Source organism: Archocentrus centrarchus, chromosome 11 (genome assembly GCF_007364275.1).
Source record: "Archocentrus centrarchus isolate MPI-CPG fArcCen1 chromosome 11, fArcCen1, whole genome shotgun sequence".
Taxonomy (NCBI): Eukaryota; Metazoa; Chordata; class Actinopteri; order Cichliformes; family Cichlidae; genus Archocentrus; species Archocentrus centrarchus.
The window spans coordinates 8,678,982-8,740,453 of NC_044356.1; the positions used below are offsets into that span (position 1 = coordinate 8,678,982).

The 61,472-nt window shown below is 41.3% G+C and overlaps 5 protein-coding genes across 6 annotated transcripts; 4 read left to right on the plus strand and 1 right to left on the minus strand.

Moving 5' to 3' along the window:
- Positions 1-8,011: 8,011 nt before the first annotated feature.
- eppk1 (epiplakin 1) lies at positions 8,012-25,556 on the plus strand. Of its 2 annotated transcripts, XM_030741679.1 has the most exons (4): positions 8,012-8,116; positions 11,208-11,314; positions 12,036-15,619; positions 17,678-25,556. In XM_030741679.1, exons 3-4 carry the CDS (start codon positions 12,050-12,052, stop codon positions 24,896-24,898), a joined length of 10,791 nt encoding a protein of 3,596 aa, XP_030597539.1. In that variant the 5' UTR covers positions 8,012-8,116; positions 11,208-11,314; positions 12,036-12,049; the 3' UTR covers positions 24,899-25,556. The 2 variants fall into 2 exon arrangements, with proteins under 2 accessions (XP_030597539.1, XP_030597538.1); XM_030741678.1 differs by lacking the exons at positions 8,012-8,116; positions 11,208-11,314 and having other exon boundaries at positions 15,156-15,261; positions 17,552-25,556.
- Positions 25,557-27,492: 1,936 nt separating this feature from the next.
- fbxl6 (F-box and leucine-rich repeat protein 6) lies at positions 27,493-36,634 on the minus strand. Its single transcript, XM_030741857.1, has 10 exons — positions 36,577-36,634; positions 33,839-34,459; positions 33,383-33,541; positions 33,234-33,297; positions 32,274-32,405; positions 31,981-32,088; positions 31,766-31,879; positions 29,594-29,825; positions 29,167-29,407; positions 27,493-28,899 (listed from the first exon to the last, which is right to left on the minus strand). Exons 2-10 carry the CDS (start codon positions 34,375-34,377, stop codon positions 28,770-28,772), a joined length of 1,719 nt encoding a protein of 572 aa, XP_030597717.1. The 5' UTR covers positions 34,378-34,459; positions 36,577-36,634; the 3' UTR covers positions 27,493-28,769.
- A 460-nt stretch (positions 36,635-37,094) lies between these two features.
- Positions 37,095-43,034, plus strand: LOC115788386 (uncharacterized). Its single transcript, XM_030741386.1, has 3 exons — positions 37,095-37,223; positions 39,998-40,064; positions 40,223-43,034. The coding sequence occupies exons 2-3, from the start codon at positions 40,004-40,006 to the stop codon at positions 42,775-42,777; spliced, it is 2,616 nt and encodes an 871-aa protein (XP_030597246.1). The 5' UTR covers positions 37,095-37,223; positions 39,998-40,003; the 3' UTR covers positions 42,778-43,034.
- An 818-nt stretch (positions 43,035-43,852) lies between these two features.
- On the plus strand, positions 43,853-49,110 carry slc52a2 (solute carrier family 52 member 2). The gene is made up of 4 exons (XM_030741042.1): positions 43,853-44,172; positions 45,316-46,171; positions 46,287-46,410; positions 47,359-49,110. Exons 1-4 carry the CDS (start codon positions 44,043-44,045, stop codon positions 47,566-47,568), a joined length of 1,320 nt encoding a protein of 439 aa, XP_030596902.1. The 5' UTR covers positions 43,853-44,042; the 3' UTR covers positions 47,569-49,110.
- Positions 49,111-50,347: 1,237 nt separating this feature from the next.
- Positions 50,348-55,549, plus strand: slc52a3-2a (solute carrier family 52 member 3-2a). Its single transcript, XM_030741498.1, has 4 exons — positions 50,348-50,456; positions 51,943-52,957; positions 54,588-54,711; positions 54,812-55,549. Exons 2-4 carry the CDS (start codon positions 51,960-51,962, stop codon positions 55,019-55,021), a joined length of 1,332 nt encoding a protein of 443 aa, XP_030597358.1. The 5' UTR covers positions 50,348-50,456; positions 51,943-51,959; the 3' UTR covers positions 55,022-55,549.
- The last annotated feature ends 5,923 nt before the right edge of the window (positions 55,550-61,472 follow it).

Genomic DNA, 61,472 nt, shown 5'->3' on the forward strand with positions numbered 1-61,472 from the left:
AGTAGCCAATTAACCTAACCCCAGTAAGTGCATGTCTTTGGACTGTGGGAGGAAAGCGGAGTTTCCTCCGGGAGCAGAGGGAAAGTCTCTAAAAAGTAAAAAACACAATCTCAGCTATTTTAAAATTCCTCCATACAAACAGACATTAATGATGCGAAGCAGTCGGGGGCTGCTGGAGTGGAATGAGCGGGGTGTGGTGCTGACATGAACAAACAATGAACACACTGCTGAAATAAACATTCCTGGTTCAGTTTCAGGCGCACAAGGGAAAAAGTTGCACAACATCCTGCAAGACTGTTAACAAAGGAGCGCAAAAAGAAGAGTTTCTTATCAGGTAAGGGAGCAGTGAAAGACGGGGATTGTGTCACGGCTTTCAAGCTCTGTAATGAATCAAATAAACAATCAAATACTGTTGCTTTTTAAGAGGTGAGTATACTGAGAGCTCACATCATACACCTGTACACCTGCTGCAGTAGCTGTGGCTTTCCAGATGATGCTGGGACTGGTTTGTAAGTTGAAGTGGAATTCTGCTCCATTTGGGATCAGCTTCAAAGCCAACAGGCTGAATTCACTGAAACTCACTCCTAACTGACGTGTCCAACTTAATGTTTAGGTCCATATTTTAATACTGACAACAATATGTTAAAATCACTACCTAATCTTACTGTTGCTATCATAGAAGATTAAGGATTCATATTTACATTATATTCCTCCTACTGTGTACACTGTGCTTTTTTTGTGTAGCATAATTATTGCTGAGTTGTGATGCATTTAGTTATCTGGTTCCAGTTCAATACTTTATTGCCCTGTCAACGTTATCAATAGGAATTAGCTGCAGTGAAGCAAAAACTAAAATATAGTAATACTAAAAGTCCTGTAGAGAGATCAGCAGCGTCAAAATAAGTAATAAAACTAAGAAAAAAAGAGTCATTGCACATAAAACAGTTCAAGTTGTTTTGCTTTAAATAATTCGTGTTGAGGCTGGGTACATACTGTTCTGGAATCTGGTTGTTTTTGTGTTCTTTTCTGTGGGGGGGAGAAAGTTTGGTGGGTGGGAAGGGCTCTTTGAACCCAACAGGTTCTGCTTGTGCAACCTGTTCTGACAGATCTCTGCATTAAATGGGACTTCACAACCAGGAGTTCTGGATGCAGGACGCACCACCACATTCAGCTCCCCCTCCTCCTCCTCCGCAGACACATTCCCAAACCAGTTACGGCAAAAGTGAGGATGCTCCCAACAGCTGCTCCATAAAAGTGTTGAAAGCCTTTGAATGTTCTCTGATGGGATCTCTTTAGAACAGACCTGGTGTTGTTCTTCCATCTCAGGGAGGATTCCTGCTCTGTCCACTCTGCTGCTGCAAAAGTGTGAATTTCTAATCTAAACTAAAGAAAGAAAGATTTTGAATTTTGTTTGAATTTTTTTTCCACTACTGCACTCAAGTATCCATTGTGTGCAAGTCTTATGAAATAATACAGTAAAGTCTGTATTTAAGTCATTAAGATGAGGCTACTTTGTAGCGTCAGTGACTAATTCTAACAAATTACAGTTGACATTTCAGACTCAGTTGCGTCCTCACTGCCTCATTATGCCAATCTAGTTCCAACTTGTCCACACCCCTCCCACTCCCCGGTGATGAAATGCTTATTATTGTTCTGTTCTAATGTGAAAGCGGGCCTGTCCATGTGACCTTTGGGGAATTAATCAGTCAGACGTCAAGTCATGCAAAGCTGTGTTCCCGTATGTCATTTAAAGTTACTTCATCATGCACATTTACCCACATACTTTCCTTGTGATTACCACACCCAGCTTTTAGCACTCAACAGTGAATATGATGCTGATGAATAATAACTGTCATAACTGCACATTTGGTGAAGGAGAGGAAGCAACTTTAGCTGCCAACAAAAGCCCGAGCTGGGTTTGTGTGATTAACTTCAGAGTAAAGGACCGAGAGGCTGCTGAGAAGCAACAATCTCCAGGTTGAACAAATAAAGTCCTAATTGATTTGGTCCAATGTGCAGCTCAGATCTTTAATACTATCAAAAAGGGAACAGAACATGTGTTAATATTTAATGTTAAAGATTAGATTCAACTCATTGTGCACAGAAGGCACACAACGAAATGATCTTTCCAGATCACTCATCTGCGGTCATGCTGCCAGAGACCGGCGCTACCGTTAGGCAATGTGGTTAGGCAAGTGTCTTGCCCAAGGACACAACGCAGTGCAGGGACACTTGAGCCTGCAACCTTCCGGCTGCAAGGCGAGTGCCTACCCACTGCGCCACTGCCACATAAGACTGGTGACTGGTTTGTCACTCATAGTAACAAAACCAGGAAAAAAAACCTAAGTCATCTAAATGAGATGCTGTTGCCACATTGAGGACTTTGCTCTTTAATAACAGCTATCATGGAAAATGTGTGAAAATCACCATATTCCAACGGCAGCAGCAGCTATTCGTCGTCTCATTGAATAATCTTGATTATACTGAACTGATCATCACTCAACTCTGTACCTGGAAACACAGCAGGCTGAAATAAAGTCCCGTATTAGCAGTTAAATGTTCGATGTGTAGCGTGCCGCTGTAGCAAAGGAGCCATGTACCAAAGACACCAGTCCTCTGTGCACAGGCCTGGGCCTCACCCATTCCCTGCTTTCCTGTCCACACTCGGGACTGTCTGATTCACAAAAAAAAGATGTGAGTGGGAAAAGCCAACATCCAAACCAAAGCACCAGGAACCCAGATAAAAGCTCAGGTGACGGAGCTGAAGGAACGACCGAACCGAAGCAGCAGCGACCACATCCCGAGCCCGTGGCAGGCACCATCTGCGAGATCCCGTGGTAGCTTGCAGCAGTTGTAGACGGTGAGTAACTGGAACTGTGAGAGATAAGTGTTGGATATCAAGAATCATCACTGTTGTTCACATCTAATGATGGAAACAGGCCAACAATACAAACTGACGGCACAGAATTTAATATTCTAAAGATTCTCAAACACTGAAGGCTCCACATGTTTGTTTTTTATACTATATAAAAAAAATTATTTTAACAAGGAATCACAGCTTGAAGATGAGCATGGAATCAAAATGGAGGCATTCAGGAGGCCTTTCATACTCGTATGCTATAACTGTTATATCTAACCACAAAATGGACCCAAGGAACTGATTCACATAACTGACCGTAATGGTTTTTTTTATTGCAATCGAGGAATGGGTTATCAGAAAACCGGTGAGTCGGGCGCTGGAGTTTCTGTTGAAGAGGCTGATGTGAGGATGATGAGATTTTGCAAAGTCTGCAGCCTGAGTCTGGGGCCTTACTTAAAGGGGTGGGCAGGCAGGTGAGTTACAGGTAAGTCCTTTTCACTGCAGGTGTCGAGACCATCTGTTTGGCATAGGTAAGGAAAACAGGAAGTAGGTCACAGTGAAGAAAACACACACATCCAAATATTAAAAGTGTGCAGGAACAAAAAGACTGTAAGGAAATGAAAAAATGTCCGCACACCAGAAAGCTCCTCGACAAAATTTAATCCAAATAGACGTTCAAAAAATGGTAATGTTTGGGCCAAAAATACCCTTCTATGAAATCCAAAACATATGTATATATACCCGCCCACTACAAAAGTGGTCATGTGATTAGAAGTACCTGATGTCCAAACAAGGAAAAAGGACAATGATCATCATCTAAAACAGTCTAAATAGTACAAAACAAATATACATTAGAAATCAAACATTTAAAAATATATAATGACAATATATAAATAGACTACCAATATAAAGAAATACAGACATGTGAACTACAAATCAGAGGAGGCAATGAACAAACAAGAGAAAATATAGTAAATAGAAAAAACATATAAGAGACAGTCGCATAGGAAAAAGGGATAATGTCCACAAATATAATATAATATGAAAATTAAATAAACTAGAATATAAAGTAGGAGTGGCAAAAGACCGATAAAGAGAAGGATCACAAAAATTACAAAAAGGATCTCAGATCAAAATCCTCATTGAGACCATGAGGAGCTAATGTGTTATCAGTGTAAATCAATTCAATTCAATTTTATTTATATAGCACCAAATCACAACAAACAGTCGCCTCAAGGTGCTTTGTATTGTGGGTAAAGACCCTACAATAATACAGAGAAACCCAACAGTCAAAACGACCCCCTATGAGCAGCACTTGGTGACAGTGGGAAGGAAAAACTCCCTTTTAACAGGAAGAAACCTCCAGCAGAACCAGGCTCAGGGAGGGGGGGGTCATCTGCTGTTGATGTTTGTCATCAGATCCACAGAGGCCTATTTAGGAACAGAACTGTGAAAAAAACCTATCATCCTAAAAGCCTGCGGCTCAGGACGTAGAGGGGGTCTGCCAGTTGGAAGGTTGGTGTAAAGCAGGGGCAGAATTTGAACCATCAACCTTTGGATTGTGGGGGGGGGGGGGGGGGGGGGACACAGCAATTCAGGAGGACATGTTCCACTGCACGTTTGAACACAAAAAATACTCCAGTCTTAGGAAACATCTCACACAGGGGGGCTAAGAAATCAGCTACATTGTCACTTTATAGACACGACACCTGATAAAAAAGAGACGTGACTGGAAAATTTAGATTTAGACTCAGAGGTCTGCAATCTTCCAGGCAGTCGGCTCAAACGGGACATAAAGTAAAAACCTAACGTATTTGCAGATGTTTAAAAATATGTTTTTTAAACTTGATTTCTCTTACTGACAAAGCAGCATGGATTACCATCATCCAGTTGTTGAGAAGGCCAAACCAGTTTGTCGATCCGTGCGTGTGTCACAGCTTCCTGCCTTTTCTCTTCCTGGTCTGCGGGCAGTTTTTATGACCTGATTTTGCTCTGCGTGGTTTCCCGTTGTGTCTGGAACAACCAGCTAATTTCTTTTTTTTTTAAAAAAAAAAGGAAACTATGAAACAACCAGCTGGACTTTTTAAATTTAATACTGTAAGATGTTATCAGCCATAAGAACTCCTCCTGCCTTATTGTTCTGCCTTTGGGTCCTTACTTCTGTAGGATCACAACACTAAGGACCTCCTTAATCGAACTTACTGAATTTAGTGTGTAAACCTGTTTAATTACTGAGGCTTTACTGCAAACATACAATTATTACAAGGCTCTTTGAGTTTTGCTCCTCCTATCTTCATGCTGCCACATGCAAAGTTTAAAGGGTGATTATTTGTTATCAGAAAGCTGAAACGCTGTTGTGATGTATTTGTGTGCATCTTTAAAAATGGTTGGCAAAGATCATGTGGGAAACATAATGTAACTGTCTACATGGTTACACTGCAGTCAGCGGCAGCATGAAACTGAGCACATACACTTAAGCAGAGTAAATGTTGAAGCCTTGAAGTGTGTTTTCTGATAGTGCCCTTATCTCACAGCTTACTGATAAGGAATTTCACATTAACAAATTAATCAAATTCTAGTGCATGAGTAACTGTTACAGATTAACAGTACAAAAAGTAGATAAATCCACTGCTAGATCATTAAATAATGGCAGCAATAATAATTGTGTAATACATGCAGTATAATAGCTGAAGGGCCAGACTACATACTTACTTTAATACCTACAAAAACTGAGTTTTTGGTCAGTTTGAGACAACAGAAATAATCTTGGGAACATTTTATTAAACATAAAATAGTAAAACAGCCTTTGCTCTGTATTCATGGACATTTTTCTCACATTAAAGGACCCAGAAGGAGTTCTGATAGTTTTGTATCCCCTGGATGATGCTGCTTTGGTGTGTGTTCATGTGTCTGTGTGTGCCTGCGTGTTTCAGTGTGTTAGTTAATGAGTGAGTGTGCGTCTGTGCTGGCTGCAGTGAGGAAAAGTGAGCGTATCAGCGTTTTCAGAGGTTCGTCCTGTGCTGTGATGCTGCAACGTTTCTGCTGCAGAAAACAGACGTTCTGATGGTGGAGATGTTAATAAATAAAGTTACAGCTCCAGGTCAGTACCTCAGTTTTTTTATGGTTTAAAAAACTATAATAACTTATTTTTTATTAATCTAAATCTGCAAAACAATGTTACTAAAGCCTTAAAATAAATCTGATCTAGGACACCTCATGCCCCCCTTTAGACTCCCCCCTGCTTGCTGCAGGTATCGCTGCGACAGAAAGCAGGACGGCTGCCGTCGGCCTTCAGCCTCATTTAAACAAAGTGTCCGACTAAGTTAACGGTTCATCTTCATATTTCATTCTACTGTAGACTTTTCACTGTGTGAAACAAACAGCGGTGGATGCAGCAGCTGCAAAGTTCTCTCTTCTTCATGTTGGAGCTTGTTGAACACCTGGTTTGATGAAGGACCCCCCCACACACACACACACACACATCTCCCAGTGAAGTTTTTATGATTACAGGAACAAGCGCTGATGTTTGGGAAGCTAGAAAAACATTTTTTTTTCACTCCACCTGAGCTCTGTCTCTCCACCCGTGTGTGTGGACACAGACGCCGTGTTGAACTGTGGCAGCATCACAGTCACTGCTGCTGCTGCTGTTGTGCTCACAGTCATTTTGCTGAAACTCGTGGCTGCATGCGCTTGATGTTGTAATCCTTTTTATGGATACATTTCTGTTGCAGGTCTGTTTTGAGTCACTTCAACGACTCCTTCTGATTAATTATGACTGACATTTTAATCATTTGGCATCGCTGGCTCATCACCCTGGTTTCAGGTGCATTCTTGTTGACATCACTGTGATCCTTTGCCTGTCTAAACATCAGTAAAGCATTCATCCATCTCTTGCCCTGCAGAAGACATAATCTGTCTTATTTTAAGGTCAAAGTCTTTGTGACATTTTAAGAATGAATGAATTTGATTTCAAGTCACGCAAAGGTGTGTCCCTGGATGCAATCTTCTCACTTCTTGCATTTTACACAACCTGTTTTTCAGAAACTTGAGGTCACCACACATGAAGTTCACCTCAGAATCGTTTTTACAATAAATGGAAGAAATGCAGATTAGAGAGAAAGTCTCTTTGGCAGCTGTGATGAGCTTTGATCTACTAGGTGTCAAATCCTAAAAACACTTGATTGGCATTTTAATCTTCATTTATCTGTTTTGTTTTGTTTTTTCCGACCTGACGAGCGTTATTTATGTAACTGAAATATTTTGGCAGTTCACCCATAAACCTGTTTGACATTTAGCGTTAATTACACGTGTAACTTTGCACACCATGTTTCGACACTTTAGGAGATGTGTAGTATTTTCTGTTGTAAAAGTTTAGATGCCCGTATTTGGATTTTATTGCAATTTATAAAGTTTTACCTTCAGCAATAAAATGCTGTATGTCATTCATTCATTAACAGTTTAGTTTTTTAAAAAGGAGACGATGTCATTTTAACAGGAAAGTTTGGAGCGCACACGTCAAACAAACCAGACCCTGAAGTTCTCATTCCTCTCTGACTGGTGTCTTTGTAACAAATAGCAGCTGTTTTCTGTGCAGCTCGTCTGTTTCGTGACACACTTGATTTTTTTATTGTTGTGAGTAAGGCAGAAAAGCCCCTCTCGCCCGTCAGGTTTCTGCTTTCCACAGGTGAAAACGTGTCAAACCTGAGGGAAGCTGCAACACAAAGACAAAGCTCGGGGTTATCACAGGGCATCCTGCTCTGGCTGGCTCGATAAGTAAGAGGAGCTCTCGGTCAGGTTCACACATTGTGTGAAGTAAAAATATCCACTGTACATCAGTAAAAAAAAGAAAGTGAAGAAGAACTTTGTGAAGAATCTTTATGGAATTTTTAAAGTCAACAAAGCTTAGTTTACCTTATGTGTACATTTAATAAATCTCCCCATCTTTTGCACAGTCACAAAGAATCAATATGCTTGCCTTTATTGTTTTGGAGCACAATAGACATGCTCCGAGGAAGTCTGCAGGAATTCCTGGCATCCTGAGCTCAGTACAAAGAGATCTCTGGCTGTCTCACTCTCACAGCCCGAGGGGAGGAGGCTGAACCTCAGGAGGGGAGTGACTTCGCCGGGGCTGCCTTATATCTGAGCAGCGAACACCTCTGAGATGCTGGGAGCACTTCAGAACTGCAGTTTCTCTCATAGCAGCCGAGGCTGAATGCTCGCCGGTGCAGAGCTGGGACTTCATCCGAGCACCCTCTGGTGAGTTCAGCTTGGTTAAAAATGGTTCCTTTCTTCCTTCTGTTTGTCTAAAGTAAATGCTTTTTCTTTGAGTGGATGTGGCATTTACTTCAAACTAGAAACTTTTTAAACTTTAACTTGTGTGAGTGAAAGTGGGAGTGAGAATGCCTTGTCAAAGCAGAAACAGAGGAAACGCAGTAAGTGTGTCAGCCAACACCCTCTGATAAAAAAAAAAAGGGACGCACACATTCCTCACTGATCACCTTTGACCACAGCCGTTAAAATAAATATGCCTGCACGCCACTAATGAGGTTTTTGACAAGCCTGAACACTGTGCTTACATCACCCTTGAATCTATTTACACAGTGACAATCCAAGATTTTCCACAGCTATAAAAACTGTTGTGCAACACCTGCATCAGCAATACTATACTGCCTCATCCATTCCTAGTTCATACAATTTGAGTGCTGGGTGGTGTCAGGAATGCACCACAAAGGCTTAAGTTTACATATGATGTAACTGGGCTTATTGCTACACTATATGTAACCAACAAGAGAAGGTGGTTAGCAAGGTGTCAATCTTAAAATTGCTCAATAGCTGCAACATAAAAGCATAGCAGGTTACGTGGTTATGAGATTCTTGGCTCAGGTTAAAGCTTTGCATTACATGTGTCATAACTCATTTAGACAAGTGGGAGCACCTTATGACATCATCCATCCATCCAGCCATGCATCCAACATCCAAATATTCACTTAAAATCAGAGACAAGGGCGCCCGGGTGGCTTAGTGGTGAAGCCAGCAACCACATACATATGCCGCATTGTGGTGCGTGTGGCGTGGGTTCGAATCCCGGCCTGTCGCCAATTTGCCCATGTGTCTTCCTCCTCTATCTTTCCCCCATTTCCTGTCTCTGCTGGTAAAAGCTGCTGTGGCCAAAAAAAACCCCAAAACAACTGGATTTCCTTTGCAAGCTTAAAGAAAAATCTTTACTGGTGTTTCTTAAACTTCCTCAGTGGTGCTGCACTCATTAAGTCATTGTTAACTATTATTAAGTGAGTTTTCAAACAAAAGTATACCAAATTTTGCTTCTATATTGTAAAAATTTAAAGGTTTTCCTTGTTTAAATTCAAAGTAACTCATTTAACTTCAAATATTTTGGAGTTTTGACCTCTTGATCAGACAAAATGAGATATAACAGACATCATCTCTATGCATTTCACTGTTTTCTGGTTGTGTATGAGTTCAGAGAAGATAACTAGAATATCACATAAGTCAGAGCACTAAAAAGTAATTCTTTTTTTATGGTACTACTGTAAAGTCTAATGTAACAAATGTTCTTTAAGTCTACTTTTCTCCTTAACATGAACATTCAGCTCAATGATGTGTTCAAGCACTGAGGTCAGAGGTTAGAGTTGTGCTGTTATGTTCAGAGGCGTGTCCTGAATGCTGGTGCTCTCAATAAAGCCTATAAACACCTCTGAATGGTGACTAAGATCAACTGTACCTAAGAGTTGCAACAATGTCACTAAAAACTGAGCATTATGAGTAAATGCACATATGTGGCAATTCATACTTAATAAAGAGGCCACCAACTGTATAATTAGTCCCACTTAGAGCTCTTACTGAGATGAAAATGAAAGCAAAACCTTCAGATTTTCCACGACTTTGTTTTACATCTTTTGTTGCATTTGACTGACAGTCCTTTGGTTCAGTGCAGAAAAGTGAATTTAGTGGTGCGAGCAGAAAACATTTAAGCTCTGTTAGCACAGTCAGATAACTCTTTGGCTTTGTGCAGGAAGGTTATTTGCCTTTATGAGCTGACAAGTAAATTCACAGGGTGCCATAAATGTAAAATGAATGTTAGACATCTTTAAAAACATTCAAATATTTACAAAGTGGGAGACAAACTCAAGCTGGAAGTTCAGAGGTACTGAACTGCTGCTGTTGTACATATACAGAGTTCAGTGGACTTTAAATCCACAGCTTTGTGTTACTTGGCTCGTTGGCTCTTTCAGACCTGCACACACCTTTATGCCACCAATGCTCAAACAGTAACAGCTGTTAAATACCCATGTCAGGCTGCAGCGTACACCGCTTAGCCCCTATAAAAGTTTATCACAGTAAACATATGAAAACAATCATGCTGTCAGTAGAACTTTATTAAGTTCTACTGACTTTATTATTATTAACTTTGTTTCTGAGCAGTATGGCTGAGATCCAGTTCACACCCATTCTTCTGAGACTAGTGCTCACTCCTACAGGTGGCATGACATCATCTGTGACATTAATCACCGTCACAAACCCAACAAGGCAGAAAAAGAGCCACTTGTTCCCAGATATCTGCTTACTCATTACATTTTTTTGTGACTATGTAACAGTAATTAACTGAAATGTTATGCAGACCTTTGTAACACTGTCTCAGTACAGTAACGTCTCATCTGCCATAGAAAGAACCTGCTCAAAGATTATGCCATTGCTAGTGTTAAATTTATCACTCTAAGTGGATGAGTATTAAAATTGGGTTATGTTGTAGAATTTCTAAATAAGAAACTTTTCATACACTTTAAATCCTACAGTATTTGTTTACATGAATGGCAATTGATGAACACTTTATTTTTTATTTATTTTACCTTGAAGCTGATATTTTTATGCCGTGGTGTCTTTAGCTCTTTATTTTTTATGGCTATACTTCTGCACATGTTTGGAAACTTTCTGATTTCTGCTAGAAGCCAAAAATAAAGTTCTGCAGATTTGGCTGCACAGGAATTCAAAAAGATATGAACTCTCAACCTTGTTGTTACAAAACAGGACATCTGGCTGTTCCAGGTCAGACACACTGTGTGTTACTGCCAAAAGTCCCAAATGGGGGATGTGTGTGAAAAGTGCTCGTACGCTGACACATCGTTAGTAGTTTCTGTTCAAATTTGTGCAGGGACTGAAGAAAAACAGGTTTTAATCATCTTAATTAGCCTACATCTCGGGCTGGGGGTTGTTTGGTTTTTGAGACAGCTGCATTTTCCCCCATGTGTAATTTAGAAAGTGCATGAGAAATAATTTTAAAATCAAATCATAAGTTTAGATCAAAGTTGTTATGCTTGCCTTATCTCTGCAGGGACGGTGTTTCAAAGGCCTGAGACCATAAAAATAAGCCTTCCACTGCTGTTGGATCTTGGATTTTGGAACAACGGGCTGTCCACATACTCACAAGGAAACTGAAAGGTTTGATATGATATGATGATAATTATATATTACAGAAGATAACGTATTGCAAAACTCGTCAGTACAATTCACGGAAACAAAAACAACCTTGTATTTCTATTTCTGTTGCTCCAGACTAGTTATATTTGAGGAAGTCAGAGTTATCCTGGATGCTATTAAATGTTTAATTTACTCCAGCAGCCAAACATAAATACTATTTATCAATGCAATCAACACCATACCTTCTCTATCGTGCTGCAATATATTCTCTATTACATTAGTCTCTTTTTTTAGCAAAAGGTTGCTGGTTCAGTTCCAGCCAAGGACATAAATCCTTTTTGGGGTTGCCTCAGGAAGGGCATCCGGTGGAAAACATGCGGAGCTACTGTCTGTGGCGACCCCTTGTGACATGTAAGGTTAGAGATTATGAGGGAAAAGCAGGCATGTAAAAAACAGCACAAGTATTTAAAAGAAATCCTTTTATAAAACTTCTTACTGCATCTTATTCTGTGAAAACCTGAATAATTTGCTTATGACAGATAATTTGACAATCATATAAAAAAGTTAGTTTTATTGTGCATCCATTTGAACATATATGCAGATGTATTTTATAACCAGGCCATCATAACCTAGTTTAACCACAGTGTGTCCTAGTATATCTCAGATCTGTATTATACTTGTACTCACAATGCAGAGGATGAAACCTACAAAATAAGATCTCTAATTGTTTCTGTTACCACAGCCCTTTAGGTCAAAATGGACTCCAACCTTCAGGACGGCAAAATCAAGCAAAATGGCTCCAAAGAAGTCCGTGAGCCTGTGGCTGGGATATTTCTGGAGAAAACAAAGACAAAGATAACCATCTATCAAGCCATGAAAAAGCGTCTCATTAAGTCAGGGACAGCACTGGCTCTGCTTGAAGCTCAAGCTGCCACAGTAGGTATAATAGACCCGATAAACAACCGAAAGCTTCCTGTCAAAGAGGCTGTTAAAGAGGGAGTAGTTGGACCAGAGATGAAAGACAGGCTCCTCACAGCGGAGAAAGCCATCAGTGGGTATGCAGACCCCTACACCAACCAAATGTTATCTGTATTCCAAGCCATGCAAAAAGATTTAATTCCAATAGATTATGGATTGAGGCTGCTGGAAGCACAGATAGCCACACGAGGTCTGTTTGATCCTGCTGACAAGACAAACATTTCAGTCGACTCCGCGATTCAAAAGGGTTGCTACGAAAAAGATTTGCTGAATGACCAGATGTCAGAGCTCAAAGTGTTTTATCATCCAACCTTGCAACAAAATCTTAACTACAGAAGCCTCCAAGAGCAATGCACTGTGGAGCCTGATACAGGCCTGTTGCTCCTTCCTGTCTGCATCACCTTCAAAGGTCTGCGCAGAGGCATTTCCTCCACCGAGCTTCTTGAATCAAAGATCATTGACAAAGAAACATTTGATGACCTACAAAAGGGGAACACCACAACACAAGAGGTGATGTTGATGGAAACAGTAAAAGAATACCTGGAAGGCAAAGGCAGCATTGCAGGCATTGCTATACTCTCAACCAATCAGAGAATGAGCATTTATCAAGCCATGAAGCAAGGCATACTGATGCCTGGGACATCACTGGTTCTCTTGGAGGCACAGGCCGCTACTGGGTTCATGATAGATCCTGTAAAAAATAAAAAGTACACTGTGGATGAAGCTGTCAAAAGCAAACTTATTGGCCCAGAATATCACGCAAAGCTGCTTTCTGCAGAGCGAGCAGTAACTGGATACAAAGACCCATACAACGGTGAAACTATATCCCTGTTTCAAGCACTGTCAAAAGACCTCATCGTCAAAGAACATGGAATCCGCCTACTTGAAGCACAAATTGCTACCGGGGGAATAATTGATCCAATCAACAGCCACAGACTTCCTACAGAAGTGGCTTTCGAGAGAGGCTATTTTGATAAACAAATGAATGCCATACTGGAGGATTCAGGAGACGACACTAAAGGCTTTTTTGACCCAAACACAAAAGAAAATCTAACCTATCTTCAGCTGATGGAAAGGTGTGTCTCTGATCCTGCCACTGGACTGTGCCTCCTCCCTCTACATGATAAATCAGATGGGCTGAATTTCAGTTTCATTGACTACCAAACCAAAATGGCCTTCAAGGCAGAGAAGGTGAAAGTGACATATGGGAAATACACAGGAATGACAGTATCTCTGTGGGAACTGCTGATGTCAGAGTACTTTGATGAAAACCAGCGGCAAGACATCTTTAAAAAATACAGAGAGGGGAAGCTCACCATCAAGATGATCATTACAACAGTTCTGGAAGTCATAGAAAAGTCTGTGAAAACAACTGAAGTTGTCTTTGAAGGCATCAGAGACACCGTTACAGCCAAGCAGCTCGTGGAAGCAGATATCATTAGTCAGGAGGTCCTAGAGGACCTGAAGAAGGGAAAAAAGTCAGTAAAGGATGTGATTGAAGATGAAAATGTAAACGTGTACTTGAAAGGGAAAGACAGCATTGCAGGTATTCTGCTTCCTGATTCTCAAATCATGACCATCTATCAGGCCAAACAGAAAGGAAAACTGATGCCCGGAACGGCACTGATTCTACTGGAGGCACAGGCAGCAACGGGGTTCATTATTGACCCTATTGGAAACAGAAAGTTTTCAGTGGATGACGCTGTCAAAGCAAAGATCGTGGGGCCTGATGTCTGTCAAAAGCTACGCTCAGCAGAGAAAGCAGTCACTGGATACAAAGATCCATACACTGGAAAAACAATTTCTTTGTTCCAAGCAATGCAAAAAGACCTCATCCTAAAAGACCATGGCATTCGGCTCCTGGAGGCACAAATTGCTACCGGCGGGATCATCGACCCAGTGAACAGCCATCGAATACCTGTCCACGTGGCCTATAAGAAGGGGTACTTTAACAAAGAAATGAATCAGATCCTGGATGATCCAAGTGACGACACCAAGGGATTCTTTGACCCCAACACCCAGGAGAACCTGACATATTTGCAGCTCATGGCCAGATGTGTTACAGATCCCAGTACAGGCCTGTGCCTCTTACCTCTCAAAGGAAAGAGCAGCAAAATAAAGATAGATGATAATATTAGGGAACTGTTCAAAACAACAATAGTTACTGTCAAGTACGGTAGGTTCAAGGGCAAGCACACAACACTGTGGGATCTTATCAACTCAGAGTATCTGTCTGAGGACAAACGACAGGAATTTTTCAAGCTCTTCAGGTCAAAGAAAATCACAATTCAGCAGCTCACTGAAACCATTGTAGAGATCATTGAGAGTAAGGAGATAAGACAGCAAGAAGGACTGAAGTTTAAAGGTCTCAGAGGAGAAGTCTCTGCCGTGGATCTTTTGGATCTTGAAATTGTGGATGAAAACACATACAAAAGCTTGATCACTGGAAACATGACAAGCACTGATGTGATGAAAATGGACAATGTGAGAGCCTACCTACAAGGCAAAAGTTGTGTAGCTGGTTTGACACTGCAACCCTCCAATCAGAAAATAAGCATCTATGAAGCACAGAGAATTGGCCTTCTTACACCCGGCACCGCCCTTTGCCTCCTTGAAGCACAAGCAGCTACAGGATTCATTGTTGATCCTCTGAATAACAAAAAACTTACAGTTGAACAATCTCTCAAAGAAAATCTGATTAGTCCACAGATGTACGAAAAACTTTTGTCTGCAGAGAGAGCTGTCACTGGTTACAAAGATCCGTACACAGGTCAAAAGATCTCACTTTTCCAAGCCTTGAAAAAGGATCTCATTGTCAAGCAGCATGGCATCCGTTTACTCGAGGCCCAGATTGCTACAGGTGGTATCATTGATCCCATAAAGTGCCTCCACTTACCCCTTGAAGTTGCATACAGGAAGGGATATTTTGATGCAGAACTTAATCAAATCCTAACAGACCCAACTGATGACACAAAGGGCTTTTTTGACCCAAAGACACAAGAAAATCTGACATACATGGAGATGTTGGGCAGATGCATGAAAGATAAGGAAACCGGACTGTTCCTCCTGCCGCTAAATGACAAACCAAAAGCTACAGCAACAAAGGAAAAGCTGTATACTGACACAGAGATCAGGAAGGAGTTTGAAAAGACAAGTGTCAGAATATCTGTAGGACACTATTCTGGAAAATCTGTTACTCTATGGGACTTGATTCACTCTGGCTACTTCACCGAGGATCAGCGGCTTGAACTGATTGAAAAATACAGAACGAGGCAGATTAGCACACAAACCATAATCACATTAGTGATCACCACAATAGAAAAACTGGAGAAGACTGAAACTCCCAAAGTAATAAAAGGCATGAGAAAGCATGTCTCTGCACAACAGCTTCTGGATTCTGAAATCATTGATGCAGAAACATTCAAAAAGGTGAAAGAAGGAAAACTCAGTTTGGAAACAATAGCACAGAGTGAACCCGTAAGAGGATACCTGAAGGGAACTGGAAGCATTGCTGGAGTTAAGGTTCATCCATCCCAGAAAGTGATGAGCATATATGAAGCCAGAAATGAAGGCCTGTTGACAGCTGGCATTGCACGTGTATTACTCGAAGCTCAGGCTGCAACAGGATGGGTCATTGACCCCCTTAAAAATGAATTCTATACTGTGGATGAGGCTGCCAAAGAAAGGGTAATTGGACCGGATGTACATGAGCAACTTCTCTCAGCTGAACGAGCTGTCACTGGATATAAAGATCCATATACCGATGTGACAATATCACTGTTTGAAGCCATGAATGAAAAGCTGATAGAGAAAAGTCGTGGCCTTCGGCTTCTTGATGTGCAAATAGCAACAGGAGGAATTACTGACCCAAATCAAAGTCTTAGGCTACCACTTCATATTGCAATCAAAAAGGGATATCTGGATGAAGACACTCACAAAATTCTGATGAACCCCAAAGATGATGCAAAGGGATTCTTTGACCCAAACAACAAAGAAAACCTCTCATACTGTCAGCTGATGAAAAGATGTGAGAAAGATGCTAAAACCGGGCTACTTCTCCTGCCACTGCATAAAGAAAAAGCCCATGTATTTCACAGAGATGAGCAAATTGAGCTTGCACTAAAAAGTAAAACTATGACCTTGAATGTAGGAAAATTTAAAAACAAGAACGTCACACTGTGGGATGTGTTGCTATCTGAATACATATCAGAAGAAAAAAGGGAACAGCTTATACAGCAATACAAAACAGGAGTCATCAAGATTGAGGAGATGATCGAAATACTCACGGTAATAATTACAGAGCGATCATCCAAAGAAAGAAAGTTCAAAGGACTACGAAAGCAGGTCTCAGCCAGTGAATTATTTGAGTCAAAGATTATCTCAAAGGACCTCTTCACCCAAATTATACAAGGTAAAGTAAGTGAAGAAAATGTTGACAAAATGGAATCAATTCAAAAGTATCTTGGAGCTACAAACTGTATAGCAGGAGTCAGAGTTGAATCTACAAAACAAGTTATGAGCATCTATGAAGCTAAAAGCAAAGGTCTGCTGACTCCTGGTACCTCTCTGGTTCTGCTGGAGGCCCAGGCTGCCACTGGCTTTATCATTGACCCAGTCAACAACAAGAAACTTTCTGTAGAGGAAGCTGTTGCTCAAGGAGTGGTTGGCAGAGAGTGGAAAAACAAACTGCTTTCAGCTGAGAGGGCAGTGACAGGATACAAAGATCCCTACACTGAACAAACAATTTCACTGTTCCAGGCCTTGAAAAAAGATCTCATCGTCAAAGATCACGGCATCCGTCTTCTTGAAGCTCAAATTGCAACAGGAGGCATAATTGACCCGGTGCACAGTCATCGAGTTCCCATCCAGGTAGCATACCAGAGAGGTTACTTTGATGAAGAAATGAACCACATTTTATCTGATCCTGATGATGACACTAAGGGCTTCTTTGACCCCAACACTCAAGAGAACCTCACATATCTCCAGCTGATTGAAAGGTGTGTCAGAGATCAAAAAACAGAACTTGACTTGTTGTCTATTGTCAAAAAAGGAGAGTATTATTTCTTTGTAGATGAGGCAACAAAACATATTCTGAAGTCTAAGACAACAACCAACGCCGGAGGGAAATACAGAGGAACAACAGTGTCTCTGTGGGATCTGCTCTACTCCAAATACATCACTGAGGAGAAACGGAGGGACCTAGTCCAACAGTACAAGGCAGGATCAATCACAATTGAGCGCTTTTTGGAAATCATCCTGACAATCGTTGAGCAGCATACGAAAGACACAACAACTTCATCATCTTCATCAATCGTCATGAGTCAACCACCAGAAACAAAAGTGGACAGTAGCACAGCAAAAACTACCATCACCACAACAATCACAGAGACTACTCAAATTGAAAAGTTCCATGGAATCAGGAAGGATGTGTCTGCTATTGAGCTGCTTGAATCTAAAATCATTGACGAGAACCTCTACAAAAGTCTTAGTGCTGGAAAAGTTACAGTGACAGAAGTAAGTGAAATGGACTCAGTGCGTAAGTACCTTGAGGGAACCAACAGCATTGCAGGAGTGTATATCCAGTCCACCCAAAAGACCATGAGCATCTATGAAGCTAAAAGCAAAGGTCTGCTGACTCCTGGTACCTCTCTGGTTCTGCTGGAGGCCCAGGCTGCCACTGGCTTTATCATTGACCCAGTCAACAACAAGAAACTTTCTGTAGAGGAAGCTGTTGCTCAAAGTGTGGTTGGCAGAGAGTGGAAAGACAAACTGCTTTCAGCTGAGAGAGCAGTGACAGGATACAAAGATCCCTACACTGGACAAACAATTTCACTGTTCCAGGCCTTGAAAAAAGATCTCATCGTCAAAGATCACGGCATCCGTCTTCTTGAAGCTCAAATTGCAACAGGAGGCATAATTGACCCGGTGCACAGTCACAGAGTGCCTGTACAGGTGGCATATGAAAGGGGTTACTTTGATGAAGAAATGAACCACATTTTATCTGATCCTGATGATGACACCAAGGGCTTCTTTGACCCCAACACTCAAGAGAACCTCACGTATCTCCAGCTTGTTGAGAGGTGTATTACAGATCCCATCACAGGCCTCAGTTTACTAGTCATTGTCAAAAAAGGAGAGTATTATTTCTTTGTAGATGAGGCAACAAAACGTATTCTGAAGTCTAAGACAACAACCAAAGCCGGAGGGAAATACAGAGGAACAACAGTGTCTCTGTGGGATCTGCTCTACTCCAAATACATCACTGAGGAGAAACGGAGGGACCTAGTCCAACAGTACAAGGCAGGATCAATCACAATTGAGCGCTTTTTGGAAATCATCCTGACAATCGTTGAGCAGCATACGAAAGACACAACAACTTCATCATCTTCATCAATCGTCATGAGTCAACCACCAGAAACAAAAGTGGACAGTAGCACAGCAAAAACTACCATCACCACAACAATCACAGAGACTACTCAAATTGAAAAGTTCCATGGAATCAGGAAGGATGTGTCTGCTATTGAGCTGCTTGAATCTAAAATCATTGACGAGAACCTCTACAAAAGTCTTAGTGCTGGAAAAGTTACAGTGACAGAAGTAAGTGAAATGGACTCAGTGCGTAAGTACCTTGAGGGAACCAACAGCATTGCGGGAGTGTATATCCAGTCCACCCAAAAGACCATGAGCATCTATGAAGCTAAAAGCAAAGGTCTGCTGACTCCTGGTACCTCTCTGGTTCTGCTGGAGGCCCAGGCTGCCACTGGCTTTATCATTGACCCAGTCAACAACAAGAAACTTTCTGTAGAGGAAGCTGTTGCTCAAAGTGTGGTTGGCAGAGAGTGGAAAGACAAACTGCTTTCAGCTGAGAGAGCAGTGACAGGATACAAAGATCCCTACACTGGACAAACAATTTCACTGTTCCAGGCCTTGAAAAAAGATCTCATCGTCAAAGATCACGGCATCCGTCTTCTTGAAGCTCAAATTGCAACAGGAGGCATAATTGACCCGGTGCACAGTCACAGAGTGCCTGTACAGGTGGCATATGAAAGGGGTTACTTTGATGAAGAAATGAACCACATTTTATCTGATCCTGATGATGACACCAAGGGCTTCTTTGACCCCAACACTCAAGAGAACCTCACGTATCTCCAGCTTGTTGAGAGGTGTATTACAGATCCCATCACAGGCCTCAGTTTACTAGTCATTGTCAAAAAAGGAGAGTATTATTTCTTTGTAGATGAGGCAACAAAACGTATTCTGAAGTCTAAGACAACAACCAACGCCGGAGGGAAATACAGAGGAACAACAGTGTCTCTGTGGGATCTGCTCTACTCCAAATACATCACTGAGGAGAAACGGAGGGACCTAGTCCAACAGTACAAGGCAGGATCAATCACAATTGAGCGCTTTTTGGAAATCATCCTGACAATCATTGAGCAGCATACGAAAGACACAACAACTTCATCATCTTCATCAATCGTCATGAGTCAACCACCAGAAACAAAAGTGGACAGTAGCACAGCAAAAACTACCATCACCACAACAATCACAGAGACTACTCAAATTGAAAAGTTCCATGGAATCAGGAAGGATGTGTCTGCTATTGAGCTGCTTGAATCTAAAATCATTGACGAGAACCTCTACAAAAATCTTAGTGCTGGAAAAGTTACAGTGACAGAAGTAAGTGAAATGGACTCAGTGCGTAAGTACCTTGAGGGAACCAACAGCATTGCAGGAGTGTATATCCAGTCCACCCAAAAGACCATGAGCATCTATGAAGCTAAAAGCAAAGGTCTGCTGCCTCCTGGTACCTCTCTGGTTCTGCTGGAGGCCCAGGCTGCCACTGGCTTTATCATTGCCCCAGTCAACAACAAGAAACTTTCTGTAGAGGAAGCTGTTGCTCAAAGTGTGGTTGGCAGAGAGTGGAAAGTCAAACTGCTTTCAGCTGAGAGGGCAGTGACAGGATACAAAGATCCCTACACTGGACAAACAATTTCACTGTTCCAGGCCTTGAAAAAAGATCTCATCGTCAAAGATCACGGCATCCGTCTTCTTGAAGCTCAAATTGCAACAGGAGGCATAATTGACCCGGTGCACAGTCACAGAGTGCCTGTACAGGTGGCATATGAAAGGGGTTACTTTGATGAAGAAATGAACCACATTTTATCTGATCCTGATGATGACACCAAGGGCTTCTTTGACCCCAACACTCAAGAGAACCTCACGTATCTCCAGCTGGTTGAGAGGTGTATTACAGATCCCATCACAGGCCTCAGTTTACTAGTCATTGTCAAAAAAGGAGAGTATTATTTCTTTGTAGATGAGGCAACAAAACGTATTCTGAAGTCTAAGACAACAACCAAAGCCAGAGGGAAATACAGAGGAACAACAGTGTCTCTGTGGGATCTGCTCTACTCCAAATACATCACTGAGGAGAAACGGAGGGACCTAGTCCAACAGTACAAGGCAGGATCAATCACAATTGAGCGCTTTTTGGAAATCATCCTGACAATCATTGAGCAGCATACGAAAGACACAACTTCATCATCTTCATCAATCATCATGAGTCAACCACCAGAAACAAAAGTGGACAGTAGCACAGCAAAAACTACCATCACCACAACAATCACAGAGACTACTCAAATTGAAAAGTTCCATGGAATCAGGAAGGATGTGTCTGCTATTGAGCTGCTTGAATCTAAAATCATTGACGAGAACCTCTACAAAAATCTTAGTGCTGGAAAAGTTACAGTGACAGAAGTAAGTGAAATGGACTCAGTGCGTAAGTACCTTGAGGGAACCAACAGCATTGCAGGAGTGTATATCCAGTCCACCCAAAAGACCATGAGCATCTATGAAGCTAAAAGCAAAGGTCTGCTGACTCCTGGTACCTCTCTGGTTCTGCTGGAGGCCCAGGCTGCCACTGGCTTTATCATTGACCCAGTCAACAACAAGAAACTTTCTGTAGAGGAAGCTGTTGCTCAAAGTGTGGTTGGCAGAGAGTGGAAAGACAAACTGCTTTCAGCTGAGAGAGCAGTGACAGGATACAAAGATCCCTACACTGGACAAACAATTTCACTGTTCCAGGCCTTGAAAAAAGATCTCATCGTCAAAGATCACGGCATCCGTCTTCTTGAAGCTCAAATTGCAACAGGAGGCATAATTGACCCGGTGCACAGTCACAGAGTGCCTGTACAGGTGGCATATGAAAGGGGTTACTTTGATGAAGAAATGAACCACATTTTATCTGATCCTGATGATGACACCAAGGGCTTCTTTGACCCCAACACTCAAGAGAACCTCACGTATCTCCAGCTGGTTGAGAGGTGTATTACAGATCCCATCACAGGCCTCAGTTTACTAGTCATTGTCAAAAAAGGAGAGTATTATTTCTTTGTAGATGAGGCAACAAAACATATTCTGAAGTCTAAGACAACAACCAACGCCGGAGGGAAATACAGAGGAACAACAGTGTCTCTGTGGGATCTGCTCTACTCCAAATACATCACTGAGGAGAAACGGAGGGACCTAGTCCAACAGTACAAGGCAGGATCAATCACAATTGAGCGCTTTTTGGAAATCATCCTGACAATCATTGAGCAGCATACGAAAGACACAACAACTTCATCATCTTCATCAATCGTCATGAGTCAACCACCAGAAACAAAAGTGGACAGTAGCACAGCAAAAACTACCATCACCACAACAATCACAGAGACTACTCAAATTGAAAAGTTCCATGGAATCAGGAAGGATGTGTCTGCTATTGAGCTGCTTGAATCTAAAATCATTGACGAGAACCTCTACAAAAGTCTTAGTGCTGGAAAAGTTACAGTGACAGAAGTAAGTGAAATGGACTCAGTGCGTAAGTACCTTGAGGGAACCAACAGCATTGCGGGAGTGTATATCCAGTCCACCCAAAAGACCATGAGCATCTATGAAGCTAAAAGCAAAGGTCTGCTGACTCCTGGTACCTCTCTGGTTCTGCTGGAGGCCCAGGCTGCCACTGGCTTTATCATTGACCCAGTCAACAACAAGAAACTTTCTGTAGAGGAAGCTGTTGCTCAAAGTGTGGTTGGCAAAGAGTGGAAAAACAAACTGCTTTCAGCTGAGAGGGCAGTGACAGGATACAAAGATCCCTACACTGGACAAACAATTTCACTGTTCCAGGCCTTGAAAAAAGATCTCATCGTCAAAGATCACGGCATCCGTCTTCTTGAAGCTCAAATTGCAACAGGAGGCATAATTGACCCGGTGCACAGTCACAGAGTGCCTGTACAGGTGGCATATGAAAGGGGTTACTTTGATGAAGAAATGAACCACATTTTATCTGATCCTGATGATGACACCAAGGGCTTCTTTGACCCCAACACTCAAGAGAACCTCACGTATCTCCAGCTTGTTGAGAGGTGTATTACAGATCCCATCACAGGCCTCAGTTTACTAGTCATTGTCAAAAAAGGAGAGTATTATTTCTTTGTAGATGAGGCAACAAAACGTATTCTGAAGTCTAAGATAACAACCAAAGCCGGAGGGAAATACAGAGGAACAACAGTGTCTCTGTGGGATCTGCTCTACTCCAAATACATCACTGAGGAGAAACGGAGGGACCTAGTCCAACAGTACAAGGCAGGATCAATCACAATTGAGCGCTTTTTGGAAATCATCCTGACAATCATTGAGCAGCAAACAAAAGACACAACAACTTCATCATCTTCATCAATCGTCATGAGTCAACCACCAGAAACAAAAGTGGACAGTAGCACAGCAAAAACTACCATCACCACAACAATTACAGAGACTACTCAAACTGAAAAGTTCCATGGAATCAGGAAGGATGTCTCTCTAACTGAGCTGCTTGAATCTAAAATCATTGATGAGAACCTCTACAAAGATCTCAGTGCTGGAAAAGTTACAGTGGCAGAAGTAAGTGAAATGGACTCAGTGCGCAAGTACCTTGAGGGAACCAACAGCATTGCGGGAGTGTATATCCAGTCCACCCAAGAGACCATGAGCATCTATGAAGCTAAAAGCAAAGGTCTGCTGACTCCTGGTACCTCTCTGGTTCTGCTGGAGGCCCAGGCTGCCACTGGCTTTATCATTGACCCAGTCAACAACAAGAAACTTTCTGTAGAGGAAGCTGTTGCTCAACTAGTTGTTGGCAGAGACTGGAAAGACAAACTGCTTTCAGCTGAGAGGGCAGTGACAGGATACAAAGATCCCTACACTGGACAAACAATTTCACTGTTCCAGGCCTTGAAAAAAGATCTCATCGTCAAAGATCACGGCATCCGTCTTCTTGAAGCTCAAATTGCAACAGGAGGCATAATTGACCCGGTGCACAGTCACAGAGTGCCTGTACAGGTGGCATATGAAAGGGGTTACTTTGATGAAGAAATGAACCACATTTTATCTGATCCTGATGATGACACCAAGGGCTTCTTTGACCCCAACACTCAGGAGAACCTCACGTATCTCCAGCTGGTTGAGAGGTGTATAAAAGATCCCATCACAGGCCTCAGTTTACTAGTCATTGTCAAAAAAGGAGAGTATTATTTCTTTGTAGATGAGGCAACAAAACGTATTCTGAAGTCTAAGACAACAACCAAAGCCGGAGGGAAATACAGAGGAACAACAGTGTCTCTGTGGGATCTGCTCTACTCCAAATACATCACTGAGGAGAAACGGAGGGACCTAGTCCAACAGTACAAGGCAGGATCAATCACAATTGAGCGCTTTTTGGAAATCATCCTGACAATCATTGAGCAGCATACGAAAGACACAACAACTTCATCATCTTCATCAATCGTCATGAGTCAACCACCAGAAACAAAAGTGGACAGTAGCACAGCAAAAACTACCATCACCACAACAATCACAGAGACTACTCAAATTGAAAAGTTCCATGGAATCAGGAAGGATGTGTCTGCTATTGAGCTGCTTGAATCTAAAATCATTGACGAGAACCTCTACAAAAATCTAAGTGCTGGAAAAGTTACAGTTACAGAAGTAAGTGAAATGGACTCAGTGCGTAAGTACCTTGAGGGAACCAACAGCATTGCAGGAGTGTATATCCAGTCCACCCAAAAGACCATGAGCATCTATGAAGCTAAAAGCAAAGGTCTGCTGACTCCTGGTACCTCTCTGGTTCTGCTGGAGGCCCAGGCTGCCACTGGCTTTATCATTGACCCAGTCAACAACAAGAAACTTTCTGTAGAGGAAGCAGTTGCTCAAAGAGTGGTTGGCAAAGAGTGGAAAAACAAACTGCTTTCAGCTGAGAGGGCAGTGACAGGATACAAAGATCCCTACACTGGACAAACAATTTCACTGTTCCAGGCCTTGAAAAAAGATCTCATCGTCAAAGATCACGGCATCCGTCTTCTTGAAGCTCAAATTGCAACAGGAGGCATAATTGACCCGGTGCACAGTCACAGAGTGCCTGTACAGGTGGCATATGAAAGGGGTTACTTTGATGAAGAAATGAACCACATTTTATCTGATCCTGATGATGACACCAAGGGCTTCTTTGACCCCAACACTCAAGAGAACCTCACGTATCTCCAGCTGGTTGAGAGGTGTATTATAGATCCCATCACAGGCCTCAGTTTACTCCCACTGAAGAAGTGAATACTCTAATCCACTCACTATTACATAAAGTAATACCTTCTCTCTTACTTCCAATATTTTTTAAGGTGTGTTTAAAGTTGTGGAGAAGCCGTTCTGTGAGCTTCTCTTGAACAGTGAACCAAGTGGTTGAAACCTTTGCTTCTATGCTGTAATTTTTGTTGTTTAAAACTTAATTACCAAAAACTTAGTATTTTTTTTTCATATTAAGAAGTCTTAGAAACGACTTACCAAACTGGAATCCAACATTATTAGTCCACTGAAATAAATGATAGAATGTGCTTGAAACAACTAATATAACCTCAGTTTTCACATTCAATTCACACGATGTGAAAAATAAATTAAAACCTGTTTTCATAGAAGTCAAATGATACCACAAGCCTCTCCATATCTTTACCTAATTCAGTCTTGGACTACATTTTTGATTTTCAATGTCTTTTCTATGGTTTAATGTTTTTATGTTGCTGTGGGAACTATAATTTTGTTCTACACTCATGTAAACAGTTTGAGTCTTAATTCACCTAAACCCGCAGCACTGTGTTAAGTTTGGGCAAATGTTGTATGTAGTTTTGCTGGGTCTTTTTTCTCTTCACCTAGACCCCTGTCAAAGTTTTTTTTACTCTATCATATCGCCCAATAAATGAGTGAGCTATGAATACTACATCTTGTCTTTTATTTTGAAAGACTCTCCTTGGAACATGTTTATATGTTGGAACAATGATACAGGTATTTATATCCATCCATTCATTTATATGTATTAAATATAACACACATTGAACAGGAATTGCTGGGTGGAAGTGCCATCACATGTGCTGGAAAAATATTTAAAGCACTTGTAATCCCAGTTTGTAATGATTTGCAATAAAATCAAAGCAAAAGTACACATTGCTAGAACCAAATGGGTTTCTCATATTTAAAATTTTTGCTACAAGAAAGGTATGAATCCAATATGACTGTGCAATCAGATAATAAATGTAAATATTTCTAGAGTACAGCACTCTCTAGTGGAAATAAAGACAACCATAACTTTAAAGTAACAAGCTGAACATTTATTTTTGATCAAAAATAAAATATATTTTTTTATACTGTTGTTACAGTTGTAAATAAAATTAAAACCGCAAGTGGTGATATCGGGCCCTCGCACTCCCCACGCGTCGACCCGTGGCGCTCGTCGACCCGTGCCGCACTCGGAGGTCTTGTGACCGTGATGGTGTACAGAAGGTCTGTAGAAAGTTGAATTCTTTTATAGGAAAAGATATCTTTTGCTCTCGTCATAGACGCAATGGAATATTTGGGGGTGTGGTCACGGCTCCAGCATGCAAAATAGGGCATGGGTCTGATTGACTGTTTTGATCAGGATGATGTCAAGAATGTTGAAACACATTTTCATACATTTCTGAGAAACTAAGTTTGTGGATGCTATACAAAATTTCATTTGCTTCTGTAGGGGGCACTTTTGCAGCTATAGCCTTGAATCCACAGTTATGGGTTCAGAGTGGCTGTGTACATGAGTGATTACATTTTCAGGCAGACTGGGCAAAGCATGTACAAACACGTGCCCAAACAATTTTGGTCGTGATTGAGAAAAATGAAGGCCAACTTCAATGGCCTGGTGTGACAACACCATTTAATATTTTGTCAAGATTTCCACAATATTTGATGGGCTCCTTGTCTAGATGATGTGGAGCAAATTTGGTCTCACTGTGTAAAATGCCCTAGGAGGAGTTCATTCAAATAGCAGGCCTGAAAATGACAAAAATTGACACCTTCAATTGAAGATGGCGGACTTTCTGTAGGGTTGGGAGTATGGGTCCAAGAGACTTTTTTGTACGTCTTAGGATGTTACATGAGTGTGCACAATTTCAGAGCTGTAGATACAATGTAACTCTGGGGCTAGCTAAAAAACATGTTATTTTATGATATTTCAAGCTGCCACTAGGTGACGCTGTAACGTTTATGGACTTTATGCATATCAATGTGTTCAGGGCAGGAGGCTTATTAAACTGATGAGGATTTTGTAAGGAATGGTGAAAGATATTTTCATGTATTTCAGAACAAACCTAATTCTGTGGACGGTCATACAAATTTTCATTTGCTTCTGTAGGGGGCGCTATTGCACCTACAGTCTTGAATCTGTAGTTATGGATTTAGGCTGGGTGTGTAAAGGAGTGATTAAATTTTCGGGGTGATCAGACAAAGCATGTGCGAACAAGTGCACAAACAATTTTGGTGGTGAGGGAGAAAAACGAAGGCCAACTTCAATGGCCTGGTGTGAAAACACCGTTTAATTTAATTTCAAGATTTCCACAATATTTGATGGGCTCCTTGTCTAGATGATGTGGAGCAAATTTGGTCTCACTGGGTGAAATGCCCTAGGAGGAGTTCGTTCAAATAGCAGGCATGGAAATGGCAAAAATTGACACCTTCAATTGAAGATGGCCGACTTCCTGTAGGGTTTCGGGTATGGGTCCAAGAGACTTTTTTGTACGTCTTAGGATGTTACATGAGTCTGCAAAATTTCAGAGCTGTAGAGAAAATGTAGCTCCGGGGCTACTCAAAAAACATGACATTTTCTGATATTTTGAGCTGCCACTAGGTGGCGCTCTAACGTTTATAGACTTTATGCATATCAATGTGTTCAGGGCAGGAGGCTTATTAAACCACTGAAGTTTGAGACAGATTGGGCAATGTGTCTTTGAGTTACAGCCCTTTATGTCTTGATGGTGAAACATCAAATTTTGCCCTCCCGCCATGGTCACGCCCTTTGGCAAAAGCTCACAGTTTTTAAAACAGTGTAAGCCCAACTCCTTAAGGCTTTCCAGGGGAAATTTGAGATAGTTCTGCTCAACCATCTTGCAGCTGGACCTCAAAGTGTAAAATATGACATTTCCTGCTCCCACTAGGTGGCGCTGCGATTGTCATAAAATATTGCCATATGTATGTGTTCAGGGGCGGATACTCATCGTACCTAGAAAGTTTGATCCAGATTGGAGTATGTAGGTATGAATGAGAGCCAATCAAAATTTCATGGCGAATGATCAAATTTCAGGGGGGTATAAGGGCCACGCCCCCTTTTTGAAATGTAGATTCCCCTTGGTGTGTAGATGAAACACACCAAATCTGAAGTTGATAACTTCTAAACTCTTTGAGTTATTAGAGAAAGTCTGAAGGGTGCAAATCGCCAAATTTGCATATTTGAGTCAAAATGGCCGACTTCCTGTTGGGTTTAGAGCATGGCTCCAAGAGGATTTTTTGTGCGTATGGATGTGATACATATGTGTAGTAAGTTTCATAAATGTACATGAAACACAGCGGTGGGGCTAGACTTTAGGGGGCGCTACTGAGGCATTTTGGCGGGCCCTTGCCAAAGGCCATTAAAATACTTAAATTTTCACCAGGTGTGACGCATGTGCAAAGTTTCATGAGTTTTTGAATATGATAAAGCCCCCAAAAAGGCATGTCTTTTGCCTGAATAAAAAAAAAAAATTAAAAAAAAATAAATAAACGGAGCAAATACAATAGGGCCTTCGCACAGTTCGTGCTCGGGCCCTAAATAAAGTATACAAAGAGGTCAGAATCATGTAAAAAAAACAAACCTGGAACATCTAGTTCTCTTTACAGTCCTCTGTGTCACACACAGTGGTGCTTATAAAAACTGTTCAAATCTGAATTCGTAACAAACACCTGAGATTAATACAGTAGTGACAGGTTTGCAAAGTATTTTGTATGAACTGTAGGCATGAGAAAACATCTACAAAAATCCTTAGTCCAAAATATTCAAAATACTTAAACGATGTAGTCAAAACAGGCATGTGTTAAGATACTCAAGTTTGCCGTGTGAATTTGGTTTCTGATTTCTGGAACCAAAACGAAGCTACTCCAGTTTGTCCAGCAGCTGCCGAATTTCTTCCTGGCATCGGTAAATCCTCTTCATGCCTCTTGGAAGATAGCGGCAGGATGAGAGGTTGAGGTAGCCGAGAGCAGTCGTGTGTTGGATGACTGGCCTGCAAAATAAAGCACAGATTTGAATGCCTGAGCATTACTCAGTTCTCTTTGCTTGCACTTTGTCTCATTATTTGGAGCTTGAAAAAGCAAAAAAAAAAAAAAAAAAAAAAAAAGCAAAATGTTTTCAAGAAACTTAAAGAAAGTCCAGTCTCTTCTTTTTTTTTAAAGTTCCAGATACTGCCATGACCGAAGTGACTGAGGACCTACACAGAAGAAGTTCAGAGGTTATTTAGGGCTGCTGAGTCAAAGAGGAAACTACACACTACCTGAGTGCACGTGGTGTGATTTTGGTCCCACTGAGGTTTAGTGAGCGCAGCGTCTCTGCCTCACTGTAGCAAAGGTGACTCATCGCTAACTCCAAGTCTTCCTCGGTGAAGAGGTGATTTGCTATGTCCAGCTCCTGTAAAGTTTGACTCCATTTTTGGGTCACTGTGCCAAGTCCTGTCTTAGGCGACGACAACGCATCACGCCTGCTGAAGTACTGTCCCCAGAACAAATACTCGAGCTCTACCACATACAAGACAGAAAAATAAAGTAGAACCAATTAATGTTTGAAATGGGTTTTAAAAATCAGAACTGTTCAAATAATTATCATACAGTTTGTGTACTCTAAGCATTCCTGTGACTCTAACTTCCAGGCTGTCACGGATTAAATCTGAAAAGGCCAAAGCATAAATCTCATGATGGGCATACCAAGACAGGGTAGAGCTGCGAGACAAGACGGTGTGATTCCCGAACAGCCTCGGAGGTCCAGAACTCGCAGTTTGGTGGAGTCGAAGAGAATGTTCCACAAATCTTTGTCAGTCAAGTAGGAATAAGATGTGGTCGCGATGCAAAGCTCCTCCAGAAACGGAAAGCCCGAAGTTGAATCGACGCCAGAACGCATCGCCTTACGAAGAGGACGGACGTTCAGCATCCGGAAGGTCTGACGGGAAGCAGTAAATAAGCTTCACGGGGGAACTCAGAGCAGGAAAAACGAATTCACATATAGCAAAGTGCAAACTGTGTCACTAATTAACAACAGCAGCTACTAGGGTTTAATATTTTTCCCGAAAATGACATGAATCAAATCCCGGGAAATGACGAGCCATTTCCCGGGAATCCCGGGAAAAAGTTTATTTATTTATTTATTTTAATTAGATCTTCTGTAGCCTGTGTCGGCCTTAACCTATTGTGATATTGTAGAGGTAGCTTTCCAGCTATGTCCTGTTATGCCCAGTAGGGGGCAACGTCGGCTTGATTAACGCAATAAAACCTACATCTCAGCATTCGAGTGCTCGAGCTATGCGGTTTTGTATCGTTCCTCAACACTCCCTTAACAAATATAATTCGAATATTCCTCCATTGTACATGGAATTATACCAAGATATTTTACAACTGCTGGTGCAAAACAATACGGTTCATCTCCACAGCATTGATAATGGCTCAGCCACGCTGTCGTGGCGACATCTGTTGCGCTATATCTCCACCAGTGGAACGCTGTAATAGTCATTGAAAAGTTAACTACTGTACTACACTATAATATGGCATAACACAGGGCCTTGAGTAATGCACTACGACTTGGTCATTGCCATTCTGGCAACAACAAATTTATAACACCGTGTCTGAGGGTTAAAGTAGGTTCGCTGTGAATCGTCTTTTGAAAAACTGGCCGATCCTTATAGCCTAAAAAATATACATTTTACTCAACTCCATTTTAAAAGCGAAATATGTTAAAGCAATCTATTTCATGATACTTTCTTCACACATTAGGCCCGTATCCTAATTCATGATTGTTAGTAAGCGGCTGCAAATGAGAAAAAAGAAACACTCGAAGTTATACAGATATTTCTTTATTGTTCAGGGCAGGCAAATTTTATAGGCTATATGATCTAATATAACAATATATAATATAAAATTATATAATACAAAATACCTTAGGGTAAACACATTGCCTACGATTTCAACAAATTAAAGAGGAAAAAAGCACAACTGTGTAATACCTCTATTAAAACGCTTGAGATGAAGGCTGAAGCCAGCCTTAAACGGAGGCTGAACGTGCCTGAAATGAAGAGTAATGCTTTTCGCATTAAACGAACCCTTCTCTCAATATTTCCTTAAATTTAACATTCTGAAGCTTTCTTTTCTTTCTGAAAGTCAAATCGACGCGCGCGACTTTTTTCCCGGTTTCCCGTCTAACGTTTCCCGGGAAACGGGAAATGGTTCTGATCGCATTTCCCGGGAATCCCGGATCCCGGGATTAAACCCTAGCAGCTACTGACTTTATTGCTACTTGAAAGGTTTTTCCTTATTTTCTGTCACATATCCACTTCTCCAGTGGTGGACACTCTTATTTCGAAAAATGAGGTCAGTATAAAACCTCAGATTACTCCAAATGTTCAGATATCAAAATGAGCATTTGTTATTTGATCATTTCAGGCACACAGCTCTGGCTGAGAGCACAGGAGCCCCATCCACCTGCTCTTCAAACCCCCTGTTTGTGAGAGCAAACCAATCAGAAGGCAAGATGAATTAAAGGGAAGGCGGCAGTGAATGAACTGCGGGGCCGCGCTGAGTCCCAGTATGAGGTAGATAAGGATGTAAAGTCACTCTAATAGAGTTGGAAAATAAAAAGGTGTAAATTGGAATTGTTAATTTCAATATGTTTGTTTTAAACGAGCAGTTATGAATCCAGATATCCAAACAAGTCTTTGAAAATTTAAAGATTAAACAATCAATCAACAATCAAAATGTGTGCCAATTAATTTTCTTGATCTCCTTGATTAATAGCTTCAACTTTACTACGGTATGTACTTTTGAGCAGCTATTTCAGCTGCTGCAGTCACATCAAAATAGAAATACCTCCTGTTTTTTTTTTTTTTTTACCTTGAGTTTAGGACATGCCACCTGCAGTGCTGGGATACAAACAGGAAGTTCACAGTGTCTACTGTCAAGCCTGGTGTTGACCTCCAGCAACTCCAACTCTGGACAGCATCCCCGCTGGAAAAACAAAATCAACATTTTCACTAACGAGTTCATTTGTTCAGTGGCTCTGATTGAGTGCATCGTATGTTTAACAAATATGGAGACAAAAATCTTACAGTGACTGCAGCCAGAAGTTTGTCATTCTTTTGTCCGTGAGTGAACAGCAGTTGCCTGATCCGGCTCCCATGATTTACAAGGTACTCAAGGAGTCCTTCAACCTGAAACTACAGCAAAAAGCTAGTTATGCAAACATTCATTTCTGACTTAAATAATAATTTAATCTTTACTTTTAAACACACTTTTTTGACGGATTTCAAAAATATTTGTATTTTAGTGTTTTTATGTCTGGTGGTGTATGAAATTTGTTGAGCACTGTTTCACAGTTTGTAATAGAAAAACATCCGCGTACCTCTGAAAACTGGACATCTATGCTGTGCAGGGAGCTGCTGTTCAGACCGAGGGTGCGGAAGGCCGCCGCCGTCACCCCTGTGCAGTAAGAAAGTTTGAGGGAACAAAGGTGAGGGCAGTACTGCGAAACAACCTGATGAAGAAAAAAAAAAAAATCACATTAAGTAGAGGTAGAGTGTTTTGGTTTTTTAAGTGGACTCTGTAATTTATATGAGCAGGATCAAAATGAACAAACATAAAATGAGGGGAGACTTTCCAGGTGAATCTCTGAAAGCTCCATCCAACCTATCCCTGTAGGGCGAGAGGCAGAGGAGACCCTGTGCAGGTCACAGAGAGACAGACAACATTCACCCTCACATAACCCCAGCAAACACCACACAGAAAGGCCCGGGCAGATTCGAACCCAAGGCCATCAAGCTGTGAGGCAACAGTGCTAAACACCACGCCACCGTGCGGCCATGCTGGCAGCTAAATTCAGACTTCCTTATTTTGTATTCACGCTTGTAGTGTTGATCACATTAGTTCAGACACTTTGTACAAAGAAATAATTTACAAACGAGTAAAAAAAAAACTCTTAATGGGATCATTTACAGGGTGAAATGTCAATGGACTGCCTCCAACAGCAGAGATACTACGTTACACATAAAGTTTATCAAGTCTCAAAGTTTGAGAAGTTGGAACCAGCAAGTGCTGAATAAAGAAAGATAATTAATGATTATTAAAGCAGTTACCTTAATAAATTAATTTGAGGGTTTAAGTCTTGATTATATCTGTTTTCAACATAAAATTAAAAAAGGGATTTTTTTTTCTCTTCTCAGAGTTGTATGAAGAGTTTGTCTATGTGTTTCTGCATGTATGGATGTATAGAGGAGCCCAGGAACCATAGTCAAGGATAGTGCTAATTAATGTACAGCTTAGAAGACCTTTAAATGAATGTTTAATTCTTGATGACTAACGTTACCTCTAAGGCATAGTTGACGTTCTTTGTCCAGTGATACAGAGAAAAGTCTTGCAGCTGAGAGAATCTAGAAAACAACACAGTTCATTTCCATAAGATTTTAAATATATGAGAAAAAACCTGAGTGTATTTATCAAACTAACAATACAAACCTGTTCTGTGCCAGCCAGTCCAAAGTGTCCTTGACCCTCATCTTAGTTTTAGGCCCCTGCTTTTTCCCCGGTGCGATCCAGCAGTGACCGAGAGTCACTCTGCGCCACAGGATCGGCGTGGAGGCAGCGGCGTTCCACAGACGACAAACACTCCCCACTCTGCACCGAAAACACAACAGGAAGAATTAAGTGGAACAGTGGTTAGCACTGTAGCCTCACAGCAAGAACGACCTGGGTTTGAATCCACTGGGCGGCTGGGGCCTTTCTGCGTGGATCTCTCCGTGTATGCTGGCATGTGGGGGTTAGGTCAACTGGCAACATGTCTCAATCATGATAGAGTGTATGTACACAGATTCACACCTTAAGTGATGAGACTTAAAATTAAAGTAATGAAATAAGTGGACCGTTTTACTCTCATAAGCTTGCATCAAATAAATCTCATGTATGAAAGAATACCTGCATAGAAAAGGTACCGCTCCCTCTTGATTGACCACCATCTGAAAAATATTGATTAGCACCTCCTCAGGCAGATTCTGTCCCCATCTGTAGTCATCGTCTTGCTGAGTTACAAACCATTCTGGGACTTCTTCTTTCATAACTGGTTTGTTTTCCAGTTTAGGCATGGCATGGAGTGGTTTTGCTTCTCCTTTAGCCAACTTCTCTTTGCTTCCATTCCTTTTAAAAAGCCAGGATATCAAATCCTCATACGGAGAACTGGAATTCGACACAATAAGAAGCATATCTTCCCCTTGATGGACAGTGTAGTTAGGCTGGGCAGAGCTGGAGACCCGAGCCTTTTTTGGCTTCTTTTTTACATTTGCATCTGGAGCTCTTTTCAAATACACCTTTGTTGACTTCTTCTTTTTTGTGTTTGCACCTGCGGCCCTTTTCAAACACGCCTTTTTTGACTTCTCTCGGCCATCTTCTTGAGCTGATGCTGTATGTTCCTCGGTTCTCTCATTCTCGGTTGAGGCTTCTGCTTCAGATGCATCCATTGCTGCTGCTATCTTTAGTTTACAGAGAGATAAAATCCAAGAAAAACAGATACCACCGTAGCAGGCACATAGGTCGCACAATCTGGAAAGAGTCAGTTCAAGATAAGTCTGTGAGTAATCTGATCTCCACTGGGGATAAAATCAAAATGTACATAGTGAAGAAAAACAATAAGCTATGTATAAATTATGGCAAGATCAAGTGAACAAGGGTGTAACTACATGATTTTAAACAGACTTCTCTGTTTGCATAATGTAGACTGCACATAAAAACACTGATTCCATAAGAATATATCGCTCAGAGTTCCAATATTCAGGCACCCTCAGCTGGAAACATCCTGCACCAGGTCTCTTTCTGAGGGTACATGATGAGGAGGTTTCATACAATATGCAGGCATTTTAAAAGGGCCGCACGATGGCGTGGTGGTTAGCACTGCTGCCTCACAGCTATAACAACATCTAGGAGGTCTGGGTTCGATTCCACTCTGTGTCTGCGTGGGTTTCCTCCCACAGTCCAAAGACATGCAGGTGTGAATGGTTCTGTGTTGGCCCTGAGCCAGGCTGGCGACCTGTACAGAATGTACCCTGGCTCTTGCCCCATGTCAGCTGGAGCCTATCCCAGCTGGCTTTTACCCTGTACAGGTAAAAGTAAAATCCTTCCTAATAGGTTATCTTCAATAAGCATGCCATCTTGTAAACCTTCCCTTACACTATTGGTGCAATCCTTTTGTTACAAATCACCTGACACCTGCCTGCACCTGTTTCACCCTGCCTGCACGCTCTCCTTCACCTCTTTTGGCGAAGGAGAGAGTCCCCTACTTTGGATGGCCGACCCCTGCTATTTACTATGCCAGTGTTTATTTTGTGAGTTGTGCAGTACAATGTGCAGTACAGTGGATATATTGTGGATTTTACTGATTACATACATAAAGTTTATTTGTAGTTCTAATCATTAGTGATGAGAGTTTGAAACTGAAGCTTCGATACGTGCTTCGAATCCTGGGCTTACAAGTCCACAGAACCACTGCCTCGAAGATTGCTTCAGAGCGAAAAAAAATCATGTGACATAAAGTATGATGTCCGAAGCAGCAACTGCTTCGTTCTCGGAATGAATCACGTGACTGGTTCAGGTGATTCGCTGGTTACGAGTGAAGGAGCGAGACAGTCAGCCAGGTTCATACTCGCACAGTTTTAGCGTTGTTATGGTCAACAGTTACTGCTGAGTTATGAATTAAAGACAACCTTTGCTGGCTCGTCCTTTGAACGCGATGACGGACCCTGTCGTATCAAGATTAACGCAAAAGCGGTAGTTACACAAGCACACCCAGTTAATGCCATGTTTTCCCAGCACTCTGCTCAACAACACAACACACACATTCATTCATCTTTATTTGTAAATAGAACCTGATATCATGATAACTGGTCATAACGTGTGCGCCTCAAACGATGCAAAGATGCTTCAGATCACTGAGGTGCGTGAGCGTGTGCATGCAGGTGTGTAGATGAACACATTGCACTTTTCCAGGAGAGGGCGCTATAATTGAAGCTTCGAGTAATGAACCTATTTCCGAAACAATTGGTTCAAGTGGTTCAGTGCTTCACAAAAGCTTCATTTTCTCATCACTACTAATCATATTTATGGTGTTTTTTTCTACATTATTTGTCCTCTCTCCTACAGCCTCGATTGCAACTACATGCAAAGGACCAATTATGCTGATTGGGCAATGACGTCCTTTGCGACTTCAATTTTCAGCGGCGGAAAATTTCCCGTATTTTTAAATACAAAACTTGACAGGTGTGGTTTCATCTTTTTAGTTAAAGATACGAGTGGTATTAATAGGAATGTGTTGCAGAAACTCACGTTAGCTTACAAGCTGTTTTTAGTAAGCTATCGTTTTCTGTATAGACGCTTCGCGCGCATTCTCATTGTAAACAGAAAACTGTACTACCGACGATTTTCTGTGAAGAGAGAGAAATGACGACCAAACAGTTTACAGACACAACACAGTAACGTTTCATTTCTAAGCACGTACCTATAGCCATCGCTTGGAGCATTAGCTAGTGCTAGAGCCAACTAACTAAACCGCCATGCAGTATAATGTTACAGATTACGGCATCGAAGCATCCTCACAGCCTATAATTATTCAAATATTATAACCGGAAAGGCATCTTCATACAATAGCTTTTATTGTTGTACCTTACCTGCGTCTGGTTTACGAAGGCAACTGCATTCAGTAGTGGACCCATAATGCATTTCGCGTTGTTGCTTTTTTTTTTTTTTTTTTTTTTAACTTTATTAAACATCTTCAAGGAACAAATATGATCGTTGTTATAACAGATTCAGCAGTAATTCCACGAGTTACTTTCATATCTCACAAAAATGGAAATAATAATAAAAAAAAATCCCCCTACTCATTATGAAAACATTATTAGACACAAAAAATAAAATCTTTGTTTTGCAAAGAAACACACGATTTAACAATAAAACAATAAAAAAATGCAATCTTTGTATTGAAGTCTAATATTTTCTTTTTTGTAATAACACGTTTAACAATAATAGAGTTAAAGTAGAATAATCTTTCTCAGATTCTCTTGTAGGGGGTTTATAGACGTTTCGCGGCAGTGATTGGTTGAGACCTCGACAAATGCCGCCTGCGGTAAAAACCATCCAATCGCTGCAGCCCTCTGTCTCCACCTCTTATCTGTGTGTAGTGAGAGGGAGCGCGTCCCCGGCTTTTGGTGTTGTTGTTTCTGGGCAAGACATTGTGCTAGTAAACGATAATTTTTCTGCGTGTACATTTCTAATTATTTGGAAACGCTACAGCACCCAGCACAGCTTTTCTGCTCAGGTATCGATCACGGATTATTGCACTTTTGCATGCTTAATTTATGCTGGAAAAATGGGTGCTAACAGTAGCATGATGGTCAGAAAGCTAGCATTAGCATTAGCATTAAGATGTGGTGCAGCATACTTACAGATAAAGTTTAGATCCTTTTATTCCGGAAAACCTGTTTATAAAACCATTAAATCACATCAATAATCAGAGAGTTCATTGTATTTATAACTTTTAAGACATATTCTTGCATGCTGACTGATAGTCAAACACACATAGTGTCTAATAAGGATTAACTCTCATAAGTTAAATTAGTCTGTGATGTACTTACATTTTTTTTTTCAGAAAAGTTTATTTATTTTGGCTAGTTATAATTCCAGATTAACATTTAGAAAAGTTTATTTTAACAAGTAACAGCTATAATTACAGGTACCTACATATATTTTCTCATTAGTCAAAATGTTAATGATATAAATAATAAATCAGTCAGTGTTTAACTTTAGCACAGCTATTCAAGGATTTAAAATAACTTAATACAGTTTTAATCAGTTAAATGATGATTATCATCACCTCACTTTTTACTAGCAACATCTTTATTATAGATTTGTAAATGTCATGGTAAATATAAGTAGAAGTTTATATATCTTAATAAGTGAGAACTAAACTATAAACATATTATTTTGGAATTTGAACTAATAAAAATATTATTTCAGATATTAATAATGATACTGTAATTCATGAGATTTGTACTAGTACAATATGTTTAACATATGTGTGGTTCATTTTTCAGTGAGTCAGAATTAAATTTTAGATCGAAAAAAGGGAATTTCACAAGTCAAATGTCATTGTAGTGAAAGTGATGCAAACAGTACTGTGCAAAAATCTAGAGCCATTCATTTCTTTATATTTTGCTAGGAAAGTGGGAAATGGATGCAGCAATTCATTGAAATATGCAAACATACACACAAAAGTTAAAATAGCTGATGTAGTACAAGTTCACAAACTCTCTGCTAAGAGGATCCCACACTACTTCAATAATATTGCGGTGCGGGTTCTGTGGACGTCAGTCTATGACTGTCTTCCATGCTGTGTTTTTTCTGTCCAGCCATGCTTCGACTGCATTGGCAGTGTGTTGGGTAATCATGTTGAAGCCAGAGATTTTCCAGATTGTATTGCATGCTGGATCAAAATCTGACAGTACTTTAATGCATTCATAGTTCTGTCAGTTTCCTTCTTTTGTACTTCACTTGTCCAGTTTCCTCAGATATTTCTAAGGACACACTGCACACCATGCTTAGGTGTATAGGTTTTTGGCTAATAGCTCTTTAGGAATCACCTTGTTGGTGCAACAATGCTATGCCTATGGCATTTTTCACAGATTCCACTAAGGAAATGAGAACAAATCATGTGTTTTTGTGACAACTTGTCTGTTCTGTGTAGACACAATACTGGATCATCCCTTGAGTTAGGTGCCTGTTTATGCTTGAATGAGTCATAGCTCAGTTGCTTTGAAAATGTTCAGGTGCAAGGACTGAAAATGAGTGAAAAAGCAGCCAGTGTTCAGAGAAAAACCTGGAGCACTATTGCTCAAGATCGCTTTAAAAAATATAAGAAAATCTGGCTACTTGGAAACAAAATATAAAGAAATGAGGGGTGGCTCAAGATTTATGCACAGTGCTGTATGTTAATATGTGATCTGGGTGTAGATGTTAAAATACGACACATTGAAAATGCTATTGCTGATATCTATAACTCTTACAAGTGAAAAGGAACGTATTTTGAATTCCTCTGTGTGAAAATATAAATTTTTATTGTGCCAAAATTGTTTACTGTTATTACAAAGTCTTGGTAGAAGTCCACCTGAAGGATTAACTGTTAAAGGGCTCGCCAAAGATCCACCACATGGAAGTTGATGAGAGTAGACAGCATCAGCAGCGCCAGATACAGTTTAGCAACATGAAAGTTAATTACAATAAGAGCAAAATATAAACAACTTGTTTTCGTTTTTAGGGAATTCAGAGCTTCGATATTGTTTCTGTGTTGATGCTTAAAGCCAAGAGCAGACTTTTTTTTTGTGAGTGCAGAAGCGTGCTCGCCAGGACGACACTGATATACTGTTCCTGTTCTGTTTCACTGAGTGATTTATAGGATAATTTCTTCTCAGTTCATCGGATTAAAAAATAAAAACCTTTCCACCTGACCGTCTGAGATTTGCCTGAAAAAAAAAAATTCAGGCGAAGGATTCACTTCTTAATAAGATTTTTTTTCAGGTTCCTTCTGTTGTTAGTTTTCTCAAAGGTAGGGGTGTTGAGCAATAGTAACAGATATGTACCCCAAATATTTGAAAGACTTAGCTCAAGCAGTATTCTAGGTAGTGAAATTTTAAAATGGCCCCTCAGAAATTGTAAACTGTTAGGTGGGAAGGATTTGATGAAATAAAAAGGAAATGTTTACTGCTTCTTGTTTGTGCCATAATGCACCTCTTTCTCACTGTGATGTATTAAACACTTTATGTAAACACTTATTATTCTTTATGGAAGAAGGAAAATAAAAATAGCAGTAGTTAGTTCAAATAAATTTTAAGACCCAGTCATTGTCATAAAAGCAGTCGAAAGGATCTCACACAATCTCTGGTTTACTGCTGAAATATTTATTAATTATAATTTAGTCTGTGAGGTCTTCATCATGGCGATTTGTTGTGCATTATCTGTCCAGTTTTATCATGACAGTTTTGTGCTTCTGAACGCTGATGACCGAAGAATATCATCTGTGTCTCCTTTTTAAAACAGCGTAAAATGGAGGAAGGTCAAGACTTTTCTCTTTGTGGGAAATCAGCTGTGACTGAAGAAAATCTGAGTAAGTCTGGATGCAGTTGAAGTAAAAAACTGAGTAGTGAAGTTTTTATTTAAGTCACTTTGGGAGGTAATTCTCCACATAGTGAATGTGCTGTATACCAGTTCATTAAAAAGCCTTCCTGCTTTGTAAAGAATCTTACTTACATTTTTATTTTTCAGGAGATGAGTACTATTGGAAGCTTGTTGCAGACTTCATTGGTCCTCAGTCAGGAGAAGGATTAGAGCTCGAAAAGGGCTCCTGTAAGAACAGGCTTATGATCCAAGTCGGACTTCTGAGAGAGGACAATAATTTTCCGTGGATAGCCATTTTAGATTGGCTCAAGAGGATCTTCCCCGCACATCAGTCAGCAGACTTTCGTCGTTTGATTGAAAGAGGCATCGCCACAACACTGAGTCTGGGAAGTGATGCGAGGCTAACCTTCCTGGAATCGGACGTCAACTTTAACTTTGTCGGTCCAATATGCGATAGCATTGGAGTCGAGCGACAAGATCTTTTGGAAATGAGGGATTTTTCAGATCGGGCAAAATCGATTGAAGTCACAAACGGTTTGATTCTTGAGTTGAGCAACTTTGTGAACAGGGAGAAAATTTCCCCAATCGTTTTAGTAAATTGGCTTATGAACTTCAACCCCGAGTACTGTAAGAATGGAAATATTCAAAAGGCATATCAAGTCCTCAAGGCCAAGATTAAAAAGTTGAAGACTTTTTGCCGCAATTCAGAAACGAGAAGCAACAGGAGGAACGCTGCAGTTGAAAGTATTCTTCAAAGTCCGTTTGAACTGGTTCAGATAAAAGAACCAAAACTAATTGTGAGGAAACGCATGAGAAGAGATGACACCATAGATTATGAAAGAGTTACAATCAAAGAGGAATATAAGAGCTTTGAAATCATGCAAAGTGAGGGGCCCAAGATGAATAGAGATGATTTCAGAGCACAACGCAATCATGCTGCTGTGCAAAGACATAACGAGGATTTGGATGTTTCCGACAGTGGAGAAGAAACCTCAGCTAACGCAGGAGAGTCTATGACTGTGCTTGACATCGCAATGCTGACTGTCCATAAGCTGTCTAAAGTATATGGTGGGAAAACCGCAGCGTGCAAACAGGTTTCCCTGGATCTTCTCAAAAACCAGTACGCTCTGACATTCAAAGACAATCCAGCTATGGCGATGTTTGAGAAGAAGCTCGAGGCGCTGCGTGAAGACATTTCACTAGCCTCTCCTGTCACGTTTCTAAACTACAACGCAAATTTCCTCGTTGACGTGCATGACGCAGTTGAGGAGCACATTGTGAACTTTGAAAAGGAGATCGTTCTGTCAGCGGGAGAGAAACTAGGCCGCGATAAGCTCCCTAAATTCAAGAACTTTGTGAATTTTCCAGAAAGCGCCACCTCACGCTACATTCACATGGCTTGTGATATCCTGAGCCCTCGCACCCCCGAGAAGAAAAACTACAGGAAGTACTGGGTGGCTTTCTGTGAGGAAAAGAATAACCCCTCCAGACTCACAGTAGACCAGTCAAACAGATTCAACACGTATTTTGAAGCTGCAGCGGGTCTTATTCACCATCACAAAGAGACCGCCCTCTTCTTCTCCGATTTGCTCTCACTGAACAACGACAAATGCCCAAACATTATTCTGGACAGCGTTGCCGCAGATGCAAACGATCCTGTGATTCAGAGCCTCATGTGCGTTCTGGCAATTGTGTACTGCAAAATCCTCGGTCCTTACTGGCAGCTTCTGAAGAGTGGAGGAGAGTACGCGCTCTACAGTCAGTACCTACTCTTTCTCTACCAAAAATTTCTCGATTGGTCCAAAGATCCTTCAACCCTGCTGGAACCGGAGGAGGCCACGGATGTTTTTCTGCAGTACCCACTGCAAGAGAAAACCTTTGACGGTGTGTTTCACTACTGTGGTCAGTGGCACACCAATCGAGACCTGATCAGAGCTTGCTTGAAGAGGACGATAAAGGTGATTGCTGCGGTCACTGAGGAACACCTGAAGGACTTTCTGCCGGGAGGAAAATTTTCCCAAGTCCCTTCCGCAAATTTGAGCTTGCAGTTGGTAAGTTGCACGTTCTCCATCTTGATGGCGGAGTACCCCTTTGCCCACACGTACCCCTACAAAAAGAAAAGACCTGACAAGTCATCGAAGTCCTCCTTAGATGTGAACTTGTCATCAGACAGCTCCCAGGAGGACGAAAACCCGTCTGGTTCATCTGATGACAGCTCTGATGACTCTGACTCTTCCATTTTGCAAGCTAAAAAGAGCACCCAAAAAGAAGCACACAGTCCGCAGATGAGAAAAGGTTATGGTAGTAAAATAGAAAAGGCAATAAAGGTGTACGAGGAGATCGAGGAGAACATGGACAGGGCTTACATAATAGCTCAAGTAAACAGAAACGGCGGGCCGTGCAAAACTCAGCAGGATGTCGATAAAATGATGCTGCGTTTCGATGGAAAATCCCGAGCTGAGAAACGGGAGGCGCTGCGGTGCGAGATAGTGTACCAGAAAATGATCCTCGACAACATGGACCCGCACCTGGATATGGTTTTCCACAACAGCACACAAATGGCGCTGAAGCTGAAGCTCGCACTCCCTCGAGTAAAGCCTGGCTACTCTATCGTTCTGGCGCCCAAAAGGACAAAAATGAAGCCGGTGATGCCGAACGCAACGGAAGCTGCGACCAGTCAGAGTGAGAGCAGCAGCACGTGAGAGCCATGATATGTAGGAGAACAGGTCGCGGGATGGATCATGTGACTTCCTCGTGTGACTACAAGCTAAGCAGAAATACACACAGTGGCCTCAGCCTTTCCACACAGTTAACACATTATGTATAATTTTGTACATGCCATTAGTTGAAAAGACTGGATATTTTTATAAGTGATATTTTTTTGTGATAATGTCGACATCAGTTTGCTCATGTAAGAGATATAAAATGAACCACTGTCACATTAAATCGCCTTGTTGTTTATATCTTGTTTTTATTTACCTTATCAACCAGCACGATAAACTAGAAAATGTGTGGCTGTTGTCCTTATCAGCTGTTCAATGACCTTGTGTTTGTCAGAGTTGAAGGGCATTTGTGGTTGTATCACAAGCCTCAGTGTGAGGGAGTTAATCAACAGTGTGAGTGAGTTCATGATTATAAACTCTTGAGCCCCCTGGGAGGGGACAGAGGGATCACTGTGTCAAAAGTCACAGTATTAGCATCTTTTTTATTATTATTGTTATTATTGAAATGCCAAAGGAGAGCAGCCAAGCCCACTGTTGGGCGGTAACTAACCTAATTAGCTATTAAAGTAGCAGCAGACAGATGCAGGAATTTAAGCCACAAACAAACAAAAAAAAAAGAAGAGGTACAAACAGTTGCTTTGTGTAGTTGTGTACCTGTTGAATTTTTTTTTAAAGGGATGGCTGTTTACAATAAGCTGTTTTTGAGTTGCCAGCTGGACTGAAAATCCATAAATAAATGATGGTGCCTTCACTGTTTTGGGAATGCGGGATATTGGTTCTTGAGTATGAAAACACTGCAACTGAGTTTATCTCCAGATTTTAAACTTTACAATCAGGAGCTGGTTTGTGTCATAAAAGTAAGGTCAGCATAGTGGAAACGTGTTATGGTGTAGGGAATAGTGGGATACAGTGAGGAAGACCGCAGTATCGTAATTAAACCTGATTTAAAGGTGCAAAACCGCTTTTACAATTCACGACATAACTTTTTAAATAAACTTGTATCTAATGTGTGCTTTTCTTAAATAAGTGCAAATCTCAAACACGTAAACGCCCCAATTAAATTTTATTTAACTGATTTACAAAGTTCCGAGGGACGCGAAGGCAGCCGAAGGGGGCGGGAACTTGAGAAGGATCTTCCGTCCTCCAGAGTCCCCGACAGGGACGCGTGCTGGGGGAACATCGGAGCGGTTTACACGAGCTTAGGCAAACTGGTTCCTCTTGTCTTAGCCGGACTAAGCGCGATCATGTCCGGTGGCTGGTGGAGCAGTGCCGCGGTGAGCCACGGCCTCATGGCTCTGTTCGCCATGGGCTCCTGGATTTCTGTCAACAGCCTGTGGGTCGAGATCCCGGTGTTGGTCGGCGCGCTGCCCGAAGGTAAGTGTAGGAACCGCCAAAAACAACGCCACGCTTCCCGTGTTTGACCTTTACCCCAATAAACCCAAACCTTTGTCACGGTATTGCTACATCATGTAGATCAGTTGGCCTAATTGTGCAAGCTCTGGAAATGGTGATAATATCAGCTAGCGCCACCTTACTATTACATTCAGTCTTTGCATTCGATATTGATTATTGTACGCGCAGAATAAAGCAGTTGGTGGCATGTAGGTGTAGTTTCTCATGTATTACAGTTTCTTCGTGTATTTAATATTTACAATCAAGTACGCGTACTGGTGTACAGTTCAGATGTAGTTGTATTTTTGAGTATTTTAAGGGAAATATGGCTCTTATTATTCCGGAGCTATTATTAATTTGTAGTTTAAGGTTACTAAACTACTAAAACTGACGTCATTGTGTACAATATAGTTTATTGCCATAGACTGTTAGGTTATTGTAACTCTCCTCCTCCTGCTGTACGCATTAAAATGCTGCAGGGTTATCTCTTTAAATATTAATTCTGGGGTCTCATGTTTGCGTCACGTCATTTGGGGTCCACATATTGTGATTTTTTTTTTTTGCAAATTTCCACCAATAAAGTTGAATATTAACTATGACACATCATCCATAGAAGTATGTTTCTGTTGGTTCAGGTGCAGCCTACTAACATTTTTGACTGGACAGATGTTATTTGTTTATATGCATTTAATGTCTTTATGATTAACCAAAGCCAGATGCATAATAGCCCATAACAAAAATTAAAAAGGTAAATAAACACAGTGAATGCCACTCATTTTGGAGAGAGTGTAAGTTTATTGACATAATTGAGTTTACTGCCTGATGAGGGCAGTAAACTCACAATATTAAACTTCTTTTGCACTCAGGCAGCAGGCGGCAGGATCAGTCTAACACAAATGAGTCAGGATGCAGACAATACACACAGATAGTCAACATTAAATCATAAAATATACGCATAAAATCTGAAAACAATTGCACGTTAAGATCAGCAGAACAATGTAGTGGCCTTACAAATAGAGAACACAGAAATGTCGATTAAAAAGAAGCGAAATGCTCACATTTATGGTATGAAATTGTGAAAATATTGTCTTCTAATCAGGATCTTTGCTCTTTCTTCCCTTTCAGACTGGAACCTGCCTGCTTACCTCTCAGTACTTATAGCATTTGGGAACCTGGGACCAATCGCAGTGACCATCACACACCACTGTGCTCCCAGGCGTTTAAACGAACGCCTCGCCATCCACTGCATCCAGATCCTGGCGGTGGTCACCTCCATTTTTCTGGCCATCTTCTGGTCGCACACTGTCGCAGTAGCAGGAGAGCAGAGATCTGTACCATTCCTGCTCCTTACGTTTGTGTTATCCTTGGTTTGCTGCACGTCCAATGTGACCTTTCTGCCTTTTATGTTTCGCTACCCGCCTCAGTATATCCGTACATTCTTCATCGGTCAGGGCCTCAGCGCCTTGTTCCCTTGTATTGTGGCGTTGGGGCAAGGCGTCGGCAAGCTGGAGTGTAAAAGTGTGAACGGCACGGTGGAACCGGAGCATTTGAAGGAGAACTTTTCTGTCCAGAACTTCTTCTGGTTCTTGTTTGTGATGCTGTCGATCTCCGCTCTGAGTTTTTGGGCGTTGACACAAAGACCAGCAGAGGCGCAGCAGGATTCCCCGCCGCAGGAATCTGACAATGCTGCAGCGGCAAAGGATGGAGAAGAGACGCGCCGACTGTACAACGGAGGGGCGCCGGTATCTGAGGAGCAGGTGCAGGTGGAGGAGCAGCCACCCCCTCAGACATTTTGGACGCCACGAAACATCTTCCTGCTTCTGCTGCTCACCGTCTCCAACGCCCTCGCCAATGGAGTCCTTCCATCTGTGCAGAGCTTCTCCTGTCTGCCCTACGGCACCGTGACCTTTCACCTCTCGGTGGTCCTTGGAAACATAGCGAATCCCTTGGCGTGTTTTCTGGCCATGTTTGTTGTCCTCAGGTGAGAACACAGAAAAGACTTATTGTAGCTTATTATTTGTGAGATTTCAGTTGCTTCCATAGCTCATTATTATATTTAAACTACTTCTTATGAAAATGTCCGTGTTGTTTTCCAGGTCCTCTGCACATCTTGGCTTCTTGGCTTTGGCAGGCGGTGCATTTGCTGCTTATCTCATGGCATTAGCAGCACTCAGTCCGTGCCCACCGCTCCTGGGGAACCCTGCTGGTGTGGCTTTAGTGGTGAGCGGCTTCATTTATTTCTGGGCCCGAGTGTTACGTCCTGTCGTGGGCTAACAAACGAGCGGAAACAGATCCAGATACGAGGCAGCTCACCCCTGCTTCAAAACACACACCAAACTTTAGAAGTTGCAGCGAGCGCCGGTGTGGGTGTTGGTTTGCTCTCTCACATCATACAGACCTTTTTATAAACACAAGGAAACAGCAGTTACACAAAATTATTGTTTTTATTATTATTTTGTTGCATATTTTAAAGGTTTCTGACACAACACAAACACTTCCGTAGTTTTGAGCCTAATTTAGAGATTTTTTTTTTTTTGTTTAATTTTCCTGCTTTGAAATTTAAAAAAAAAAAATAAATAAAAATATTATTCACAGTACAAAAACACTGGATGAATATACCTAAATGGGCACAGCTGCTCCCTTAGTCACAGCAGGCAGCTCAGCATGTTCGATGTGCATGTTTTTTATTTTTGCCCTTCCTGTTGCAACCCTGAAGGGATTTGTGTCTCCTCCCAGGACTGATCTGGTGAGCTAAAGTTCAGTCAGAGGTGACTTTGGATTATTTACTGCTGGATGATCAGTCGTCTTTGTTTAAGAATCCAAAACCTCAAGATATTATTTTTAATTCTTGTTTTTTCTCACATCATGTTTAACCTGTAAACTTTGACATCTCTGCATGTTTTAATTCATTTGAACATTTTTCCTGTGTGTGATAATCTCGTATTTTTTTGCTGTTATGCGTCCTGTGAAACATTTGGTTTTAAATTTGCCCTAAAACATTTACTGAAAACCTTTGTGACATTTAACAATAATGACTGAGAGCGAGGTCCACTTACTCAAAATAACAGCACTATGAACGGCCTGTATTAATAGTGGGCTGCTTCGTCCTGTTTTTCATGTCTTCTGGTGTCCTTCACTGATGTCAGCTCCTCTTTGTGCCCCCTGCAGATCGTCTCTTGGATTGCCTTCACCGGCCTCTTTTCCTATCTGAAGGTGGTGATTGGGACGTTGCTTCACGAGGCGGGTCACGCCGCCCTGCTCTGGTGCGGCATCTCTATCCAGGCCGGCTCTCTTATCGGAGCTATCGTCATGTTCCCTCTGGTGAACTTCTACCATGTGTTTGCCAGGGGCCAAGAGTGTGTGGACAACTGCAGTTAGCAGGAGTGAAAAAAATGAGTTCAGTTTTTCTGGAAACGTGCACACCTCCGGCTCCTCACGGGAAACTCCACCTGCCTGCTTTAACTCTGTTTTTGTGGATCCTGGGAGACGTGCCAGATCTTCCTTGCAGCTAATTTTTCTCGGGGATCGTGGCACACATGACGTCTCCTGATTCAGGGGCCTCCAAGTTTGAGGAAGTAAATCATTCCCAGATAATGGGAGCATTGTGTTGCTGGATGTTGGCCATGGGGGATGTAAAGTGCATATGATGCAGTGAAACCACAAGTGCTTTGTGCTCGATTTTATAATGAAGCTTTGTGGTTGAGGTTGTTTACTGTAGCAGAGGAGCTGCTGAGGATCTTCTCCCATCACGTGAAAGGTTATTTGGACTAACTCGTTCATCCTCATGTACGGATCCTGAACCTAATTAATGACTAACGACAGAAAACCAGTTATTGTTTAATGTTATATTCAGATGTGTTGATACCACTTCTGCATTAAGCCATGGATTGTTTTTTAAGCATATTCAGATTTTTAAGCTCCAGATCAAACTGGTATAATTTATATTGAATCAGATGCATTTAAAGTCCCAGATGCTGGCTTACAAATTTGTTTCCTTTACATTTGAATATACTTGACATTTGGGATGATCTAATTTATCTCAAGGGAACAATATATGGATTGTTTGTTTTTAATGTGCCTGTCAGTTATTAATCTGTGAACTCTTCTGGTGAATAAGGGATTTTCTCCCCCCATCTTTGAAGTGATGATTGTGTATGTCAGTGGTTCCCAAAGTCAGAAATGCTGCAGCCCACTTAAAAACCAGAATATAAACCCCACCCCCACCCCAACCCGGTCGTCCAATCGCGCCGGCCTGTGAAGCCTGTCTTCACTTTTAACAAAATCCAAGAAAGTGATGGATTTCCTTGAAAATTTGATTAAAAACAAAAACATAAAGAGCACAGGCTGTTGGCTATAAATTGCCAATACCACCCAATCATATATACAAAACACCAATGCCAACATGTGACCCACCTGCCACTGGGACACAAACTTCAATCCAAGAGCAGTAAATTTAGGTCAGAGTAATGAGGAATATCACAAACTAACTACCTCCTATTACCGATTTTAATTCACTTTTTATAGAAATAAATACATTTATATAAATATGTAACTCTGCATACTGACTAATTTCAAACTGAATGTTTTTTCAGTCCCCCTGCAGTGCCCTCATGGCCCACCAGGGGGCCCACACTTTGGGGCCCACACTTTGGGACCCACTGGTGTAAATCATTGATATGCATTAATGCCTTTTGACGTCATTTTACTAACCATGCTGCTACACTGCATCTGATTTATTAAACTCCTGTTTATCTGCTGTGTGGATTTGGTGGTAATACTAGATGTTTTTTTGTTTTAATACCAATGAACTGTTCAACACTTGCTTTTTAATTGATCTAACAATTTGCTATTTATGTAATTCATGTAACTTTTGTATTTTTTTTTTCTTTTTACATCGTCCATTGTTATGAATAAAATTGATGATGATGATGCATCTCTGTTGGTTCTTTTGTTTGAATGAAGATGGTTTGGTAGCCGTGACTTTTCCGGCTTCTGGAAGTTTAACTACATATAAATATAATTTCCAAAATTAATTGTATATCTGACACAGTAGTAAAACTAATAGATTATGTAAGAAAACTAAAAGGATTTCAAATTTATTTATATATTTTATTGACACACGACTATGAGGTTGAGTCTTAATCATTAATTTTGCCTCATAAACAGTAAGCTGGTCAAACTCAGTAATTCATGTGTCCCAGTTATAGGACGTGCTACGTTTAGCTCCTATGCAGCTGCGCAGTGATGTGCGGGTTCAGGGATTATCCTTTTACCGTCCTGATCTCACAGCTACTAGGCTGGACCTTCATCCAGTGTCAAGTCTTGTGTAATTCATGGAGGCATCTTTACCCTTGGCTCAGCTCTCCTGTGCTGGCACATACTCAGTTCAGCTGCAGCATCTAACCATCCACCTGAAAGACAGTAACCACTAAAAACGGTTTCAAAACAAGCCCAAAATCGTCATCATCAGCTTAAAGCTCACAAACAATAACAACAATAACGAGCTGCAGTTTTACCATTTTTTTCCCACTGTTTCCTGTTTTTATGCGAAGCCAAACTAACTGCTGACAGTGTATTAAATGTGTTATCTATTAAAGTGATATTGTGCCTCTCATCCAACTCTCCGCAAGGATCTGAATACTCGTTTCCTTAAATATCAAACTGTTCCTTTAAAGCTGGGGTCCTCAAAGTTTTTGCTGAGGAGTCAGCGAATGATTAAGAGCATAAAAACCTTTAGCTGTATTCTAAAGGCGCGTCACCTTTAACCTGTGGGCCCCAATTTTGGGAACCCTGGCTTTAAAATATATTAATATCAGCTGATGACTAAATGAACAAACACTGTCTTATTGCATAAAGTTTCAACAATCTTTTTTATGTAGTTTTTGCAACTCAACCGTGTGAACACTCCTCTCTGCTCCCATGATCCCCTTAAGCAGAATTAAGGAATTCTGTAGATTCTTGAACGCGTCTGACTCGGTAACCGCTCCGAGGCGAAGGAACCGGAGCAGCCGTGGACCGAAATCCCAACATGTGATGATCAACAACGTCCTGGCAGTGAAGGTATTCAAAGTTAGGACAATGCTCAGTTAACCCAAAGTGTGCTACGGTTGGTTACACGCTCACACACACCCACTCGCCCCCAAGGAGGATTTAATCCTGTGGTGCGCGCGCGCGCACACACACACACACACGTTTACTGTGCAGGACTTTGGCTTCTTCTTCTCTTTGTGTCTGCAGATTTCTCCAAACTCTCCACCAAACTGCCTGTAAGTATCTGCAGAGACGCATGTTCTGATTTTAACACTGAAATGATTTTAAAAAACGTTGACATGATTTAATGCTCAGTTACTTTTATTATGCACTAAACTGTTTATTCAGGGTATTTTATTTTGGCAACTATTATTTGACATCTCTACAATATTTACTGTTCAGGAGCTAAAAATCAACATTCAGGGACTTGGAGCATAATTCAGCCTTAAAGGAGATATTTTGAGATGTAACAGATGACTCTTCCTATTCTGATTTAAGGACTGTCTTTCAGCAATGGTTTCAAACTATTATGTTACAGATTCTCTCTCTGATCAGTGTCTCCACTGCATGAAGTTTCTGTTTAAATAAACAATGCATGGCTCAGATGTTTTCTCGGGTTATGTAATAGATTACAGTCCTGTAGGTGGTCATGTTTTCTTTCCTGTACGTTTCATATCTGAAGCAAATTTAAGCCAGACTATTGAAACAGCTTCGTGTGCATATGTAAGAGTTTCCATGCTGCAGAAGTGACTGAAACCCTGAACGAAACAACGGCTTTTTGTGCAGTGATGAAAAAACAAGATCCTTAAAACAGGAGTAAAGATTAACTCAGCGGTTAAGTGCTGGAGGGATGCTTCGTGATGGTGACTCATTATCTGATCTGGGATCTTATGTTTTTATTCAGTTTAATTATTTCCAATGTTTTGAAGAAAACATGCTTTTTCCTCAGGATGCATTGCTGTAACTGTAACCAGTGCATGCCAAGTGTTATCCCAACCATAATTCTGTGTAACCATAATCTCAAACCAAGTCTTTGTCACTAGCACATAACTAATAATCAACTTTATATGAATAATGGATGCTGTTTGTTTGCTTCAGGTGGTTTGAGATGTTAGATATACAGCATTTAATTTATGATCCTTAAAACCGGAATTTTTATGAAAAACAGCAAAGCCTCTTTTTCACTGTGTTAGGTGACAAACAAAAGGAAAAAAATAATGACCCCCACAGTGAGGGGCTAATGCATCTCTGTTATGCTGTGGGGGGCATTTGTTCCTTTAGAAGGAAGGTCAGAAAAAAAATGACTGCAAAGTTGTTCAGCTTATTAAAAATTCACCTCTCATACAGTTGTTATGAAGGACTGAAAGGACGCCACATCATTTGATGGAAATGAAAATGATGAACCTGCAGAGTCTGAATTCAAAGACACGCTGCAGCAAATGGGACTCAGCAGCTTGTACGTCCCCCACGTGCAGCCGGGACATTCAGACGTCCTTCCTACATTTCTGAAGATAACTTTAGCTGCTGGACCAGGAAATCCTTTAAACAACAAGGAAAAAAACAGATTAGATTTGAGAGCTAATTGTATTAATTCAGCATTCACATGATGAGATGAAAATGAAACAGCAACTAATGTTCTGTCATCAAATTTTACTGTTTAATATGATTTCACCATTGTAACCAAATAAATCCACTTTTAATGCCCTGTTTGTCCCATTCTAGAGTAACCCACCTCCAACATGTCTCTTCTCACCCACCTGTTGGCATGCCTGTTCGGTATGGGTTCCTGGGTCTCCATCAACGGCCTGTGGGTGGAGCTGCCTCTGGTTGTCCCCCAGATCCCAGAGGGTTGGTACCTGCCCTCCTACCTGTCAGTCCTCATCCAGATGGCCAACATTGGGCCTCTCTTTGTCACCCTGATGCATCGTTTCCGACCGGGCGCTCTGAACGAGGCGGCCGTTATATATGTGATCATCGGCCTGGGTACAGTGGCGAGTTTCTTGCTGGGGTTCTTCTGGAAGGAGACTGTGGTTGTAGCAGGAATCTCTCACAGTGTGCCTCTCCTCATTTTAACTTTCTTCCTAGCTACTGTTGACTGCACTTCTTCCGTCACCTTCCTTCCCTTCATGATGCGCCTCAAGCCTCAGTATCTCACCACCTACTACATCGGGGAGGGTGTGAGCGGCCTGCTGCCGGCTCTAGTGGCTCTGATCCAGGGTGTGGGGGTCGTCCACTGCATAAACAGCACACAGTCTGTGAACCACACCCTCAATATGACCTTCGATCTCCAGGCCCAGTATCAGCCTGCAAACTTCTCCGTTGAGGTGTTTTTCTTCTTCCTCAGTGCCATGATGCTGGTGTGCCTGGGGGCTTTCCTCCTCCTGAACTACCATCCATCTGTGGCCAGGGAGCAACCAAACAGCAGACACGCCACCAGAGTGAAACGGAAAGCTCAGAAAAGCAGGGAGTGGGTCGAGCAGAAGCCAATGATGGATCTGCACAGTCCAGCAAACCAGAAGCTCAGAAGCAGCTTTGGCACTGGCTCATACAGCTGGATGCAGGTGTTTTATATTTTTGGGATTCTGACCTGGGTGAACGCTCTGAGCAACACGGTTCTTCCCTCGGTGCAGTCCTACTCGTGCCTGCCATACGGGAACAACGCTTACCACTTGTCGGCCACTTTAGCCGCGTTGTCCAACCCTCTGGCATGCTTCATCGCCATGTTCTTACCAATCAGGTCAGTATGCCATCAGCAAGACATGATACAGGCCTTATGATAAATGCTAAGATAGTGTTTGACTTTCAGCATTCTTTCATATTTTCTATAGATTTTAATGCAAAAGTAAATGGATAAAGAAAACTTGTGAATACAATCTATTTAAAAACCTCTTTCAAGATACACTTTGATTGTATGTGTATGTCTCAATAAGAGGCAGCCTAAGAATATGTTTCTGGCATAATGGTGAACTCTTCAGTTACAAAGTGGTAGGGACAGCTCTTCATCACACTAAAGGGTCATTCCACCTCATATCATTAAAATTTTGGAATATTTTATACTCAACCATTTCTGATTTGCCAGAATTTTTTATGGTTTAAAATTTGGACATTTGGTTTAAATGACTGCTGTGAAATTTTAGCTTCATATATTCAATTTAATTTTATTTATATAGAGCCAAATCACAACAGTTGCCTCAATATTGTAAGGTAAAGACCCTACAATAATTACAGAGAAAACCCAACAATCAAAACAATGCCCTATGAGCAAGCACTTTGCGACAGTGGGAAAAACTCCCTTTTAACAGGAAGAAACCAGGTCACCTGATCCAGCCCTAACTATAAGCTTCATCATGAAGGAAAGTTTTAAGCCTAATCTTAAAAACAGAGAGGGTGTCTGTCTCCTGAATCCAAGCTGGGAGCTGGTTCCACAGAAGAGGCGCCTGAAAGCTGAAGGCTCTGCCTCCCATTCTACTCTTAAGTATCCTAGGAACCACAAGTAAGCCAGCAGTCTGAGAGCGAAGTGCTCTGTTGGGGTGATATGGGACTATGAGGTCTTTGAGATAAGATGGTGCTTGATTATTCAAGACCTTGTATGTGAGGAGAAGGATTTTAAATTCTATTCTAGATTTAACAGGGAGCCAATGAAGAGAAGCCAATATGGGAGAAATCTGCTCTCTCTTTCTAGTCCCTGTCAGTACTCTAGCTGCAGCATTTTGGATCAGCTGAAGGCTTTTCAGGGAGCTTTTAGGACAGCCTGATAATAATGAATTACAATAGTCCAGCCTAGAAGTAATAAATGCATGAATTAGCATTTCACTCTGAGAAAGGATGTTTCTAATTTTAGAAATATTGCACAAATGCAAAAAAGCGGTCCTACATATTTGTTTAATATGTGCATTGAAGGACATATCCTGGTCAAAAATGACTCCAAGATTTCTCACAGTGTTACTGGAGGCCAAAGTAATGCCATCCAGAGTAAGTATCTGGTTAGACACCATGTTTCTAAGATTTGTGGGGCCGAGTACAAGAACTTCAGTTTTATCTGAATTTAGAAGCAGGAAATTAGAGGTCATCCAGGCCTTTATGTCTTTAAGACATTCCTGCAGATATTCCTGGGTATCATCAACTTAACCTGAATGAAGATCTGAGATAGAATGACCCGCAGATAAATATCACACTGTAAGTAGAACTTCATTTTTGTCAATTTGGGGTCCAAATCGGATCTGATTTAGTCAATAGTATGATGCATCTTGTAGCCCCAGCTTGCATAGTTGCACATGTTGGTGCTGCATGTAATGAGCCACATTATATCAACCTTAAAACACCCTGAACACCAAACATGATGTAATTTCATTTGTGTCATTCCACAGATCCCTGCTGTTCATGGGAGCCCTCACAGTGATTGGCACTGGAGTTGGAGTTTATATAATGATCATGGCAGTGCTGAGTCCATGCCCACTGCTGGTTAATGATACCTCAGGTGGTGTTCTCATTGTGAGTTCACTGTTAAGCTTCTGTTACGTGAAACAGTTCACACAAATTGCACTTCTTTATCCTGTAAACACAGCAGCACTCACCTCCCTCTGTTCCACAGGTGCTGGCCTGGGTCCTCCTTATTCTCACTCTGTCCTATGTGAAGGTGATCATCGGGGTGATCCTCCGTGATGAAGGCCACAGCGCACTCGTGTGGTGTGGAGCTGTGGTGCAGCTGGGCTCTCTGCTGGGAGCTGTGACCATGTTTCCTCTTGTCAGTGTGTACAACTACTTTTCCTCAGGAGACCCGTGCAACACAAAATGTCCCTAAATGAAGAAGTGGCAAAGAAGACGCTGGAAGCAGATTTAGTAACTGCTAACATCTTAGTGAGTGAGATGAGGAAAATCGATTTATGTATTCCCATTTTTTTTGTGATCCAATAAGTTCATTTATGCATTTACTGATCCTGATCAGTGTGACTCGTGTGTGAATCTGTGTAAAATCTACAGCGGTGGTTCAGAACTGCCACAGCAGATAAACACTGACTTTGACTCTGTGTGGGATCTCCCGGCATCCTTTAAGGTACTATCACTCAGGGGTGGGGTTAGATCTCAAGTGGGACAGCACTGCCACTGTGGGACAGGTCAGCAGTGCTGAGAGGTACTCAGAACTGAAGTTATTTCAGCTGCTCTTCTGTTTGGTAACAGTTTTTGGGCTTCGGTCTGGACACATCCGTACTAGCTTGCCACACCTTTTTTGGGCCATATCTGATCATTTTAGCTATTTCAGTTATGACACACATATTCTGTCATTTTACACTGTATTTCTCCCCTGTGTGAAACTGAAAAATAACTAGCAACAAAGGCAAAAGCTTTATTTCTCAGAATATACGGTGGCTTCAATTTCTTTGTGGTAGTTTCCATCATATTCATCTAAGGCTGCACAGCCTGTGACTTTCTGCTGACTTGTATCTTCTCCATGGCATCAGAAAGGCTGTAATAAAAACCCTTCCCTCAACGCATATGAAAAGTGCATGTCCTGCAAAATCAGTCAAAATGTGGGACATTATCTCAAGATGTGTGACGGGAGGGCGAGGAATAAAAATGCTGTGCAGTCCCACATAAAGAGGAACATCTGGTGCCCTCCCCAGGAACAGAATATCACTGAATAAAAAAATAAGCAGAGCTCAGTGGATGATGTTTAAAAGTGGGAATAACAACAATGCATTTTGGACCAGATTTACTAAGTGGGGCAACTCAGCCATAATTATGTGTAAGTGGGAAGTTCTGTGTGTGATCTGTGTGCTAATTTCAACAACAATTCCAACCAGCCTGTTAACAAAAGCAGCGCAAATTGGCGACCAGAAAGCAGCGGCTCTGATGAGTGAGTGATTTATCTGCTAACCATCATAATACAGTGTAAGCGCGCACGTTTCTCTCTGAATGCTTTGAGGCAGCCATTCGCACAGTGCTGAAAAAAGAAATGCAGGTATATTTTGTTAACTTAACCCCAGAAAGTGCATGTCTTTGGACTGTGGGAGGAAACCCACACAGACACGGGGAGAACATGCAAACTCCACGCAGAGAGGCCCGGCCAAGGCGGATTTGAACCCAGACCTTCTAGCTGCGAGGCAGCAGTGCTAAAACACAAACACTGCAAATCCACCAGCTCAGTGTAAAAAGTGTCTCTAAAATAAGAAACGTCCTGTGTTTGGGGACCACCCGTCATCTGACTCTCTACATTAGGTTCTGCTCTGTTTCATCAAAATATTATATATACAGCTTTAACCTTCTGACCCTCTCATTTCAAATAAATAAACATCACTATCTATACTAAACTACACAAAACCCACTGTTGGTGTTAAAGAGGGTCTGAATCTATTAAAGAGGCCTTTCTGCACTGCAGCGTTAGCAGGACTGGTTAAAGTTTCAGCCTGTCGGTTTTATTCTAATCAACCATGAACGTGTCGGTTTGTGTGGTTTTTAATAAATTCATAATTTTTAGGTTCAAATTATTATTGAACTGAGTGCAGTGATTACAGTTTGTCCATGAGTTGTGTGGGTTTGTTATAAACAAATAATTCTGCAGTCACATTATTGCTTTTTTCTATTAATAAATTTTAATCCTGCTGTGTACAATATCACATTAAAACATATAATTATGACATTAAAGCAACAATTTTTTTATTATATCTTTATTGTTAATGCACAACATATAAATACAACATTATTCTCACAGCCTACACTTAAATATTGCATCCTTTAAATTTACATGATATTCTCACTAATTAATATTGAGCTCTACACACTCTCTCGTGTTCATTTTCATGTGAATGTACAGCAGAAGCACAATATGTATTCTATTAAATATTACACTACTGCACAAAATATTACATGAAATATAGATAGTACTGAAACCTTCATGTGCTGGAAATGCCAGATGGTTGTAGGACTGATCATCCAGCTGCACTGAGATAAATCAGACCTTATTTTCTTAATACAGACGTGTGTTTAGTGCAGGGCAGCCAAGCAAAGTCAACAAGACAGGTCCTGATTTTCCTAATAGCAGAGCGCTGAGTGTCAGCACAGGTCAGGGTGTGACACATAACCAAATTAGAAAAGATAAGAAAAGAACAAATATGACAAACAGCAACTCTGAGTGTCTTTAATGTGTCCGTGTGCAACACAGCATAAAAGAAACAATAAACAGCACACAGGTTAGTAAATAGTTTAAAGTCTCAGTATTAAGAACAGGAGTCTGCACCCTATCCCAGCATCCTCCTCTGTCACACCAACCCTCTGCAGGTCCTCCTTCTCTACATCCACAAACCTCTGTGGCCTTCCTCGTCTCCTCCTGCTTGGCAGCTCCATATTAGCATCCTTTGTTCAGTATATCCACTCTTCCTCCTCTGCGCATGTCCAAACCATCTCATCCTTGCATCTCTAACTTTGTCTCCAAACCCCTTCAGCTGAGCTGTCCCTCTAATTTACTCCCAATGAAAAGCTGAACATCTTCAGCTCAGCCTCCTGACTTTTTGTTAGCGCCACCGTCTCCAGCCCGTACATCACAGCAACTTTTTGCTACCATCCTGTAAAACCTTCCCTTTCACTCTTCTGTCACAAATCACCCCTGAGACTCATCTCCACCCACTCCACTTTGGATGGTTCACCCCAGGTATCTATTCCTTCTCCTTGCAGCTTCTCTGTTACACCTGCCTCCCTCTCATTCACACACACATTCTGCCTTACTTCCATTCCTCTTCTCACCAGAGCATACCTCCACCTCTCTTGCCACCTCTGTAACATCATAGTCTATCTATCTATCTATCTATCTATCTATCTATCTATCTATCTATCTATCTATCTATCTATCTATCTATCTATCTATCTTTCTATCTTTCTATCTATCTATCTATCTATCTATCTATCTATCTATCTATCTATCTATCTATCTATCTATCTATCTATCTATCTATCTATCTATCTATCTTTCTATCTATCTATCTATCTATCTGTATGTAATTGTATGCATTCATCATCCGACCTTCTTTTCTCCCTTCGAGCAGACCCGTAACTTCCCCTGGGTGGACAGATAAAACAGTGGATGCACAAGACTTGCAGCAGACAGCAAGGTTATACATATAGGTAAAATTAAACATTCATATGAAGGGTCCTTCAAATACATCACTATTTGCAGTGTATTTGCTGGAATATAACATGACAGGTTGATGAGTGTGGTAGCCCGGATGGTTATGAAGGCTCTCTTCTTGGCAGGATGCAGCTCATCTTTCTCTGGTGCAGATTTTTTCAGTGCCCTCAAGATGCTGATGTTGTAGTAGAACATCATTGTAAAAGTGGCTCCTAACACAAAACGCGGGATGGCTTTTAATAGCCCACCTGTGAGGGGGGTGACATTGGTTAGATGAATTCCAATGGAAACAATAATTGCAGTGAGGAGCCAAACTGTGAGAGCACAGGCCTCTCTGAGTCTGTACTTCTTCAGCAGATGGTAATTTGTGGGATAAATGACAGCAATGTATCTCTCCATGCATATGAAGACCAAACTCACTGAGCCACCCGTTTGTGCATACATGTATAAAATATTGAGGAGTTTTGCCTGGTGCTGTGGCAGCAGAAGCAAGCAAATTAAATGACTGAAGGCCATGAAGTAGTGCACACAGTGGAAGAAAGCTAAATTACAGTTGAGGATATCTAAAGTCTTCTTGGCTGTGAAGCTGATCCACAGCAGTTTGCCTGCCACCGGTTCCCCGATGAGAAACGTGAAGATGTCAACAAGTGAGAGGATCACGATTTGTTGTGGCCCATAAATACATTGTTGAGTTTGACTGGAGCTGAACGAGGCGTTGCTGAGTAAAGTCTCCATGTTACCAGACTGGTTCAAAACAGAAAGAAAACAACAATCAGGGAAAAGCTGAGGATTTAAAAATTCAAATGCTTTCTATATGCATTTACCAGACACTTTATTAGGTACACCCCCCCGGCCATTCTCTTCTGACCTCTGACATCAATGAGGCATTTGACCCAGAGAGCTGCTGCTTACTGGATATTTTCTTGCTGTGTGTGAAAATCCCGGTAGATGAGCAGTTTTTGAAATACTCACACCACCCCGTCTGACACCTCCAACCACGCCACATTCAAAGTCACTTAAATCAACTTTCTTCCCCTCGGTTTGAACCTCAACAGGTCGTCTTGGCCATCTCTACAAACCTGAACGCACTGAGCTGCTGGCGTGATGATGTTAAACTTCAGCTTAAGTTCTTATTTAAAATGAATGGTAAATATATATAAGGACGGGATAACAAATGTAACCAAATTCTTTTAATTTAAATTTTGTTTCACTGAAATGAAAATAATAAATCACACAATAAACTAACACTGAAACCCAAAGTTTGTGCTTACCTGGTTCATGATGCTGCAGCACGAATGCCAAAATGCACACAGTAAAACTGACACCTGATTTCCCTGAAAGGCGTAAAGTGGGTTAAAGGCAGTCAAGCAAAACAGGTCCTGATTTTCCTAACTGCAGAGTGTGGGTGTCACTACAGGCTGTGACACACTCAAACATGTATGAAAACAAATTAAGAGAAATCAGATTTATGGTGTCAGAGGAAGCAGAAATTCTACAGGCCACAGGGTGTCAGTGTGCACTGAGAATAAATCACTGCACTGAAATAACAATAAGCACAGTTTAAGACTCAGGACAGTCCTTTTATTCTTCTTGCTGGATTTATAATTTATGTTTCTGCATCACAAATGTTTCTGCTGTGGAAATTAATTTTCTCTCTTTTTTTTTTTTTAGCTGTAGTCAAACATCTTTGTTAATGAAGCGCCAATACTGGTTAGCACTGGTGTCATGGAGTTAATGGGTGCAGGATTGATTTCTGCTTCCATGAAAAAGCTTGGATACTTCCAAGAATAATTAATATCAGTCTCTTTTTTCTGGTTATGTCTGATGAGACTGAGGGTTGGGGTCGTGATTTTTCTTTATCAGTATCATATAGCTTATATGAAAGATGCAGCCACCCTGATTTTAGCATTATTGCTATTTCCATGTCAGTTTCTTATAGTCAGATGTGATCCTGTTTGGATGGTTAAGACCTGTACTTCACTTTTGTTGAGTAATATTCTGGTTCTTTATTCCTCTGTTACTCAGCAGGTAGCTGTTTCTGTGTGCTGCTAAGCCTGCAAGCGTCAGGAGATCATTTCCCTCTATTTTCTTTTCTGCCTCCACAAAAACAGCATGAGTTGCAAAGTATTCATCTTTAGAAACCGGAAACCTGTGGGTGACATCACAGTGGCTACATCTACGGCTTTGAAATCTCCAGTTTAGCTTGACAGTGGTCATCTTCTGGAACCAATCAAGTTCTGTCTCTCTGCACACGCATATCCTCTACATGATGTGTATACTCACAGAGGTGAAAATGTGAGGAACGCTGTATTTCTTACCATCCATGGTCACCACCTTGGCTGGGTAGTGGAAAGAAAGAGCCAGTAGGAGGAGGACACACTGCCAGCAGCAGTGATAATAGACACATAAAAGATGGACGGAGCCACCATAACATCAGCCACTGATCTGTGACGTCCAGTTATGAAGGCTCAAACTACCACAGCCTTCATGTCTTGAAACTGGATGTTATAGCACGAGTGGAACTGACAGTTAAACCACACACTCACATGTTGATAGCCAGTGACACACCCTGGATAATCCTCCTTTTTGACACTTAGAATTACCAAAATTTTCAAAATGGACTCAATGTTTTATTCAGTGTGACTCAAAATTTGCAATTTTCCCATAGACTTCAATAGGATCCTTTTTGCAGCCACAGGGGGCGCCCCCTAATGGCTATTAAAAATGTGGGTTTCAGGCACTTTTGCATTGGCTTCACCTTTTAGACCCAGGAGCTCCATCCATCTCTAATACTTACTCTGATGCCAGCACTAGCTTCTTTCACTTTTTCAGGTTTCAGGCATAAACTGCACACATGCTGTGATTTAATGTTCATGCTCACTGAACTGTAGACTTAGCTGTTCGGTACTGTGTGTCACTGGAGGCTCGACAAGCCTGCAGAACGCAGCAGCTTCCACATCAATCACAGTTAGATTTCCTGCAGGTGCGCAGCTCTGTGTCTGATGTGAGACAACATTACCCTGCTGAAATTCACGCACGTTAATATGTATAAAGTGTACATAACATACGGCATGAACATGTACTAACTTAAGTAGATGATTGAGATGCAGTCATGGCCATTTGTAGACCCATA

Bases quoted from the DNA above. Each gene is read 5' to 3' on its own strand.
- eppk1 (XM_030741679.1), top strand. From the start codon at position 12,050: ATGGACTCCAACCTTCAGGACGGCAAAATCAAGCAAAATGGCTCCAAA. The intron at 15,620-17,677 runs GTAATAAAAGGC...CAAATTGAAAAG, and splicing joins AGAAGACTGAAACTCCCAAA to TTCCATGGAATCAGGAAGGA.
- fbxl6 (XM_030741857.1), bottom strand. From the start codon at position 34,377: ATGGATGCATCTGAAGCAGAAGCCTCAACCGAGAATGAGAGAACCGAG. The intron at 33,542-33,838 runs GTATTCTTTCAT...TTTTCGGTGCAG, and splicing joins GCGGTACCTTTTCTATGCAG to AGTGGGGAGTGTTTGTCGTC. The intron at 32,089-32,273 runs GTACGCGGATGT...TTTTTGCTGTAG, and splicing joins TAGATGTCCAGTTTTCAGAG to TTTCAGGTTGAAGGACTCCT.
- LOC115788386 (XM_030741386.1), top strand. From the start codon at position 40,004: ATGGAGGAAGGTCAAGACTTTTCTCTTTGTGGGAAATCAGCTGTGACT. The intron at 40,065-40,222 runs GTAAGTCTGGAT...TTTATTTTTCAG, and splicing joins TGTGACTGAAGAAAATCTGA to GAGATGAGTACTATTGGAAG.
- slc52a2 (XM_030741042.1), top strand. From the start codon at position 44,043: ATGTCCGGTGGCTGGTGGAGCAGTGCCGCGGTGAGCCACGGCCTCATG. The intron at 44,173-45,315 runs GTAAGTGTAGGA...CTTCCCTTTCAG, and splicing joins GGTCGGCGCGCTGCCCGAAG to ACTGGAACCTGCCTGCTTAC. The intron at 46,172-46,286 runs GTGAGAACACAG...GTTGTTTTCCAG, and splicing joins GCCATGTTTGTTGTCCTCAG to GTCCTCTGCACATCTTGGCT.
- slc52a3-2a (XM_030741498.1), top strand. From the start codon at position 51,960: ATGTCTCTTCTCACCCACCTGTTGGCATGCCTGTTCGGTATGGGTTCC. The intron at 52,958-54,587 runs GTCAGTATGCCA...GTCATTCCACAG, and splicing joins GCCATGTTCTTACCAATCAG to ATCCCTGCTGTTCATGGGAG. The intron at 54,712-54,811 runs GTGAGTTCACTG...TCTGTTCCACAG, and splicing joins CCTCAGGTGGTGTTCTCATT to GTGCTGGCCTGGGTCCTCCT.